Source organism: Symphalangus syndactylus, chromosome 13 (assembly GCF_028878055.3).
Source record: "Symphalangus syndactylus isolate Jambi chromosome 13, NHGRI_mSymSyn1-v2.1_pri, whole genome shotgun sequence".
In the NCBI taxonomy this organism is placed as follows: Eukaryota; Metazoa; Chordata; class Mammalia; order Primates; family Hylobatidae; genus Symphalangus; species Symphalangus syndactylus.
Genome location: NC_072435.2, coordinates 52,395,831 through 52,461,083, shown reverse-complemented (window position 1 = coordinate 52,461,083; position 65,253 = coordinate 52,395,831). Strand labels below are relative to the sequence as shown.

Genomic DNA, 65,253 nt, shown 5'->3' with positions numbered 1-65,253 from the left:
AAATGGGCACCGGCCCTGTCCCCCACCTCTTCTGGATGGAGACTTTTCCTGTAATGGCACAAACAATTGTCAACATGTCCAGGTCAGGCTGGTTGATCTGGATACAATCAGAACTCAAATATTTTCTTATGAGCTCTCAGGAACTCTAAGAAAATCGGGGTCACTGTGGTTTTGTTACTGGAAAGGGGTTTCGATCCAGACCCCAAGAGAGAGTTCTTGGATCTTGCACAAGGAGAAATTGGGGGCAAGTCCACAAAGTAAAGCAAAAGCCAGTTTATTAAGAAACTATAGGAATAAAGCAAGGGCTACTTCTTAGACAGAGCAGGGCGCTCCCAAAGGCAAGAGGAGGAACGCATCCACCTTAGCTGAAATGCTTGTTTATATATACAATAACAAAGCAAAAGCTGTGGGGGATGTGCTCCACTACCAGGGCTGTGTCAGAGGATTGCTAATCTTTGTGTAACTACCATCTTCACAAGAATCTGTATCTTTAAAGCGAAACTTATTCTTAAACTAAGAATGCTTTTGTTCTTAAGATATCAGGACATTAGGACATTTCCTGGGGATGTTAAGTCTTGGATCTGTTTGGTCAACATGAATTCAACTATTCCTTTAACCATAAACCTCATGTAGCTAAGAATGCCTAACCTCCTGGGAACAGGCCAGCAGATCTCAGTTTCCATTTATCCAGCCCCCATTCAAGATGGAATCACTCTGGTTCAAACATCTCTGACAGTTTTAAACCAAAAAATAGGATACCCAATCTCTGGGCTCCTTTGTCTTTAAAAATATATGCAAAAAACACATCAGGAAACTGCAGGCATGGGGTCCCAGGATTGCCACCTTAGACCTGCACAGGCACTAGGGCAGGACAGGGGCCTGTGCCACTGGAGATTAGAAGTGTGAGTTTGACAGGAGGGAGCTCCAGGAGAAAGTCATTTCTTCATCCATCTGCTTGTCCATCCATGATTTAATGCTATTCTTCCAGGCTGTACGCCAGGTATGGTGAGGGTTCAAGGATGTCCAAGGCCAGTGTTCTGGCCTCCTTACCTTCCTTGCTCCCTCCCTTGAAGAAATATTTGAGTGCCTTACCTACCCCCTAGCACTGCACCTAGTGCGAGTATCCAGTGATAAGGTTAAAACAACAAACTTACAACCAGTATGGAGAACAGTTTTCCTCAAAAAACTAAAAATAGAGCTACCATATGATCCACCAATCCCACTGCTGGGCATAGACCCCAAAGGAAGAAAATTAGGCTATTGATGACATCTCTGCACTCCCATGTTTATTGCAGCACTGTTCACAATAGCCAAGATTTGGAAGCAACCCGTCCACCAACAGATGAATGGATAGAAAACATGTGGTCCATGTACACAAGGGAGTACTTACTACTCAGCCATTATAAAGAATGAGATCCTGTCATGTGCAACCACACGGATGGAATTGGAGGTCATTATGTTGAGTGAAATAAGCCAGGCACAGAGAGACAAACTTTGCATGCTTTCACTTATTTGTTGGGACTAAAAATGTAAAACAATTGAATTCACAAAGATAGAGAGCAGAAGGATGGTTACAGGGGCTGGGAAGGGTTGGGGGAGGAGAGAGTGTGCACGGTTAATAGGTATAAAAACATAGGTAGAATGAATAAAATTTAGTATTTGATAGCACAATAGGGTGACTACAGTTAACAATCATTTGTTGTATATTTAAAAATAAGAGTATTTTGCTTATAACACAATGAAAGGTAAATGCTTGAGGTGATGGACACCCCACTTACCCTGATGGGATTAATATACACCGCCTGCCTGTATATATATGTATGTATATTTTTAAACAAACAGCCAAGTTCTTTTTCCCAGGAGGCAGCCCAGCCAGGGTGGAGACCAATAGAAGCACAGTGCACCTAGATCCACACTCTGCTGAGAGCTTCAGTGAAAGAGAACTGAGTGCCTGAGAAAGGCAACTAGGGTTGGGATAATAATCAAATCCAGTCTGAGAAAGGAGAAGGGCACTCCACACAGGTGGGAGAGAGGGAGTGCTCGTATGGAGCCAACCGTCTTACAGTCTTGGAGGAATTAAGGCATCATAGACGTAGGGTCCAGCCACTTCAGTCCTTCCTAGAAATTTAATATATTTAATATGACTATAGCTCAAAAGCCCACCAGGGGGCGATGCAGGACAACTTATTGCTTAGCGCTGCAGGGTTACATCCATGATTTGTGTAATTCACAATGAGTGCCTTAAAACTCTGGGTGGGGTGAAAAACTCCTGAAAACTGGAGGCCCAGGGCAGTCCAATGATAATCCTAAATAATAGCTTGAAAGGGACTGAGCTAGGAGTCCAGAGACAGAGATTCTAGTTCCACTTCAGCTTTTGCATTTATTTTTCCTACGGCATATTTCTTAATCCCCCCTAGACCTGGGTCCTCAGGGGTCAAAGGAGAGGAGTGGGCCGGCACATCCCTGAGCTTTTCCTGGTGCAAGCTCCTGCCCGTGCTGCTGGGAGTGCAGCGGTGTCTGTGGAGCTGTAGAGGGAAGAGGCGCTCCCGCGCTGAGTCTACAGGTGCTGTTTGCTCCAGTGAGTTTGAGAGGTTTTCTAAGGAGAGAGACACATGGCTTTGGAAATTAACACTTAAGTTTTTTATTTTTATTTTTAAATAGAGACTGGGTCTCACCATGTTGCCTAGGTTGGTCTCAAACTCTTGACTTCAAGTGATCCTCCCTCCTTGGCCTATCAAAATGCTAAAATTATAGGCTTGAGCCACCACACCTGAACAGAAATCAACAATTCAACCTGGTTTTAGAAAAGGTCTGAAGCACACATCACTGGCATCCTTTCCTCCGACCCTCTCCGCATTGTGCCAGCCTCACCCTGTCTTCTCCCTCATCCCATATTCCCCACCAGGTGACAGTGGAGCAGGAGGCATGGCTTAGAGGCCCAGAGCCTGGAGTTCAGATCCAAGATTTCCAGAGACTCGGGGAGGGCTTCTAAGTCCCCTGACCAGCAGCAGAAAAAAGGGCCCAGTCTGTGGCCGTGGTTCCTTCCTCAGGCAGGAACATCCGGGTCATGCTCTCCACCCTTCAGAGAGCTGCCAGAAGCCCATCTCAGGTGGGCCTCCTACCCCTAACTGACCGCAGTCCTGCAGCTGCCCGAAAGCTTGAGCCAACATTTGCTGTGTGGAAGAGGAATCCTAATTCAAAAGGAAGTTAATGGAGAGAAGGTCGTTTTCTGTGGAGAGCTCCCCCCTCTCCAAAACATCCCCCTGTAGGTTGGCCACCAGTCACCTCGCCATCTGATGGACAAATGAGTTTTGGAAGACAGGCTGGTTAATCTCATTTACAATATCAAATTAATTCCTGCTGGGGCCATACAGAGCCAGTTTCAGAGGGACATTTTTACAAGTGTCTGCTCCACTTTATGGGGCATGGTTAGCAGACGGCTGCATGGCACAGCCATCTGAGCTCAACAGCTTTCAGCCCAGAGGGTCGTGGAGGGGCCTTGCTTGGCCTTTGGGTGCAGACATTTCTGCTCATCCCCTGAGATCTCACAGATACTGTGCAGGTTAAGGTGGTCAAGGGAATTTGTCAGCCAGGCAAATTGCACAGCAGAGAGAGGCCTGGAGCATGGGCAGTGCCGCGTGTATGCATGCTGAAGAGGCAAAGAAAAGGCTGAAGGAAAAGATCTCAGCCCTTCTCTTTAGGTAGACATTCATCCCATCATTCAGCACTTCGTGGGGGTCTACCATAGACAAAGGACTTTACAGGAACCAGGCATTGGTAAGGCCAGGTCCCTTAACAGGGTCACAAAACCCAACTCTTTCTTTTTCAAGAGGCAAAAACCACAATCACAGTGACATGGGAAAACAACACAAAAACAAAATCCCCTAAAATTTACAAAAAAAAAGGTCTTGGTTAATTCACACAGCTACACACTCACAGGGTCTAACAGGTGGTCACTGAGAGATTCAGGCATTCAGAGCCAGGAGTTGGTTTCCATTGCCTGCTTCTGCTTTACTCAAAGTTGGCTTTGTGCTTGGGCAGGATTTCTCCCATCCCAACCAAAAATGGGCCAGTATTTCAAGCCCGAATCTAGAGACCAACCTGCCTTGGACCCACGCATGTCCCATGCTCACTTGTGAATCAATCACTATGTCCATAAAGTAGAATAAGATTGGTCAGCCCAGACAATATGCTGTAGGATCAATCCCACCACACCACACAGATTAGGATTGGGTGGCACAAAATTTCCCAAAATAAAACCAGGATGCCATGAGCAGGAGAAGGGTGAATGGGTCCCAGGCTAGCCACTAGGATTACTCTACTCATGCAAACAAGGAATGTGGATAGGGAGGAAGCTCCGGGAGAGGGGCTAGTACAAGGAGGGAGTAAGACAAGACAAGAGCTCAGAGACAAATAGACCAAAGGATGCTTGAGTAAAAATCTGAAAGAATACAGGTCCATCATAGACAAAGAGAGCCATCGCAGACAGAGCTGAGGGTGTGCGCAGTGACCTAAACACACACATAAGTGCACACACAAATACACACACATAAGTGCACACACAAATACACACGCATGCACACACACACACACGTAGACACTAACCCATGTGTGCAAATACATGCACACACACACGTACATACACACACACACACGCACCCTTACACACAGACCTGAAGAATGTCAGCCCTATAACTGCAGACTCTTGGTTAGATGTGTTACACATCTTGTTGCAATTTAATCAGTGCAATAATCCTGTGAGAAAGCTAACATTTCGTAAGGTTTGGGGTGAGGCTTTTGAACTTGCTTTTCTTTTCTTTCCTTTTCTTTTTTTTTTTTTTTTTTAAGACAGGGTCTCACTTTGTCACCCAGGCTAGAATGCAGTGGTATGATCTTGGCTCACTGCAACTTCCGCCCCCTGGGCTCAAGTGATTCTCCTGAGGAGTTGGGACTACAGGTGCCTACCACCACACCCGGCTTATTTTTAAATTTTTGTGTAGAGATGGGGATTTTCCATGTTGCCCAGGCTGGTCTCAAACTTCTGGCCTCAAATGGCCCACCTGCCTCGACCTTCCAAAGTGCTGGGATTACAGAAATAAGCCACTGCACCTGGCCATATATTTGCTTTTTTTAATTAATTAATTAATTTATTTATTTATTTTTATTTTATTTTATTTTATTTTATTTTATTTTATTTTATTTTATTTTATTTTTTGAGATGGAGTCTTGCTCTGTCACCCAGGCTGGAGTGCAGTGGTGCAATCTTGGCTCACTGCAAGCTCTGCCTCCCGGGTTCACGCCATTCTCCTGCCTCAGCCTCCTGAGTAGCTGGGACTACATGTGCCCACCACCACGCCTGCTTAATTTTTTTTTTATATTTTTAGTAGAGATGGAGTTTCACCATGTTAGTGAGGATGGTCTTGATCTCCAGATCTCGTGATCTGCCCACCTCGGCTTCCCAAAGTGCTGAGATTACAGGTGTGAGCCACTGCACTCAGCCTATATTTGCATTTTTAACAAGTTCCGTGGTGATGCTGAGCCTGCTGTTTCAAAGCCCACTCTTAGAGACCATTGTCCTACTGTACAGTAAGGCACGCTAGCAGGGAGTCAAGAGGGTGTCCAGTCAGTGAATCTTCAGAACGTTTATATGTAGGGGATTTTATTTGGAGCTTGAAATCAAATGTAAATGAAGTGTCAAATATCGGGGCCCAACTACACTGAGAGAACACAGTGCCCTGTCCTTGATCTCAGGAACAACCCATATATCTGAGAAGACCTAGAAAGCTGGAACATACCTGGGGCTGTGTTCTTAGCTGTTTGATATGGGCATAGGTGGTGCCAATCACTCCATGTGAAATCGTAAGGAAGTTGGCTCTGTACCAGGGATCCCAAATGGTGATTCCTGAGAAGCAACTCAAACCCACCTCCAGCCTGCTGTCTTCCTCCTCTGGAGTGGGACAGGCATGCACCATGGCCAAAGACCCCTGGGTACATCTGCCTTTAGGATAACTCTGTGGAGGCTGCTCAGAACCACTCAATTCCTGTTCTTCCCAAACCCCAGGGAGGCACACGGGGAGAATGGTCCATGCTAATGGCAGCATTTTCTCTTTTCAAGTTTAGTCAATTTATCCTTTTGCACTCACCTCCATTCCTCATCTCTCCTTCCTCCGCTCCAAATCTGGGTCAGCTGGGAGCCACACATCACAAATATGGTCCATCTATACTTCTGCGTGTTCAGGGGAGCAGTCGCCAGCCTCCTGCCACCTAGAAGCAGTAAGACACCCGAGGTTGGGGGAACCTGACATGCTAACGCCTGACTACGGAAAGCAAACGCCATGTCCAGAGGCAGAATTGCTGCTGTATCAGTCCGAATACTGATGCAGGAATCAGAAACCACTCCAGCTATTTCAAGAAAAGGGGGCGAATACTAGAAATGAGACACTTCCAAAATCCCTGGAAGGCCTGCAGGGGCAGGCTCTGTAGGACTGGGACCAAGGACCTCACCGCAGAACTGGTCCATCCAGAAAACTGTATGCTGCTTTTGCTATAATCAGGCAGGAGGTGAATCATCATGTCTTATCCTAAGCACTACCTCCAGGTTCCACCAGCTTGTCAGTGATACGGGGATCAAGCAGCACCTCTGCACCTGCTGCACACACACCAGGGAAATGGCTACCTCCCCTCTTTCATGCAACTTAGCTGCAAGTCAAGTCTCATAGGACAACACCTGGTTGGTGGAACCTCAATCAGATACAGAGCCCTCGCTGGGAGGCGCCTTGGAGTTGGAGCTTTTGCTTCCCGCACCCCTGCAGTAAAGGAACAGCCACTAGAAAAAGACTAGAACAGATGTTGGGTGAACTAATCTACTCTATCCCTCCTGGGGACTGGGGCCTCAGAACGCTTAGTGTCCAAAGTAAATTCACCACAAACTGGTCAAGAACAAAGCAGATTTACTGCTTCATAAAACTAGAAACCCAAACACGTATGTGACTTTCAGGTGTGGTTTGATCCAGGGACTCAGAAAAAAAAGTCACTGGAACTTCATGTCTATCTTTTCACCCGGCTTCCCAGCCTAGGTCTCAGGTTTCAGCTTTTGGATAAAGGATTTAAAAAGGCACCATCCCCCCGTCCCCCCAGCATCCAGTCCACTGGGAAAAAGTCATTGCTCTCAGTGGCACCTGTGCTCATCCTGGGGACATTCTCATGGGACCTGCTTGGGTTACAAGATGTGCCATGAAGTAATCACCATCTCCAGGGGTATCTGAAGGGCTGATTGCTCCAGGCGCCTTGAACCAGAGGGCCCCAGAGCCTACCTGGAGCCTGTGGACTAAGCGTGGGGTTGGTGTTGGTTTTCTGGGGGACCATATGTTTGACCTTGAAGATAGAAAAACACAACACAGTCACCTCTTCTGGGATCTCCTGCCATCCCCTCCATCTCTTCCACCCCCTCCTGCCTTTTATACTATGAGCAACTTGGGCCACTAGACATGGCAAATGCTCCCAACAGACCTGGCTCACCTAGATCTGTGAGTGGCCCTCCTCATTGCCGTTACCGTTTCTTAGAAAACCCTTAGATTCTGGGTGGTTTCTTCCTTCTCCCAGCAGTGGAGACTATTTTAGCACAGCCTCGTTTGCATTTCCAACCTGCCTCCATGTCACTCCCAGCCCTCACTTCTCTCCTCTCTAATGTATTTGTTTGGTTTTGCTTTAATTTTAATTACACCTTCCAGGGCAGCATCCCCAGAAGGTCTCATCAGCTGGTGGATTCAGATCGATAAGGAAGTTAAATGATGACACAGATGACTGACCTCCGTAGAGTTCCAGGAGACATAATCCACTGCCTCAGGGATGAGAACTTGAGCTCTGTTTGCAGCTATTCATTTCTGAAACACATTATAATAGTCAACACTAATTAATTGCCTACTACATACAGGCAAAGTGATAAATGCTTTATATGCTTTGTCCCTCATCCTCCCAACAGCCCTAAAGGATGTATATGTATCACTGTTCTCATTTACAGAGCAAGATTTGGGATTCAGGTGACTGTTACCAAACAAGTGACTGCTGAGGGCTGAAACATGCCAGGCACTTCTAGGTGCTGAGGGTGTGGGCAAAAGAAGGTGAGAGCCAGTTTCTGCCTCCTGGGAAAACAACCTGGAGAGACAGAGTTAGATACTAAAGACAGCGCCAGTGTGAGGCAGTGTATACTGAATCTCTGAATGCAGAATGCTGGCACTTGGGCAGATGAAACTCTGGGAACGCTTCCCAGAGGAAGTATGATTTGAGTTGGGACTCGAAGCCCCTCCTTTGCAAGTAGCACCATCCAGTTTAAACACAGCTGATGAAAAATTCTCATGCTTCGTCTAACATGATGATTGCTTTGGAAGAGAACAAATGTGGACATCAGCCTCTGGCAGAAGCCCATCCTGGGAAGCCCCTCTCTGCAGTCCCATGTGCACATCTGTCCTCTTCTTAACAGACCTTGCACAATTTGTTCCTGCCACAGAGCTCTGGGTCAGCAACTTTTTCCCGTTATATTTAGAAAAAGTAATAAAATGGTTCTCCCCACAGGCTTTGCCAACTGGATGGTGTTATTTCAAATTAAAAAACAAAAGCAAAAACTGGAACAAGGAAGGAGACAAAATTACCCACTTGAGGGAAGGAAGGCACAGAGATCAATCGTGGGGCTCATTCCAGGCTGCTCACAAGCTGCCCCCCAACCCCGACAAGGGTGGATCTTGGACTCCAATCCTGGTAACTCCCTGATGTCACCAAGATGTGAGGGATGCCTGGCTGTGCCCCACAAGTGTAGCACAAGGTCTACAGAATTGCAAACCCCTGCTTTCAAATCCTGATCAGATATTTAGCAATTCTGCATTAACCTCTCTGCCCTCTCACTCATTTGTAAAGTGAGAAAGATAATAATATCCGTCTCATCTCATTAAGATGAAGGGAGATGATACAGTGAGGCCCTTATATGGGACCTTGCACATAGTGGGAGCTTAGTAGATGGCACTGATCCTGATTACTGTGGATCACATTGCTTGTTAATTGATTTTCCTGGGCCCACACTGTTTAATCAAACATGAATCCACTCTCTCTGCCTAAACACAGAGAGAAAAGTGTGCGACGAGAGCAGCACTCAGCATGAAGGGCTCTTTTGTCACAGGCAGCCAGGGGGACTGGATTTCGGGTGCAAGCAGGCTGCTGATCATCTAGGGAGAAACTTCAGCGCCCACCTGCCTGAGGGCCTCTGGAAGCCTCTGTGGGGACAGAAGGCTGATTTCTGTGTAAGGTTTTCCTTTGCCTATGGAGGGGTAAAGAACCCAAAGTTCCCTGGCAATGGGGACAGTCCCCAGAGTGGGTGGCAGAGAGGCACACTCAGGGCACCCTTCCCCATGTGCTCCCAGTGGGAACTTCTAACATGGATGCAAGGGGATTATGGAGCCCAGGACGATGTTGAAGCCTGGCTCTTCTAATTTCTTAAAATCCAAATGTGCACAAGGATAAAAATCTATTTTTTCTAAAACAATCTTTGCAAAAATGATCATCATAATTAATTCCAGATACAATGAATCCAGAAATTTTCCTTAGAGTGTTATTTAATTTTGCAAGACTCATGTGACTTTTAAATATCAGTCTTGGGAAGAAAAAAAATTTATTCTTTGGGCATCCTCTGTCCACACTGATATCTGCAGAGCTACAGGGTTCTGACTGGTCTTCAGCCATTATGTGCACACTCTGAATGCTCACAGTTCCGATCACAAGGCCTCTTCCAGCCACGTCCTTGTCCCTCCGGCCCTAGTCTTGAGTTGGAAGACACTACAATGTCCGCCCACTCGTAAAGTGTGAGGAACTCCTGTGTCTGCCTGGTGCTGGCTATGAGGGGAGACAGCATCTGCACAGACCTGGGCTGTGAGGTGCTGTGGGGTCTGCCCAGTCCTGGAGAATAAGGGAAGGGTATGTCTGCACCGTCTGGGCCATGTGGGACTGTGGCGTCCGCATGGTCCTGGGCCTCATGGGACTGTGGCGTCCGCACCATCCTGGGCTGTGTGGGACCCTGGTGTCCGCACCATCCTGGGCCATGTGGGACTGTGGCGTCTGCACTGTCCTGTGCTGTATGGGACTGTGGCGTCTGCACTGTCCTGTGCTGTATGGGACTGTGGCGTCTGCACTGTCCTGTGCTGTATGGGACTGTGGCGTCTGCACTGTCCTGGGCAATGGAGACTGTGGTGCCTGCCAGTCCTGAGTTGGGAGTGACGATTGACAATTTTGTGTGTGCAGTTCCGGCCAGCCTAAGCTCTGAGGGACTACGTCCATCCCAGTGTTCCAGGCCACTGTTCTAGGTTTTGTGGAGATCCAACACCAGGGATGTAGAAGTAGACCCTGCAGTTTTCATCATGTCCACCTGGAAACTGGCATAGGTCCTCTCCAAATCCAGATCTAGAAACTGGCATAGGTCCTCTCCGAATCCAGATTCTCCTGCCTTTCTGGCATTTCTGTTTCCTTTCCTGGTGGACCAGGTGCTTGTTCTCATCTCAGAGACCTTTCTAATGTCGGCATGTCCTCCTCTCAGCTCTCATCCACCCACCCAGCTCAGCCCACACCTGTGTGCCATGTTGATAATGGTCAGTGCAAAAACGAGTTTCAGTGTGGAGGTTTAAACAGGACCAACACAGAAACAGGGGGGCTTCAGAGGGAATCCACACCAGACCACCCACATGCCCTGAGATTTCTTTAGCGTGCCAACCGCTGGCTCTGAATGACGGTTGCTGCTCCCTGGATTTGTCACCAGAAGTCCCCGTGCAGTTTTAACAACTCCATGAAGGGAAGGTCCAAGCCTCAGGAGTTCCCCCATCTCCCTCCCCACCGCTTGACCCCACTGTCAGCCGTAAGACTCCTGGACTCGAGGGTCATGGTCCTGGCCTTGGGCAGGATAGTGTCCACCCTTCTGTGACCCCTGCAGAATCTGACAGGAAAGTTCAAGAGGGACAGCGAGTCACTGAGGAGGGGCTGCCCAGGGGAAGGACAAGATAGAAAGGGCCATGCAGAAGACCAGGGTAAATCCTAAAAAAAGGGGTAAATCCCAAAAAAGGCTCCTCACCAGGAGGGCCACGTCATGAGGAAGGGCAAAGAGGAGTTGCCCTTCTATAGAAGCTCATTGCCAGGGAGAGGCAATCACAGATGAGGGCACGTTCCCAAGTTCCCTTCACAGAAAAGGGCGGGTCATCGGGGCTCCCCTCACAGAGGAGGGCGGGTCCTCGGGGTTCCCTTCACAGAAAAGGTGGGTCCTCGGGGTTCCCTTAACAGAAAAGGGCAGGTCCTGGGGTTTCCCTCACAGAAGACAGCGGGTCCCTAGGAGCCCCTGACAGAGAAGGGTGGGTAACCAGGGGCTCCCCCTCACAAAAAAGGGCAGGTCCCCAGGGATCCCCTCACAGAGGAGGGAGAATTTCTGGAGTTCCTCACACAAAGGAGGGAGGGTCCCCAGGGTTTCCCTTAGAGAAAAGGGTGGTTCTCCAGGTCTTTCCTCACAAAAGAGAGCTTGTTCCTGGGGTTCCCCTCACAGAGACTGGTGGGTCCCTATGGCTCCCATCACAGAGGAGGGTGGGTTCTCAGGGTTCCACTCACAACGTAGAGCGGGTCCCCAGGGCTTCCCTGACAGAGGCAGGTGGGTCCTCAGGGTTCCTTTAAATGGTGGGTCCCCAGGTCTTTCCTCACAGAAGAGGTCTGGTCTCCAGGGTTCCCCTCACTGAAAATGGCGGATCCTTTCTTCACAGAAGAGGTCGAGTCTTCGGGGTTCCCCTTAGACAAATGCATGGGTCCTCAGGGCTCCCCTGGCAGAGGAGGGCGGGTCCTCAGAGTTTCCCTCACAGATGAGGGCAGGTTTCTGCAGTTCCCCTCACAGAAGGGGGTGGATCCCTAGGGCTTCCCTTACAAAAGAAAGCTGATCTGGGGGCTCCCCTCACAGAGAAGGGCAGGTCCCCAGGGTTCCCCTTACAGTAAAGGGTGTGTCCTTAGGGCTTCCTTCACAGACGAGGTCAGGTCCCTAGGGCTCCCATCACAGAAAAGGTTGGGTCTCTAAGGCTGCCTTCACAGAGAAGGGCAAGTCCCAGTGGTTCCTTTCACAGTAAAGAGCAGGTCCTCAGGTCTTACCTCACAAAAGAGGGCTTGTCCCCACAGTTCCCTGCACTGATAATGGTGAGTTTTCAGGGCTTCCTACATAGAGGAGGTCGTGTCCTTGGGGTCCCCCTCACAGAAAAGGGCAGGTCCCCATACCGCCCCTCACAGAGGAGGGTGTGTTCCCAGGGTTCCAGGGCTCCCCATACAGAAAAGGGTGGGTCCCCTTCTCCTGGCTGGAGACACCCATTCTCCAGCAACAATAATAAAGATTATCTTTGGGTGCTGGAGTCTTCTGGATTCCTGAGACTGGGCCATGTGGAGTGTGTAGCCTGGCGGGAGAGGAACCAAACAAAGACCATGGAAAACCACGAGGCAGGCAGGGAACGCAGTGCATGTGTGTAAGTGTGTGTGAGAGAGTGTGTAAGTGTGTGTGTGTCTGTGTGCTTGTGCATTTCTATGTGTGACTGTGTTGAGTGTGTATGTGTGAGTGTGCATGTGTTTGTGAGTGTGTGTTGAGTGTGTATGTGTGAGACAGTGAATGTGTGAGTGAGCACCTGTGAGTGCATGTGTGTGCGTGTGTGTGTGTGTATGTTTTATATGCACTTGTCAGGAAAGGCTTCGCTGACAAGCTGTTACCGGAGCCAGGACCTGAGATATTAAGGGAGGGAGCATTTCATGAAGAGCGAGGAAGCCTCCAAACAATTGCAGGAAAAAGTCCCTGAGAGTGAGGTGTGGTGGGGACAGGGGAAGTGGTGCTTTAGAAAGGGCAGGTCAAGGCCCCTTACTTAAGTATGCAGATCAGACTTCCCTTCCTCCTGCTGTTTTAATCTAGAATGGTTTCTGGCTTTAAGTAGTTAAATGTCCCTTTAAATTGGTTTATCCTTATATTCAACAGTATTTTGGTGACCAGCATATAGATCTCTAATAGATCTCTATTTTTTGGTTTAAGAAACTAGGGATACAAAAAAAAATTATAAAAAGCTAATATAATAGGCCCCAAATGCCAAAGACCATTTTATTTTTAATTAAAAAAAAAGCATTTCAACTTTTATTTTGGATTAAGTGGTGCAGGGGCAGGTTCGTTACATGGGTATACTACACGATGCTGAGGTTTGCGGCACAAATGATCCCATCACCCACGTAGTCAGCATAGTACCCAATAGATGATTTTTCAGCCCCCTCTTTTCCTGCCCCATCTAGTAGTTCCCAGTGTCTGTTGCTCTCATCTTTATGATCATGTGGGCCCAATGTTTAGCTCCCACTTATAAGTGAAAATATGTGATATTTGGTTTTCTGTTCCTGTGTTAATTCGCTTAGGATAATGGCATCCATCTCCATCCATGTTACAGCAGAGGACATAATCTCATTCTTTTTATGGCCGCATAGTATTTCATGTCATATATGTCCCACACTGTCTTTATCCAGTTTACCATAGATTGATTCCATGTCTTTGTTATTGTGAATAGTGCTTCAGTGAACACATGAATGCACGTGTCTTTTTGATAAAATGCATTATTTCCCTTTGGGTATATACCCAGTGGCGGGATTCCTGGGTCGAATGGTAGTTTTGTCTTTAGTTTCCAAAGACCACTTTGAATCCCATTTGAGTTATTTTATTTTCAGCTTATCTTAAAACCTAAAGGTATTAGTTTGTTCTCCTGTTGCTATTAAGAAATAACTGAGACTGGGTAATTTGTTTTTGAATGGATTCTTACTTTGTTGCTCAGGCTGGAGTGCAGTGGCACAATCTTGGGTCACTGCAACCTCCGCCTCCCAGGATGAAGCGATTCTCCTGCCTCAGCCTCGTGAGTAGCTGGGACTACAGGCATATGCCACCATGCCTGGATAATTTTTGCAATTTTAGTAGAGACAGGGTTTTGCCATGTTGGCCAGGCTGGTCTCAAACTCCTGACCTCAAGTGATAACACCACTGCACTCCAGCCTGAGCAACAGAGCAAGACCTTGCCTCATTAATAATAATGATAATACAAAATATCCATGGAGAAAGACGGCCATCCAGAGAGGGGAACCATAGTCTGCTGCCCAGGACCAGGGCAAAAAGGAAGGGCTCTGATGAACCAGACCAACTGCCTTCAGTCTCTACCCAGGGAGGGTGAGCCATTGATCCAGCCATACAGCTCATTAGAGGCAGAGCTAAAGCGCAAGCAGGACCCCTGGATCCTGAGCTGGTGTTCCCCTTTCTACCACAGGGCCCTGGCAGACAGTTTTTACTCCTGCGATGAAGCTCTGGAGCCAGAGAGAGATGAGGAGTCCCCTGGCTTGTCCTGGGGCAGGAAAGAGAGAGGCAAAATCCTGAGAGCTCTTACCCCAAGGTGGAGTCCTGGACTCACAGTCAAGGTCTGGGCCCCATGCACCACGTGGGTCCTAGTTAAAGGGCGGTTGTAGCAGATGCCACCAGAGTCCTCCCGTCTTCCCACAGGACTCCTCATTCCGGTGCTCTCTGCTCTGACTTCCAACAGCCAGGACCTGCGTTCTTTTGCCTGAAGCCTTTCCTTGGCTGTTAGGACCCTACTAGGTTTGAAGTGATTGAGAATCAGCACTCTTAGGAGCAGTCTAAAAATAACCTACAGGGGCCAGTGGAGAAATACCCCAGCTCGCTGGCCCATCAACAGGGAAAACTCTGTGTGCCCTCCCAGAGTTCCCCATGGGATTCAGCTCCACTCGCCCATGGTGTTGGCTGGCTGCATAGCTGCACCTGATTGGTGGTTTTCCTTTTTCTTCCTAATTTCATCTAAATAAACTACTTGCCCTCAAATCTTCATCTCAAGATCTGCTTCTGGGGAACCTACACTAAGATCCTCTTACGTATAGAAGAGGATGGAGGCTCCTAAACATGTCTCTCTCAGTGTTCTCCAATAATAGCTGTTCCAACCATGAGAAAATCGGAGTTAACAGATGTTTATTGAGCACCTAGTTATCTATCAGTCACTTTATCAAATGCAGAAAGAGCCAGATAGGAAAGCATGACACAAGGTTATTCCTCTCAGGAGACATACTAGCTGAGAGTGTGTGGCTTAAGCACCTCAAAGGTAAAACAACTGCCTAATGAAGAAAATACGGTAAGGGCATTTGTCAAGGAAAAATCAAACTTCTCTTTTCCTCTACTCTCATACTCAACGCAGACCACTTCTGTGGCCAGATGCATGGGCATCCCACACACTAAGCAATTCTCCAGCAGACACCAACTGGGTGTCCTGTATTTTAATTCAATGCTGACTCCTTCTACCTGGAGTTAGAGTCAGATCCCACAGTCTAAGGGCTCAGTCTCACAAGGCTTCCCCCACTTCAGATACCAATTGCAAGTAGTAAGTTGCCATCTATGCATCTGACCCATCAGCTGTAAGTTGGGATTCTCACCACTCCCTTGGGTTTGCTTAATTTGCTAGGACAGCTCACAGAACTCACGGAAGCATGTTTACTGGTTTATTATAAAGGATGTCATCATGGACACAGATGGGCAGCCAGATGAGGAGAGTCACAAGCTTAGGTTTGGGGTGGAGCCTCCATGCCTTCTCTGGGTGTGCCCCACTCTCAGAACCTCCAAGGGTTCAGAAACCCAGAAGTTCATCAAATCTTGTTGCTGAAGAGTTTTTACAGAGCTTAGTCTCCAGCCTGCCCCCTACTCCTTCCCAGAGGTCTTCAAGGGGCTTAGAGTTCAACTCATTTGGCCTCCCTGAGGACCAGTCCCATCCTGAGAAGATCTAGGGGCCCTAGAAGTCCCTTCATTAGCATAAATTCAGGTGTCTTGGAAAAGGGCTGATTATGAAAAAGAAAAGATGCACCTATCACTCAGAAATTTTCAAGGGTCTTAGGAGCTCTAAGACAAGAACTGGAAAAAAATCACAAGTAGATTTCTTATTAATTATACCACAGCATTCACGATGTTAGTATCCACTCACTTATACCACAGCATTCATTACATTAGTGTTCACTCAACACAGCAGTCATTACATTTGTATTCACTCACTTATTAGCTATTAATGTGTAGACTTAACGAGTATTGGACTAGGCCACAGATGCTCAGAAATAAATGACAAGGTGTGGGTCTTGCAGGGGTTCCTGAGGATGTGAGAAGCAGGCGCACAGCCCTGGCATGGGAGTTGGGGGCTTGGGGAAGGCAAGTCCAAGCAGATCCTGCGGGAACCCTGAGGGGCAACATGGATTTCCAGGGACAGGGAGCAGTAAGTTAATGTTTTTCCCTCTGTGATGTTTGTTTGCTTCATGAATTAGGACTAATCTTTATAAAACCTCTGCAAAGGCTTCCATGGTCCTGTGAAAATCACCCACCATGGTTATGAAGCTTCCAGGAAAACTCACATGCACACAAATTCAATTTTAAACTATTAAAATGAGAATTAATGAGATAATATGCATGAAATGCAAAGTGGTCTAGGTTGTATAAATTCAGGGAATAATTATGACTGTCATTCCTAATGCATCCATTCATATGTTCATAATTGCTGAATTCTTCAATGTTCTTCAGAGTTTTAATTTTTTTTTTTTTTTTTTTAACGTTCTGTATGCTCTTCTTCTCGTCCCAGTATGAAACCAGCAGACTCATTTTACAACCTTGTTTTGACAGAGGAGGCCCAAGAGCCTGGTCTCTTTCCCAAGCAGCCATGAAGATTTCAGCTTTGGAAATGTGCCCAAAGCTCATGGCTGGAATGACCTGCACGGAGTCCTAGGAAATGAGCACCCTTGGACCCAACCCGGTCAGAAGGTCATTCCCCACCCGCTGGTCTCCCTGCTGTGCTTTGGAGCCACAGTCACCTCCAGAGTGACTTGGTTGCTGTCACTATTCTGGCCATCGTTTTTTTGTTTGTTTGTTTTTTGTTTTTGTTTTTGTTTGTTTTTGTTTTTTTAAAAGCCCCTGAGGAGGCACAGCTCTCCCCAGAAGGGCTAATTCCTCGTCTCACAGCAAGACAATTTGTATGAATTTTCACTAAATCTCGCCATGGCCTTGACTCCCCACCTGGAAGGACAACTTTATTTGCCAGTTTCCAGGCTCTGGAAGGCTGTGGATGCCACCAGCATCTCTTTTGTTTTTAAACACCATGTAAGGGTGGTGGGGATTTACAGGGACCACGTCGCAAGTACTTGAAACTTGTAAGGGTTCTTTTTATAAATGATTCTTTATCTGGTGACTGTTTGCATTGCAGTTTCTAAATTTGGAGTCCCTTGCATTGTTGCTTACTGCATTTTTAATTGACAGATTTTTGTTGGTCATCTATTGTGCCCTCAGCTCTGGTTAGTCCTGCACAGATGTAGAGAGTAGGTGTTTGCTTTGAGGAGTTTAGACTCTGGCAGGGGAGAGCCTGTGTGATGCACCTGTCTATCTCTCCCTCATAGCAGTGAATCACGTGCTGCCTTGATTTAAGTGCCCGTCTCATCTGTGAGCTGCCCAGGGATGAGGGCCGTACCATTCTGTTTCTGCTCCTAGCCCGCTGCCTGACGCAGAGCTCACACTCCGGAGATATGGGCTAAATGGATAGGGAAAGCTGTCTGTGGTGTTATGTGGGCACTTTCTCCGGGGCACAGCACCACGTACTGGGTGTGCAGTTTTGGGTGGAGTGCAGCCCGGCAGCTGGGAATTGGCAGCACTGATCACAACTATTCCCCCAAGCCCCCCACCTGTATTCCCTGTTGCCTCAACCTGTTAGGTAAGCAGTGGTGCCATGGCTTTTCCCAGAATGCTCTGAGGGAGGAAACACATCCCTGTATAATTCTCTCTCAACACAGCGTTCATTACATTTGTATTCAATGTAATTTATACAACCTAGACCACTTTGCATTTCACGCATATTATCTCATTAATTCTCTCCTTTCGAAATTAGCTGTTTTCAAGGCAGCATTGTGTGTCAACTGCAAGAAATCAGGCAGGAAGACTTATCACTCAGAGCTATTTTTCAGGCTGAAGGACACATCCAAACAGCATCCTCAGAGCTGGCAGCGCACTGTGAAAGGAGCCATGGCTGCCATCAACTCCAGGCACTCACAGTGCCCAATGACGATCTGACCTGGCTCATGATGCAGGAGGCTCAGGGCTTCCCAGGGGGTTGGGAATGCCCTTTGCAGGTTCCCACTGTGCACCATGCACCATGCCAAGTGGCCTTATCTCAAGTATTCCATGTGGTCCTCACAGGCCCAGAGGCAGTCGCTATGTACTGTCAGCCTCATTTGTTTTGCAGATAAGATCCCTAAGGGTGATCCAACTGCAGCTAGCAATCATTAAGTGCTTCCTAGGAACCTAGCAGGGTGCTAAGCCCTCCACCTGCATCATCCATCACTTTCAGGGCCTGCCGAGGTAAGGCAAGAGTGCTGCCCTGGGTGTGAAATGTAAGGAGACCCTCACTCTTAGGCTCCTGCAAGTGCAGGGCTGGCTACTGTCAGTTTTTGTGCCCCAGGCACCTCTCTTGCCTCACCTTAGCATCTCCCCTTCCAGAAAACATCCCTGCAAGGTAGAGATGATTATACTCATTTACTGATGAAGAAATGAGCTTTGGAGAGTGGCTTAGCTTATCCAAGGACACAAAGGTCACAGAACCTGGAGTTAGCCTCGCAGTCCTACGTCCCTAAGCACTGTACAACCCAAGGTCATTCTGCAGGTGCATGATGGAGCTCATGATGGCCTCATGTTGCCTTGCAGAAACAGCACAGATGCCACGTGAATGGGGCACTGCCCTTGCAGTTGTAGAAAGTAGGTGTTTGCTTTGAGGAGTTTAGACTCTGGCAGGGAAGCCTGTGTGATGTACCTGTCTTTCTGGGCCCTGAGAAGACCTGAGTGTCCAAGGCCCCTCTCCACTCATGAGATGCTCTGGCCCAACCTCAGGCAGCTCTGGTTTTTTGGCTGATTTCCTGCCACACGGGTGCCATGCACTCTAGGGAGAGGCTGTCCACACTGAACCTGCAGACAGTGTGGCCCCAAAGAGCAGGCCTCTAGAGCTACACAGCTTCATCAAATTGCAGCATCCCACTGCCTTGCTGAATGGCTGAGGCAAATTCCTTAATCTCTCTGTACTTCAGTTTCCCCATCTAGAAAATGTGTCCTAGGTCACGTGTTATGGAGGTTATGTGTATGACAGCAGTGAATTTCCTCATGCACTCATTTGCTACTATTTAAGTTTGACAACTTCTTGAAAAGGTTTTCCTGTCCCGTGCACTGATGAAACCATTCACCAAGTTCGTGATGTTGCAGTAAAGAAAGCTTAATAGACGTGAGGCCAGCTACATGGAAGAGAGAGTTATCACTTAAATCAGTCTCCCCGAAGGCTTGTGGAGGTTAAAGTTTTTCAAGAATAGTTCAATGCGCAGAGGAGGGAAGGGGAAATGTTGATTGGTTGAAAATGGAAAAACAGTCCCCATGCGCTGAGTTCGCCTCTGGATGGGGCCGCAGAACCAGATGAGTCATGAGTCTGAGGTGTGGGTGGTAGGGTCAGTTGGTTGCTAAAATTGCAAACGTCTAAAAAGGCAGCTCAAAAGAGTTGTACAGTGGATAGGGTCACAGGACTGGGAACCTAACTTTGTGTCCTTGGGTAGGCTAAGCCACTCTCCAAAGCTCATCCTCTCATCAGCAAATGAGCATAATCATCTCTACCTGGCAGGGTTGTTTCCTACAGAAGGGGAGATGCTAAGGTGAGGCAAGAGAAGTGCCCAGGGCACAAAAAAGACAACTTATTGGAAAGGTCCAATAGGAATTCATTTACACCTCCCACCTTTATAGTTCTGCTATTCACTGTACTATGTGATAGACATAGCACGTTGCCGCCAAATACTAGCATTGCTTTTGGAAAATTAAGATGCCTGTCATCTCTTAATGCACTAGAAAGAGGAAATTAGGAACACAAGTCCAAGCCTAAAATTTTAGTACTTCTCCATGAAGACTAGTGCACACATGTGAGAGGGCATCCAGTTTGTCTAGATAGTGATGCAGAGCGTTGGATCACTCATAATTGGCTATATTCTCCAGAAAGTCTAGTGAAAATGTTATGCCATAAGTAACAGCAGAGTAACATGAAAACAGAGTTATTAAAAAGTGCCAGGCACTCTTGGTGCCTCCTCCGAGAGTTGTCAGGGTTATTTAGGTTGCTATATGTGGAAATGCTTCCAAGAACACCTGACACTTTCTTACTACTCTGTTTGTTATTCTTATTGTTTGGCGAATAGACATATTCAACACACACAGTGTTAAGAATGTGAACTAATTATCAATATTTACGAATCCAAGGGATTTATGTAATCACATGGATTTCCAGCTTCTATGAGAAGTCAGAAGTGTTGCCAGTGCTGGGTTGACATGTCCGAGTTGTCAGCAAGCTCCCTCCTGCTGCCAGGGTCTTCCTCCCAGATGCTGAGGTCCTGCTCGTCCATGCCACTCACCTGGCCCCGCACAGCATGTGAGTGTGCACCTCCTGATTTAGTGTTTGCTGTGCACCTGGCATAGGAGCCAGCAAGATGCAGTCACTACTTCTCAGTTGAAGCAACAGAAAAAAAAAATTCAGGCTAGGATATGAGTCTGGAGAGTGTGACTTGGAGTGAGAGCCTTGTGGGGAGACTATACACCCTGGGCTGAGACTGGATGGACGCCCTTTGTCTAGCGTGTCTTCTGAATGTGGAAATCATAGGTCTCCGCTGAAAGCTTTAGTCAAGGGAATGTTGCCAGCTTGAAGGGGTGGCCCACGCTCTGATGTGTCCTCACCTGTTAACTTACAGCACTTGAAACTATCCAGGTACTTGGCAACACCTTTCTGGTCATCTCTCAAGGACAGATCACGCAAAGGACACAAAAAAGATGTCCAGCCTGGTCATTTGGCACAGGCAAGCTAAACTCCTCCCCAGGGATGCAAGTTCCTGCCAGACTGACCCCTGCCCACCCTCCTGACCTTATTTTCTGCCTACTTTCACCCTGCCCCCAGGCCTCAGCCATACTGTTCCTCCCCCATTCCAGGAAGTTTCAATTGTTTTTCCCTCTCCCTGGCTCACTCTCCCCTGCACCCCCTTCTCATGGCTGCCTCATTCTCAGCTAAAATGTCCCCTCCTTGAACTGTTCCTGAACCCCAGTTCCTGTAACTACCTCTGCAAAGAATATGACAATCAGAGAAACTTAGTATGGCTGATTCCATCTTGCTTCTCATCTGCAGCCTGTCCTCGCTCATTCCTGGGCATAGGCCAGGCTAACTATAGAAGGAATTTAGTTGATAGTTTAAAGCAAGGATGACAATAACCTTTCTTAAAATGGAGCCACCTTTAAAACAAATGAAAGCCCACAAGATTAGGATTATGAGGGACAGAATTCTGCTAAGATGTAGGCATAGACAAACAATAACCAGCCATTGTTTCCGAGGTCACATCTGTGACCTACCCAATTGCTCCCGTAGATAACCTCACTATTGCAGGACCCAAGTTGGGCCTTTTGAGATGCGTTTTCATACTTTTGCAGTTTTGGCAACCAATTGACTCCACCTAGACCCTCGACTCATGACTCAACTGGTCCTGTGGCCCCACCCAGAGGTGAGCTCAGTGCATGAGGACTGTTTTTCAAACTCCTATGATTTCATTCCCAACCAACCAACATCCCCCTTCCCTCCCCTGCTCATTGAACTATTCTTGAGAAACTCTCACCTCCACAAGCCTTCAGGGAGACTGACTTAAGTGATAACTCCCTCTTCCATGTGGCTGGCTGTGGGCGGCAAGCCACCCAGGCGCCGAGGCAAGAGACCGAGGACACGAGCTGTTCCAGTATAATAAAATATAAAACAAGAATAGTCATACCAGATATAGATCTTAGATATGATTATATATGAATATCATTAATCATTAGTTGGTAGTAATTACTCTTTATCCCAATATTATAATAATCCCTGCTCTATAATCATAACCTAGGAAAAACCAGACCATACAGAGATAGGAGCTGAGGGAACATAGTGAGGTGTGACCAGAAGACAGGAGTGTGAGCCTTCTGTTATGCCCAGACAGGGCCACCAGAGGGCTCCTTGGTCTAGTGGTGATGCCAGCATCTGGGAAGATGCCCATTGCCAGGCAGACCGTGGTCTAGCAGTAGCAAAAGGTGTCAAGGAACAACACCTACTACTTAGCAGACTGGGAAAGGGAGTCACCTTTTCCCTGGGGGAGTTTAGAGAAGACTCTGCTCCTCCACCTCTTGTGTAGGGCCTGACACCAGTCAGGCTTTCCTGCAGTTATCCGGAGGCCTAACCATCTCCCTGTGATGCTGTGCTTCAGTGGTCACGCTCTTAGTCCACCTTCATGTTCCATCCTGTACACCTGGCTCTGCTTTCTAGATAGCAGTAGTAAATTAGTGAAAGTACTAAAAGTCTCTGATATGTAGAAATAATGGCAGGAGCTGTCTTTCTCTTTGTCTTCTCTCTCTCTCTCTGCCTCGGCTGCCAGGCAGGGAAGGGCCCCCTGTCCAGTGGACACATGACCCACGTGACCTTACCTATCATTGGAGAAGACTCACATTCTTTACCCTGCCTGTTATTTATTTACAATAAATAACAGCGAAGCCAGACATTCGAGGCCACTACCGGTCTCCGCGCATTGGTGGTAGTGGTCCCCCGGGCCCAGCTGCCTTTTCTTTTATCTCTTTGTCTTGTGTCTTTATTTCTACACTCTCTTGCCACCGCACACCGGGAGAGACCCACCGACCCTGTGGGGCTGGTCCCTACAGCTGGCCTCACATCTATTAAGCTTTCTTTACTGCAACACCACGGTCTCGGTGAATGGTTTCATGGGTGTAGTGGGCAGGAAGAACTTGTCAAGCAATTAAATTCCTCATAGCCACTTCCTATCACATCACTATTTCATTTCTGTTGTGGCTCTTATCACCCACAGGAATTATTTCATTTATTGACTTTCTACCCTCAGTAGGTTTCCCCAGGCAGGAACCTCAGTGCCTTGTTCACCTCCGATAACCCTATGCTTGGAAGGTGTGTGGACATACAGCTGACAGAGTAGTGTGTCTGGATGAATGGTCTGCATGTTTGTGCTTGGTAACTGTCTGTTAAATGAACGCATGAATTGAGAAGAGTTTTATTTTAGGAGACAAACATGTACACAGCCAGTAGTGTAAGGACAGGGTACCTCAAGAAAAATGCAATCAAGGTGGGAGGGCGCATGGCAGAAGAGTCATTCATTCTATCCAGAAGATCAGGGACTTCCTGGAGGAGACAGCATGAATCATCCATCTGAATCAAAAGAGATCAGCAGAAAGAAGGCAGCAAAACAAGCCTCCCTGAATGGATGTCTCTCAGGCAGCCATAAGTATGCTCACAGATGACTATCAAAGATCTCTTGAAAGAAGTCTTTCCAAATTCCATGTGTCTGAAGAGTGTGTTGCTTCTGTCTCATGGAAATGAAGCAAGGTAGAAATTAAGATAGTAAGCAACTTTGCACGTTTCTCTGCCATTTTGAAGCACATTCAATACAATTTTATGCCATTGCTCTGCCCAGTTGATTTATGTTTCACTATAGGAAGCTCTATATTCTATTTTCTATGCAGGTGAGTCCTTTCTGTTTGATTAATGGTTGACTCCATGTGGCATTTTTGTGGCCAGTCCTGGAAATCCAGGCAAGCAGTTCTTGCATAGGAATACAGATTCTCCCTGACAGCACCGTTTCTATCAGAGAGTCGGATGTTATCTCAATGCCATTCCATCCCTCTTGATTCCTTTGTTGGGAGCTTTAAAGCCTGCTACAATGAGAGAACAGTGTTCAGCATTCAGCACACACATGCACATCTACACACTCACACACACAAACATGTCAATTAATGAAGAAGTCTTGGTGTAAAATGTCTCTGCTTTTCCTGCTGTGGTTGGATAAAGGTTTCTCCTGGCCTGTGACCTGATCTGTCTTCCCAGTTCTTTTTCCCTGTCTTAGGCACACTTTTCCACATTTATTGAGTCAAGGATCTGCATGCAGGGAATTTACTAAGAAAATATGCTCTTGGCCGGGCACGGTGGCTCACGCTTGTAATCCCAGCACTTTGGGAGGCTGAGGCGGGTGGATCACGAGGTCAGGAGATCGAGACCACGGTGAAACCCCGTCTCTACTAAAAATACAAAAAAATTAGCCGGGCGTGGTGGGGGGCGCCTGTCGTCCCAGCTACTCGGAGAGGCTGAGGCAGGAGAATGGCGTGAACCCGGGAGGCGGAGCTTGCAGTGAGCTGAGATCACGCCACTGCACTCCAGCCTGGGCGACAGAGCGAGACTGTGTCTCAAAAAAAAAAAAAAAAAAAAGAAAATATGCTCTGGGGGACCCCACAGGAAGTTGGGGAGTGGACTCAAAGAGGAGGAGCCCAGCAAAGATGGTCCTTCAGAAGTCACAGCTGCAGCCTGATGCTGAGGAGGATTCTGGGATATAAATTATACCTGGGAATTCGTGGATGTGGCACAAACACACTTCCAGCCTCTGCTCTTGAAGGTAAAGTAGCCCTAACCTGAAGGCAGCATTTGGGCTGTTGGAAGATAAAGCAAACGGAAGCTGAGGGGAGGGATCCCAAGAGATGGAGCAAAGCACCAACACTGGCCCTTAGAGCTCATTCCCCTTCCTTTCTTTCCTCCCTTCTTCCGTCTCTCCCTCTTTCCCTCCCTTCCTCTTTCCTTTCAATTTCTAGGGGCAGGGAGGTTAATGCCAACAATCATAGCTAGTGTATTGCTTTTTATTTTTTTCAAAAAGCAAAAGCATAAGGTGATCAGTTTACTGATGAAGAATCTGAGGCTCAGGAAAGCAAAATACCATAGTTAACCAAGGCCACAAGGCCAGTCGGTGGCAACACAGGAACTAACTTGCAGCTTGCAGCTCAGTGTCCCAGGCAGTCTTTGAACTGCACTGAGCAAAGTGGTTCCAGCACTTCACAGGTTGCCTGAGAGGAAGCCGCTTCATCCGCTCAGGCATACGTGACATTTATGTGCACAATATGCACATTGCAGCGGACACCCACTTATGACATTCTTAATGATGTCACACACCTGCATGCAGCCCCTGAGACATTTCTCGCCCTGGCCCAAGCAGTAGATCCTGTGATCTGACAGCTTCACTTTAATACATCTAATAAAATTAAATGGCGTCATATAAAATTAAAGCCATAATTAAAAATTAATTAGCATGTACTATCTGGCAGCCTCAGTATCTACTGTAGTATCTTAAACACTACTCATATAGCTTTATTGATTGGAAAAAAAAGACAAAGTGCAAAATAAAACTAGCAAGCTAGCTGTCCACGGATGAAAGCAGCAGGACTGTCAAACTGCAAATGCTACAACAAAGTGTCAGATCTGATGCTTTGGAAGCGTGTTTTGGCAAGGAAAAGTCAGGGCAGAAGATATTGACCTCGACAATAAACATGCCTCTGAGAGCCCTTCATAGAAGAACAAATGTTTGCTTTAGACATGGAATGTTGGTGGGGTGTTAGCCCCCTTGGGGAGGTTTCAAGTTCATAAAAAGTCCAATCGTGAATATGAACAAAAAACCTAAATGTTTTCCTTTTCAACGGAATGGGAGGAAGTCAACAGTCAGAACTCACCTGGTCATCTCTCTCGATATGGTTTGCTAATAGGGAATTGCAGACAGGCAGCACATTTTTGTTTCAGACAAAGGAACAAGGACATCACCTCCTATGTTTCCAGAGTACTCTTCATTTCTTTTCTACATTTGTAAACTTCCTGTAAGGTTGGTTTTCAATGTTTTGATTATTTGTTCTGCATTAATAAATAAGTACGGTTGTTTTCCTGTTTGTCATCATCAGTTCTTCTAAGGCAGAAATATAAGGAAGCATTATGTGTCTTCCCCCACTGCCCAAATAATTCTTAAATTTGGTTTATGCAAGTGAGGTGCTAGAGAATTTTAGAAGATGCTAGACTTTAAATTTTCCTAGGGAAGCTGAGTGTGGACCAGATGAGGAAACTATTGAACAGAGATGCAGAAACAAAGCTAGACCTCAATTAATCAAGTCAGTGTTGTTGCGATCCACCATTGGTAACTACCACTTGCTGACTGCCATCTTTGCCAGCCATGGTGTTAAGTACTGTATGTAAATAGCTTGGTAAGATTGGCACTGATATTATCTTTATAAGGTGGACGGCGGCACCCAGGCTCAAAGCACATGTTACTTTCTTAATGATCACATGGTTAGAAAAGATCAGTGCAAGGATGCAAATCTGGGTGACCTAACTTTGCCTCTGGAATGCTGCCCTCAACTTCTCCTTCAATTCAGGGCTGTGAAAAACTAATATATCAGGAGCTCTGATATATTGTGCAAGTGGCACAGCATCATCTCATCTCCTTCACGGACTCTGATCCTCCTGCTTCCCTCTTATGAGGGCCATTGTGATTATGTCTTCCACACTTAAGTAATTTGGAGAAGCTTTTCCATCTCAAGATCCTTAACTTAAATCAGCAAAGTTTTCATTGCCCAGGTAAGGTAACATAATCACAGGTTCTGGGGATCAGAGGACGTGGACATCTCTGCAGGGCCATCATTTAGCCTAGTAGGTCCTTATGGAGGTTGACTATTGTTTTAGTCCATTTTGCCTTGATATAGCAGAATACCACAGAGTGGGTAATTTATTTTTTTAAGACATTTTTTTGGCTCATGGTTCTAGAGTCTGGAAAGTCCAAGAACATGGCATCAGCACCTGGTTAGGGCCTTTGTGCTGCATCATAACTTGAAGGAAAGCAGAAAGGCAAGCAAGGGTAGGAGTGAGAGAGGGAAGAGAGCTGAGCTTTCTTCTTTTACCAGGAGCCCATCCTCCTAATAACTAACCCACTCCCAAGGTAACAGCATTCATCAATTCTGGAGGGCTCTGCTCTCATGACCTAATCACCTCCTAAAGAACTCACCCTTAATACTTTCACAATGACAATTAGATTTCAGCATAAATTTTGGGGGAGACATTCAAACCATAAAAGCTCTTATGCTTATCACCACTATCTGCTCTCCTCCTTCTCCCCCTCACTTTTCTTAGCAGTAGGTCTTCATTAACTAAGAGTGCCCATTTGACAAGTGCTCTGGTTAATCAAAGCTTTTTACACCTATGATCAGCATTCCATCAACTAGGAAGATATGGCCTTGTTCACAAATTGCTTTAGACACTAGATTGTAAGAAGAGTCAAACACAGTAGAGGACGTTCAAGATGCTGAGTCACAAAGCCTGGGTTCAAATTCTGACATTCCCCCTTATCAGCTCATTATCCTCAGGCAATTTCCTTCACCTCTCCAAGCCCCAGTTTTCTTCTTGTAAACCAGAAGTAACCAGAGGCCCTGCCTCAAAGAGCTCAGGGAAGATTAAGGAAAATGAGAGCTCCTGGTAGCTCTTGGCATCCAATACAGACTAAGAGTATCTTGTTTTCCCTCTCAAGGGCTTGGTGTGGGGCTGGCCTAGAGCCGGTGTGCAGCAATCCCTTGGCAAGTCTCTGATGCATTGCAAATTGCGATCATATCTCTCTTAGCAAGTCCCCAACCATCCTTGGGAATTCTGAAGATCATGATTTTTTTTTTTTTTTTTGACAGATTGTTTCTCTGTCACCCAGGCTAGAGTACAGTGGTGTGATCCTGGCTCACTGAAGCTTCAAACTCCTTGGTTCAGGTAATCCTCTCACTTCAGCCTCCCAAGTAGCTGGGACTACAGGTGCATACCACTATGACTAATTATTTTTATTTTTTGTATAGATAGGGTCTCACTGTGTTGTTGAGGCTGGTCTCAAACTCCTGACCTCAAGCAATCTTCCTGCCTTATTTCCCCAAAGTGCTGGAATTACTGCACCAGGCCTGAAGGTCATGAATTTCAAGTTCTACATGGCACCAAGTTTCTGATCTTTCTTTAACTTTTTCTGAATTTCAAGGCTTATTGGTGAAGGCATCCCGTGATGGCAATAAATGTTCATGGTTCTGGAAAAACAAAGAAGCCTGAGAATTATGATGTAATCCAGCCAAGATGAGTCTTTAAATACAGCAGCTAAGTTAAGAATCCACTAAAAATTCAGTCCTTAAGGTAAACACAGACACCATGAACTAGATCAAAGTGGAATTATGATCTCATTTAGTGCAATAATGATGGTGAATTGACTAAGAAAAAATCAAAGTTGGACACAAACTCATGAAACAAGATGTTGAACTAGTAGCTACACACATAGAGTTCTAAGGCCTGCTGTCTCCTAAGATTACCTAGAAAAGTGCCCTTTGAAGCTGTGGCATCTTAGAAATAGAGTCTTGAGCCTCTCAAATCCATGCCACCATGTGCCATTTCCCCATCGCCCCACAATACAATACACACACATTTTCTATCTTAAAATTTTTAGGTGAAATTCATCAGAAACTGCCACTATCTGTTTCATTAGGGTGAGCAGAGTGCTTTATGGTCCTAAGGCAGTTGCCCTGCTTTCAAAGCTACCAATAAGTTAAATGTACAAAAATGCAAATGTTCCAGGAAGTCATAGTCTACTTCCCTGGAAGTCACTGCATGATCAGTTAAAAACAAAAATTATTCAAATAAAGATAAGATGCAGAAGCTTGGGAGATGCATTTGGCCATAAGTACAGGCCATATGCTAACACAAGCTTTGCTGGTCTTTGAGAAACAAAGAGGCTGCTATTAGCAACATTTTTCTCCAGGTGACCATAAAAGATGGGGGTGGAAGAGATGCTTGATCTTCTGCCATTACGTTCAATTCCTTGACGTTCAGAGTTGAATTGCGGGCCTCTGTGTCAAGCAAGTCTATGGACTAGAAGTTTTAGAGACAGTCCCAGGGACAGAGGTGATTCATGCAGCAAAGTGCCTTTCCAGGTCATGACATCTCATACAAACCCTACCATTCAACTTAGAGGCCCAAGTTTGGTTTCAGAATCAGCTCATTTTCAGGGAAGAGGCTTTTTTTTTTTTTATTTTTTTTATTTTTTTATGGAGTCTTGCTCTGTCGCCCAGGCTGGAGTGCAGTGGCGCTATCTCGGCTCACTCCAAGCTCCGCCTCCTGGGTTCCTGCCATTTTCCTATTTCAGCCTCCCGAGTAGCTGGGACTACAGGTGCCCGCCACCATGCCTGGCTAATTTTTTTGTATTTTTAGTAGAGATGGGGTTTCACCGCATTAGCCAGGATGGTCTCGGTATCCTGACCTCGTGATCCACCTGCCTCGGCCTCCCAAAGTGCTGGGATTACAGGTGTGAGCCACTGCGCCCGGCCGGAAGAGGCTTTTTAACCATTATCCCACTGGGCCTTGGCTGGCTTTGAGACCAGGTGGGTGAAATGTTGAGATCCGTAGTGGATATCAATGATTCTTTTTTTTTTTTTTTTGAGACAGAGTCTTGTTCTGCCACCCAGGCTGAAGTGCAGTGGCATGATCTTGGCTCACTGTAACCTCCACCTCCTGGGTTCAAGTGATTCTCACACCTCCACCTCCTGAGTAGGTGGGACCATGGGTATATGCCACCTGGCTAATTTTTGTATTTTTAGTAGAGATGGGGTTTCAGCATGTTGGCTAGGCTGGTCTCAAACTCCTGGGCTTAAGTGATCCACCCACCTCCCAAAGTGTCAGTATTACAGGCATGAGCCACCTCACCTAGCCTGATGACTCTTTTTGTCTTTCACGTTCCTTCCTTCTGGAAGTTGTTCTTTTCCAGCATGAGGACATACTCAATCCAAAGGCCCCCACTTCCTAGCCATAGTTGTGAAAACATCAGCCAATGAGAATGCCCCAGTTCTCTGGAGACTGGTTTTTCTGGGCAAAGGGAGGAGAAAAGAGGGGTATGACCCGAATAAGACCAATGGGGTTCTGTAGAAGAAGTTGCCTTGGGTGTTAGAAGAGATAGCATCGTTCTCTCCTTCAGATACTCTGCACTAATGGGATGAATTATGCCTGGAGCTTCCTAGAGTCAATTTTGGGTCAGAGAGAACTTGCCAGGGAATGACACAATAATAATGATAATAAAAAGAGCTAAGAAATAGAAGGAGATTTATTTCATTTGAGGTCCTGGATTCAGACACACCTGAAGCCCTTAAATTTTTAGTTACATAAACCAAATATTCCTCTGCAAATATTCCTTTGCTTAATCTAAGTGGTTCAGTTGCAAATGATAAAACACAAACTCAGAGTCCAGATAGGTACAATTCCTCCAAGCCAGAGTTCAAGCTCCATCTCTCTTGGAAAGACTTCCCTGGCTACTTCAGCCTCAGGGCTCCTTAGCTCTATTGAACTTAGACTGCATGTTACCATCGAGAAATGGAAGGCACCCCAGATGGTTTAATGAAGAGACTACAATATAGGGACAGCATATAGAGTTATAGGTAGGGATAATTAAAAAGAGATGCTTGGATATCCAAATACTAGCAACAAGGTCTCCATCCCCTAGGAATAAAGATAGGAGGGGAAGAATGGCATTACTGGGGCCTAATGAGAGCTAGAACCATCAGGCTCCATCTAGGATCCGTGGTCATGGAAGGATTAACCACTGCCAGAAACATGGTTATAAAGCAGGACTGGAGTAGGGAAAAGACATGCCTTAACTTCTTTCTCTTTCTGCCCTTGCATCTCCTGACAATGCACCTCATTGTTAAAATCAAACAGAAAAGCAGAGGGAAGAAATCCCAGGTGCTGTGGTCTGCAGTGATGTACCTCTGAGCCCAGGACAGGTGAGAGAGGGTAAGGACTGAATTCAGTGCTGGGGGTGACAGATGACAGCCCACAGTGTGCTGAGGTCTCACCCCCCTTTTGATAGCTGACTGTGTATGGCTCTTCCTGGGGGTAATTAATTCATGTACCTTGAGGCCTTACAAAGCTGGTGATTTTGTTCCAAAGATTGAATCCATGGTGGGAAGAACAGGCATCCCCCTAAGGGAAGTTTGCAGGGCACCTGGTGTCTCTGTTTTCCTGTCTGGTATGTGGGAAGAGTGGAGCAAAACCACTGCTGACATTTCTAGCAAATGTCTGACATTTTGAACACTTTTAAGTGAATCTGTGTAAACCAACAGTGTTGTCAGAAAGCAGAAAAGACTCCTCAGGCAGCAACATTGAATCCTTTACTCATGGTCTGGAATGTAATTTCTGCAAACAATTGAGGCAGCAAGGGTAAGAAGGAGAATGAGCCAGTGAGGCTGGAGAGACAGAGCATCTGCTAGTTCCTGAAGTGGTGTAAAAAACTGGCCTCGTTTCAGTGTGATTTCCAGGTAAATTTACGCACTTCATCTTGTGGTTGGTGCCTTCCAATTCCATAATATTGCTGTTTTACAGGCGGTGGCTCTCTCTTCCATCTTCTCCTGGCAGCCCATGCATGTCATTTCTCTTTCCCAGCTATTTTCTCCCCTCCTCTTGGCCACAAAATAACTTCCCAGCCTGTCATTTCTGAGCAAGCCCCACCTTTGGATCTCCCTTTGGGCAAAGCCATTCTGCACAGCCTGGGCTGCAGAGGAAAGGAAGGACAGGCGAGGAACAGTGGTCCTCAGCCTGATTTTGTGGCTGGTCTGCAGCCCCTCATGCAACATTCATAGAAAGTGACAAGGAGAAATTAGCCCCACTGATTTCGTTTTCATAACATCTGAGAAACAATCCTTACCAAAGATGCCTTTCAAACATCTCTCTGGCTGAAAATATAGGGTTGTCTCAGAGAAAACATGTTTCTGAATACACATCCAGAGCAATTTGTAAGAAAAGCAGAATCAGAATCAATATTTCCACAGTTTATGCCATTCCCTGCCTTCGTGAAGATATGCAACTTAATTTGCAGGCATTTTTCCTTACCAGGGAAATTGCCTGTGATGCTGACTGGATCAGAACCACTCATTTCAGACTCATTATACATTACACAATATCCCAAATGTCAACTCCCACCCACTACATCAGCATAGCAGCAGCGCTTTCAATAATAAATTACATCCATTTACTTCAATACAGTGGAAAGAGAATTTGAAGCATTAAGAACTCTTTTGCACCTGAAGGTAATTACAAGTGACTATACTGAGCCAGGACTGTGGCTATCTTCACTCAGCTAGGCCAAGAATGTTAAAGGGATTTTGGGGAAAAAAAGATGAGGTTCTTGCTAGAGCTTAAAAAATTACAAATATATGAATACACACACACAGCAGGCTCCAGATGTTTTCATAGTGTGGAAATTAGTTGCATTGCTTTTATATTAGGACAATTATAAGTGTTTAGCAAAGGGTGCCTGAAGTCAAATAAAAGAGAGGAAAAAAATGACTTTGTAATTGAAAGTCATCAAGCAGTGAGAGAAAGTACAGGTCTATTATTTATATGAAGAGACTTTTTGATTCAATTAACTTAATTAGAAAAATATACAATGAAAAATCTGACAATGAAATAATATACAATAATACAATGAAAAAATATACAATGAAAAAGCTGCAATAGTCTTGGAAAAGCTTCCATGTTCTCCAAAATGCGATGGAGGGGGAGGGGAGATGCACCATCACACAAGTCTAGAACATAATGGGTAAATGTTCGACTGAGTCTAAACCAGGGCTGCAGGGTCAGAAACAGACAGCACAGCTGGGCAGGGCTGTAGATTTCTCCTCCAAAGCTATCCATAAAGAAAATGAATGGGTTATTGAGACTAGCTGCTAGGTGTCCTGGCCTTGAAGAGGAAATGAGAAGTCAGAGGAAAAAAGCACTTCACAGGCTGCTCATAAAGACTCTTGGGAGAGAACTATGTTATTTACTTACTTGCTGTATCAGTCAGGGCATATTGGGTTCTGCTGGAGTAACAAATATCCCTGAATGTTAGTGGCTTATTATAAAAGAAGACTATTTCTTGCTAATGCTCTGTGTCTAAGCAGAAGCTTTCAGGGAACTGTATTCCTGTGGCCACTCAGGGATTTGGGCAGCCCAGGCACCACTTCCACCCATCTCTCCATGATTGGCACAGTCAGGGAAGACCACATGGGCAATTAGGACCTGGGTGTGGAAATAACAAACTTCACTTCCACTCGCATTTCACTGGCCAAAGCATGTCACATGACGCAACACACTTCAAAGAGGGATGAGGAAGTACTGTCCTCCCGTGGGCTCTGAAGGAGGGAGGAGTGGAATCATCACCATCAGCCTCATGAATGCCATCTCACTCAATAGAATTTCAGCCAAGCAGACACCAAGAACATTCTCTCCCCCGCAGCCCGGTACCAAGAGCCCAGTAGGAAAAACAGCAACAACAGCAATAGCAGAATTTTTCTCTTATTCTCTAATTGAAAATACCTTATTCTCTAACTGGTTAAAATCAAGCAAGACCTTAAAAACTGATAAAACAGGCCAGGTGCAGTGGCTCACGCCTGTAATACCAGTACTTTGGGAGGCCAAGGCTGGCAAATGAGTTGAGGTCAGGTGTTCGAGACCAACCTGGCCAACACGGTGAAACCCCGTCTCTACTAAAAATATAAAAGTTAGCTGGGCATGGTGGTGGGTGCCTGTAATCCCAGCTACTCGGGAGACTGAGGCAGGAGAAATGCTTGAACCCGGGAGGCGGAGGTTGCAGTGAGCAGAGATGGCGCCATTGCACTTCCAGCCTGGGCAACAAGAGCAAAACTCTGTCTCAAAAAATAAAAATAAATAAATCATAAAGCAAGAGTTTCTTGCAGCTCTATAGAGGATGTTATTCAGCAATACAGTGATTTGCTAGAAGGAAGCATCACACAACAGTACAAGAGTGACTCACAGGAGAGAGAGAAGGAGAGAGAGAGCGAGAGCATCCAGGCCATGAGGCTCCCTCAGTAGGGCTCCAGCAAAGCCTGGAAGAAGAGGGCGGGAGGCTAAGGCACTCACGGTGTCTTACTCAACACGGCGGCACTGTTGGGCAAGCAATGCTACTACCATTTACCACAAGGAAAGGAGTTTCTGAGAGATCAAATGACTGTCCCAGATCAGGCAGCTCGTACATGCAGGTCTGGCAGGAAATTAAATATGGCGATGTGGGAGGCAGAGGAAGGAGCAAAAATGAGACTGCAGACTTGAGCCACAGAGAAACCAGGAAAACATATAAAGCAGTTACAGTGGTGTAAAATGTAGAAGCTTCAGTCTGCTTAGTATAGGGGCAAAATTGACCTCTGTGTCCCAAAAGGCAGGCTCTGACAGTGTCTGAGGGTCTGTGCATCAGGCATGAGACAGCAAAAACAAAAATTCAAAACTATCTCCAAAATATGCCCGAGTGTATTTCCTTACTGTGCAAGAAAGAATGCAAACTATAAAATATGAAACACTTTCCTTCCAAAATGATTAATGTATTTTGAAGAATTTTGATTTTAAAGGAAACAAATTCTCACTGACCAGTAAAACACGACTATCCAGAAGGACTCATTCCTGAAGGCTTCTGATTCTGGAACCTATGCCTGAGACCTCCTCAGAGCTGCTGAAAAAGCCTGAGAGCTGGGACTGGCACCACAGAAGTTCCTGACCTCCATCCACTGCCCTGTCGAGACTGGATGCATTAGTGGACTGTATTTTCACTGGTTTCTCCTGCTGTTTAGTCCTGCTGTGAATCTGGAACAGAGAGGGCAGCTCAGTAGGAAGGGTTCCAGCTCCCATCCCACCGCAGAGATACAAATAAAGTCTCATCCAAATACACACACACAGAAACATACACACACCCATACATGCACATACACACACACTCATAAACACATAATACATATATACACACCCATACACCCAACACACACAAATACACGCACACATATATATACACACACACACCCCCATACACATACACACATACACACACACCCACAAGCACATTTATAGACAAATATGTACACCCATGCACACACCCATACACCCATATACACACATAAATACAACACACTCACATGTACACACATACACACACCCACTCAAACATAAACACATACTTACACAAATATACACACCCACACATCTATCAACACATACATACATATACACACCCATACACCTGTACACACTCATACACACCACACACATCACACATATACACACATCCATAAACACACATACACACATACACACCCATACACACATACACACAACACACAATACACACAAATACGCACACATACACCCATTCAGATAGATACACATACACACCACACATACACACACATACCAATACACACATGCACACCAACACATACCCACACACACCCACACACCCATACATGCACACACAACACAGAGACACACACATACATGCACAAAACATATACACACACATGCACACACATACACACATACAACAGAGACTCCAGAATTATCAGCCTTACATTGTCACCATTAGAGGCTCCTTCCTTGGAATCTCTTAAAAGACCAACCTAAAATTGGGGAATAAAAACGTGCATTATCTTCTTGGATCTCACTTTATGATCTTAAGTGTGTTCCCTTGAATCTGAATCTTGGCTCCTCATCCTTAAAATTAGAGCAATGAACAAAAAACATATATTTTAAAGGGTGTTCTGTGGAGCCCTGGTCCCAGCAACTGTTAGGAGTTCTAAGGCCTTGCAGCCAAATAAGACTGGGAAGGCCTGGGTGTCTTACTGGAATTTCTCAGGACATTTAATGTGCTGCTCTATGAACAAATCCTTCAGAAGCACCGTGTTATCCACCCGTCCTTAACTACTCTGACCGTGGAATGCCCCTAGTGCGTAAGGTGCCTTGGGAAACAGGCTTCCAAACCATTCAGCCCCGCCCTCAGAAGGTCCTCTGCAGCCATAACACTCATCACCCAAGGACGTAGCTGCTGTCATCATCCCCCTCAGAGGCTCAGAATTTTAGCTTCAGCCTCACTAACAGCAGAAGGGAACGTCTGGGGACAGGACTGTTCTAGGTGAAGGAGGGGTTGGGGACGTGCAGATGGTAGCAGGAGGTTTTGTGGAGGAGAGGCCAAAGAGTTCACCAGGGCCAAACTTGACAGCCTTGCTCACAGGAGTCTACAGATGCTGCTAACTCAGCCTCAAATCTCAGACAGACGATCTCATCCCCACTGTGAACAAGACATGTGTGCTCCTCCAGACAAGCATGGCTCTGGGGCTGGCGTCTGATTCCCATAGTTCCTGGACTTAATCTTGGGTAAGTCCTCATTACCTAGAAATTTCACTTTCCACTTCCTGGTTGAAATTCAAGAGCAATGAAATTTTAATGCTTGGCCCTTTGTATTAGAGGTTGAAGAGGGCAAGGGGGTGGGCAATCTGTGGAGATATGCTAGACTAGCTACATTATTTGCAGGGTCCCTTATACAAAAAGCAGGAAAAAACATACAAAATATCACTGATGAAACATTGTATACTATGTGTATTTTGTCACAGTATAAAAGCAGAAAAAGTGTAAAGGCACCAAAATATAAAGATTTATCCTTTAAAAAAAGTTATTTGTAATACATTAAGGTAATCATGATATTCAACAATATAAATTTAAAATTAAGAAAATATTTTGTGTCATAATTTATACAATACAACAAATAACAATTTATCAGTATAATACCTTAATTGATGATAAATGAATTTTGCAAATTCATTTATCAGGTCATCAGAAATTTTACTTTTAGCAACTTAATTTCCAATTGACATATTTGAAAGCAATGTCAGTCACTTGGCAAATGTAAGATCACACATAATTTTTGATAATTTTAATTTTAGAAAATTAAAAATTTTTTAAATTTTTTTGGTAATTTAGTTCTTATTTGGAGTCGTTAAAAATTGTGACAGTATTGGGATACATTTCTGAAAAGTTTTTAGTAAAACTAAAGATGATAATTTTTGTGGAACGAATTTTCTAAGAGGTTTTATGTCTTCATATCAATCGGTTTTGCATAATTCTGAATTTAATTTTAAAGGCGAGTTCATACAATGTCATTTTAATGTGTCCTTTGAAATTCCCTGAAATTGGTGAAGATCGTACAAAAAAAGAAAGGACTTCCTGCTTTGTACATGATTTTAAATGTCTGTTTATGTATTCTATCGCCATATGTTTACATTGATAAATTACAAAAGATAATTTTAGAATTAGATCCCTTGTTAGGAGATACTTTATATGAAACATCATATGCAAATAGTGTTCTTTTATGTTGACTATGTTGTTCTTTAGTTTCTAATCCTGTGGTTATCTTCTTTGTGTTCTCAGTTTCTAATCCTGTGGTTATCTTCTTTGCAATGTTGCAGCAGTTTTTAGAAGTTTAAAAGCTTTAATATTTGAAATCTCTGATACGCTTTATAGCAATGTACATGCATATGCTCTTATTCTGTAATAATTTACCGACAAAATTTACCACCTGACTGCTCGAAGTTCATTCAGGCTTAGGAGATGTTTTTCCAACAGCTTGAGAAATTCTTTCTTGGGAGGACTTCCCATGCCCCAGGGACTTTACACGCCTCATTTCTCTTAATTCTCACAAGCAGCCAAAGAGATGGGTGATACCACACTCATTCTGTAAATGAGCAAACAGGGTGGCAGAGGGTTCAGATTTGCATTCAGGTCTGTCCAGCAGCAGAGCTGGAGGCATTGCCACTTCAGCCCCATGAGCTCCATGAGCTCCTGTAGAGCCAGAGGCCTGGATCAGAGGCCTCTCACTCACAGTCCACCCTCACTTGAGCCCTGGTTCATCAGTGTTTATATGGAATTTGAATGGACTGAGTTCCCAAAGCCTGAAACACAGTAAGAGCAGTGAATCAGATGTGTGAGGTATGTGTGTGGGGGGGACAAAGACGCTCTAGGAGGCTTTCATAGGTGATAGTGGAAGACGAGGCAAAAAATAATCATTTCCCCCGATCAGACGCAATGATGCCTCTCTGCAGCAGGCTGGCATTGAATGACTCTGCACAACGCAGCAGGCTCTGGTCCTATACTTTCATTATTATTCCTATCTTAAGTCCCTGTTAGAGCACAGCAAATGCTCCACCAATAAATGGCAGACACTTGTGTGAGAAGAAGCCCTTGAATGTATTTGGGGCAAATACAGAGGGTGAAAATTATGGAACAATTCCAAGGTTCAAGGTAAAAGAACAGGCTTCAGAAGGAATTTTGCAGATGAAGTCAGAGTGTAAGTAAGTTGAGGAACCTTATGGTGGGATTCTCTCAGGTTCCCATGGGATCCCAGCAATTCTCAAGCATCCAGTACAAAGTCTGAGAACTATGGATCCAACGGACAGTGTGCTGGCCTCTTTCTTTTTTTTTTTTTTTTTTTTGAGACGGAGTTTCACTCTGTCACCCAGGCTGGAGTGTAGTGGTGCAATCTCAGCTCACTGCAACCTCTGCCTCTTGGGTTCAAGCGATTCTCCTGCCTCAGCCTCCTGAGTAGCTGGGATTACAGGTGCGTGCCACCATGCCTGGCTAATTTTTGTATTTTTTAGGAGAGATGGGGTTTCATCATGTTGGCCAGGCTGGTCTCGAACTCCTGACCTCAGGTGATCTGCCTGCCTCAGCCTCCCGGACTGCTGGGATTACAGGTGTGAACCACCGAGCGCCCCCCCACCCCACCTCTTTCTTAGAAGAAAAATTGTCAGTTGATGACTTTGAGCAAAATTCTTCACTCATATATAGTATGTAGGAGCTTAGGATTTCTCACAGTGAGCTTGACATTTAGAAGTCCCTACTGCTTGTCTATCTTGAAGACTATCATTATCTTCTCAATCTGTTTCCTATTATGAAATGCAGTTCAATTTGGACCATGAGGAAGACTGAGAAGGAACATTATTCTTTTTAATAGCTGCATAATATTTCACTTCAGGATGTAATCAAAATCTATTTAATCAATTCTGTTTTGGTGGCATTTAGAAAGTTTTCCTGAATTTTTGGCTCTTAAAAACAATACTGGCTGGCACGGTGGCTCACGCCTATAATCTGAGTGCTTTTGGGAGGCCAAGGTGGGTGGATCACAAGGTCAAGAGCTCGAGACTAGCCTGGCCAACATGATGGTGAAACCCTGTCTCTACTAAAAATACAAAAGTTGGCCAGGCGCAGTGGCTCACACCTGTAATCCCAACACTTTGGGAGGCTGAGGCGGGAGGATCACGAGGTCAGGAGATCGAGACCATCCTGACCAACATGGTGAAACCCCATCTCTACTAAAAATACAAAAATTAGCTGGGTGAGGTGGCGCGCACCGGTAGTCCCAGGTACTAGGGAGGCTGAGGCAGAAGAACGGCTTAAACTCTGGAAGCAGAGGTTGCAGTGACCCGAGATCACGCCACTGCACTCCAGCCTGGTGACAAAGTGAGACTCTGTCTCAAAAAAAAAAAAAAATTAGACAGGCGTGGTGGCAGGTGTCTGTAATTCCAGCTACTCAGCAGGCTGAGGCAGGAGAATTGCTTGAACCCGGGAGGCGGAGGTTGCAGTGAGCCAAGAACGCACTACTGCACTCCAGCCTGGATGACAGAGCAAGACTCCATCTCAAAAAAAAAAAAAAAAAACCTAAAGCAATACCGCCATTGACATCCTTGTAAATCTCACTGCACACTTTCAGAGGCCATCTGCCCATAGGAATTATTCTAATTTAACCCTCACAAGAACCCCATGTGTTAGGTGTTATTATCGTTTTGGCTGATGTGGAAACTAAAGTTCATGAAGACCTTTTTTATGGCTAAGGTTCCATAGCCGGTAAGTGATGGGACACTGATTCTGTGACTTACTCACTGCTCTGTGCAGGGAAACTGTGAAAACAGAAGTGTCATAGGCATGCAACCTCACTGACAGACAATGAAACTCACTGTGGTGAGGGGTGCGGGGGAGGCCTCAGGAAGGCCAGGGAAGGCTTTTTGAAGAAGGGGGTCGAGGCTTGGCTTTGAGGTCAGGCTTCAAAAGGTATTAAGGAAAACACCCTCTTCCGCAGTGTGAAAGGCCTGGAGGGAAGGAAGAATGAGGAGCTGTGGAGTAGGGGAGGCAGCAGCATCAAAACTGCCTATCTGAGCATGCGGTCCCTGTGGCTTGGAGACCCTGCCCCCTCTGGACAGAGGGAGAGGTTGTGGTCAGAAGCCTTGAATGCCAGGAGGGCTCTTCCTTCCTCAGTCCACCTTCTCCCCCCCCCCAAAACACAGTGTTCTGGTGACTGTCTTGGAAAGATCCTCACTCTTCAGCTTTGCACAGAGTCACAGATGGTTGCTGATGACCTGGGAGCTGTGGACACCCTGAGCATGGTGCCCTCCATGACTGAAGCTGCTCCTGTGAGGGCTTAGGAGACAAACAGGTGAGGAGAAAGCAGCTCAGGGACTCTGGGCCCCTGGTCTAATGCTTCTTTATCTTGTTGAATGTAAGAGAAAAGCTGAAGACTCAGGAAAATTGGCAGTCAATTGTCATTTTACTGCAAGAGCAGCCATGTGGGGAGCGGAATTTCAGTTGTGTTAGAGATGAGAGAGTTGAAGAATGCCTGACATGGGCCCGGGAGGCACACGTCACAAAAACAAAGAAGTCCTGGTGGCTGATTACTCTTTCTTTAAATTCGTAGGGCTTTTTATTTTAAAAAATGAATTTTATGTGAATTGAAAATAAAGCCCGCTTTTCTTACAGTAAAATGCCAATATTTAAAGGTAGAAAGATCATAGATTGAAATGTAATAAGCTTTTGTCTCATCACCAGAAGCTTAAGGAGGCCCAAAGAACAGCATAAAGTGTGGAATACTTCTGCAGAAAAAAAGAGAGGATGCCTGTGCCCTGCGATGGCCTCTAGGATTTGTTGAGTCAGTCACCCAATACGTATTCAGTGAGTGTCCATCATGTGCCTGGATTGGGACGTGCAGGGCATGGCTGTGAAGAGACGCACCTGTGCCTTCTTCCTCACCCTCGTGAAGCTCACGGCCTGCACAGGGGCAGGGGTGCAAGAGGGAGGCCAGTGGGACCGAGGGAGTCAAGTGGACTCGAGAGCAAATGAAGGGAAGAAAGTCCTTCCTCCAGGAGTAACCCCTGAGCCAGAGTGACTGTGAGATCTTTGGGAGACTTCCATGTGCCAAGTGCTTTAATATGTGAGATAATTTATAGCAACAAGAGATCAGTATTCATATCTACAGCTTATGAACTGAAAAAAAAATTACTCAGAGAGAGGAAGAAATTTTCCCAAGTCACATGGCCAGTAAATCACAGAACCAGGGTTCTTTGCCACTCGTACATTTCCCATCCTGTTCCTTGGCTTCTCCGGCATGCTGGTCCCCATTTAGATTAAACATCCCCAAACTAAGGCTCTACCTTGGAGAAAGCTGGGGATATATTATCCCTCTGCTGCCCAAATCTGGGAACTGGGAGGCAGGAGCCTTTTGCATTTTGGAAATCCAGCTGTTTTCTTTTTGCACCTAGAAGCTGGGGGACAGAGGGAATTGCTTATTTTCTGTAAAAACCTGACAAGTTGTTACATCTTTGGGAGGCATTCACACTCCTCCGTTTCTCCTCATCCTCCCCACATGTCCCAAACCTGTTTCAATTCCTTCCTCACTTGGTGCTTAAATGCTTGAGCCTGATGAGAGGAGGAGCCTGACTCTGGGAAGTGCAGTGGAACTCAGCTGGAAATTACTGGAAGGCTGCACATATCTAAGAGCACTTCAATTTTTCAAATTGGACTTCAAATGTAGAAGATAGCAGGACCCTTCAACAAGTGAATCCCTCTGTAAACTTAAGTCATGCCCTCCACTGGGAGCCCAGCATCCCATTGCTTCCAAGTTGAGGTGCTTATGAAAGTAGCTGTGTATCAGTGGGGGCTAAGCATCAGGTACCCATGGACACAAAGATGGGAGCCACGGACACCGGGGACCACTAGAGAAAGAAAGGGTGAGGACAAGGGATGAAAAAACCACCTGTTAGATACCATGCTCACTACCTGGGTCAAAGGATCATTTGTGTCCCAAACCCCAGCATCACACATATAGCCATGTAACAAACCTGCACATGCACCCCATGAAGATAAAATGAGAGTCAAAATTATGTTTTTCAAAAGCAGCTAGAATGGCTATGACAACCAACACAGAATGAGGGGTGTCTGGAGCACAGAGGCCACCGCAGTTTCCTGAGAGCCCAGAGCTGCAGTGGAGGCTCTCATTCAATCATTCACTCATTCAACAGAAATAAACTGAGTGCTTGCTGCACACAACAAGCCCAGGGCAAGCATGGGGGCGTGTGACAGTGGCCTGCCCGCCTCCCGGAGTGCACACAAAGGGCAAGTCTCTTTCCTCAGTGTAGCTACTTTGATAGTCTGAAACAACAAGCACCAGAATAATTGGGGGGTGAAAGGGCTTCCTGCCAGTCTCACTCAGTCCGTTTGTGTCTCTCCTAGGAGCCCTTGCCTTGCTGGGTCAGTGCTCAGACTCCAGCAGGGGGCACCTGTTCGGAGAGTGCTCCGGGGCAGCATGGAGGGACAGACGGGATGTGGGAGGAGGGGAGTGAGCTTCCAAGGAATGAGGGGGCTGAAGGGAGAGCAGGAGGACATTTGAGTGGGCAGAAGCCTTGATTCTGAATCTCCAAGAGGCTCCACAGTGTCATCGGGATCTGCTGATCTTCAATAAGAAACCAGCTCTCCGTGAGAACTGACTGGAGGGATTTCAGGGTCATACACCAGATTCCCAGCACAGCTCTTACATCTGTGCATGGATGGCTGTAATGACCCACACATGATAAGAATCATACATGGAACTTTTGTTACTCATCCATATCTGAGAGCTGGAGACTCAATGCAATTTAACAAACCCTATCTCCCCTTCTTCTCAGGGTTCATTGCCAGCATCACTGGGCAGAGATTTATCAGGATTGCAATGTAAATTTAGGGTCAAGCTTTCTCTTCAGACATCTATTTCCAAGGTACGGTTAATTCTACTTCATGTCTTGCTTTCTGGATGATATGCAAATGTGTTGACTGATCTCATCTCTTTGTTGTGATATTCAAACATACTTGGGGAAATTAAAACAGTAATGCCATTCATTAATGACCACTTAATAATTTATAATCAAGGTGCAGCCTGCCGTGTAAATCAGCAAAGTCAGGTTTGTTTGAAGTGTAAAAAGGAAATAATCTATGAGTTTATTTGCTAATTGTACTTGTAATTGACCCTAGAAGACCTTGCTGAATTCAACCCAGGAGATATATTATTTTCTCACTCATTTGATTAGTTTCAGCACGCTAATGAGGCCCAGACACCCACTTTAAGATAGTTGTTTGGCTTACTTGCATTTGGTCCATGTAAATTATCTCTCCACATCAGTGATCTTTTACTGATTACCCAAGGTTGTGCATGAGTCATGATCTATCAATGGCTGGTCTTTCTGCTTCGCTCAACTAGACAGAAGCCCAGTGAAGGAAGAGACTATTTCTATAGTGTTCATAGTTTCATTCAATGACAAGCACAGCTGTTTAAGAAATATCTGTAGAATGAATGCCATCAATCCCAGGGACATTGGTTGTTCCAGCAGCAGTCCCTATGTGACATGGCAGGCTCTGTTTTATAATTATGCAAAAAAACACCAGTGAGCAGTGGGAAAAGGCAGGGTGCCTTCTTGTGCTCTGAGCTCACACCAGCAGCCCCTAAAACACACAGTCATATATATGCATGTGTGCACATCCACACGCGCACACATGTACACGGCCTGCCCCTCCTTGAACAACCAAGGGTTTCACTAAGAACAAAAGAGACATGTTCTTGTGGCCAGATTTATATTCCCCTTTTGTCAAACTCATTGTTCAAATCTCTTTTATTAAACTCAAATGTGTGATCTGTAAATGCCATGATGTGGCAGTTTCATAAAGAATTTTATTAACAATTATTCTGACGTAACAGGGATTTTAGAGCCAGGAAGCACATACTTCACCCTCATAGGCTCTGTCTTGCCATAAATTCTGTGATGCTGGCTGAGAACTTACTCTCTCTGAACTTAATTTTTTTAATCTGTCAAACAGATCCAATAGCAAACAAAGATCATATTGTTGGTAAAATTACTTAACACAAGGTAGAATAATGAAGTATTATTTTTATCTATTAAACTAGCAGGCTTTTTTAAAAGATAGAACCGGCCAGGCATGGTGGCTCATGCCTGTAATCCCAGCACTTTGGGAGGCCAAGGCGGGTGGATCACGAGGTCAGGAGCTCGAGACCAGCCTGATCAACACTGTGAAACCCCGTATCTACTAAAAATACAAAAATAAGCCAGGCGTGGTGGTGCACACCTGTAATCCCACCTACTCAGGAGGCTGAGGCAGGAGAATTGCTTGAATCCGGAGGTGGAGGATTCAGTGAGCCGAACAGAGAGAGTAGGAAGAGCACAGTTGGACACCTATCATTACCTCAACTTTGTATATATGTGTGCGTATGCCTACCAGGATCAGAAAACGTCTAAAAGGATATAGAGCAATATTTTAACAGTGACTATTTGGGGAGAGGTAAAATCATACATTTTTAAGATTTTCTTCCATGGGTTTTTCCATATTTGTGAACATTCCTATCTCTTTTGAAACCAGAAACATTTATTTTAAACTTACTTTATAGATGTGAAGGTACTGAACCATTGTGACATATTCTTGTCTTGTTCCTTCTGGTGACTTCTTCCACCTCTGAGGACTGGGGGCTTTGCTTTTCTTCCTCTCAGGGTCCACTGACCTAGAACTGAGCTGCCTGAAGCATGCCATCCAGAGGCCTTAAGTTCGAGGCCCGAGCAACCAGCCTGCCTTGTGACAGCGAAGGCAGGCAACATATTGATCTCCGTGGTTGCTCCCTGTGCATTTAAATAATAGATCATGGACTGGGGCTGTGGAGAGAGGAAAATCCTGGCCGCCACTCTATCATTTCCCCAGCTATGGATTTTGTCATTACTGTATTTGCCTTGTGTTACAGTGGGCGAAGATTGTATTTGTGATTGATGGCAGCAGATGGGCAATTTATTCTGCTGTTTACTTTTTATGGTGGTGGATGTGGGAGTAAATGCAGCCAGAACACTTGGCTAAGCATTTGCTAATATCCTCTATTGACTGAGACACACAGGGAGTTTATCTGAGGTCCATGGACACAGCCTTGACACGGAAAAGGGGCCCAGGATGCTCAAGAACTGTGCACTCAGGGACTGAGGAAAGGGGTGCCAGGTACTTGACACCAGTTAACCTGTGTAAGCACCATGATCAGCCAAGAAGCAGATGCGATTATCTTCACTGTATAGGTAAGAGGGGCGGGGAGATGGTCTCCAGGCTCACTCAGCTGGTGGGTATTACAGCTAGATTTTGAGGGCAGGTCTCGTGATGCTAAAACCTATTCTTAGTGTCTGGGTTCTGGATTTTTTAGAATTAGATTTTAAAGCAAGGACTGATTAAGGAAATTCTGAAATATGTCTGTGCATGCACACACACATACACACACCACCAAGGGTGGAGAAGCAGCAGGACAGAAAACAGAAAGAAAGAAGCCAAGCAAGAGTGTGATTTCAGAAGAAGCCCCAGACATAGGCAGACCCCACAGAGAGCACTGGAGCATGAGTCGACCTCAGAGTCTGTCCTGAGCCTAGCGGGGAGCTGTACTGTGCAGCCTCACACCAGCCAGTCACTGGCTGTAAGCCATCCTGCATTTCCCATGGGCAGGACCACTTTAGCACCTTAGGGCCGACCCTCAAAGAAGGGCCAGCAAAGAACAGGGTTGTGGGGCTGGCATGCAGAGCTAGTGACAGGGATCTAAGGGGATTTTGGCAGGACAGGGTCCCAGGGCAGGAGTCTGGAGGTTTGAGCTAGCCTTCAACTGAAAAGGACCTCCCAGTCAGTTTCCTCAAGCCAGTATCTGGCAAGGGAACAGTGGGAAAAGTTTGGGAAGGAGAAAAGGAGCTCTGCTGGTCTGCGCCTCACCTGTCAGAGACATGCCCTGAACACCCCCAGCATTCTGCTGTGGCCCACCATGAATCTCACCACCCCCCCTGTTTTTTATTTTTTTATTTTTTATTTTTTTTAGAAAAACACCCTTAAGCATGTTGTTTTTATTAATTCCAAGGACTCTTAGCACCAAAGCTCTGATATTGGTCATAACTACCAAGACTTGCTTTAATTTGACTGGGATGATCTCTGTTTCCTCTAGGGCAAAAAGAAAGTTAATTTTTTAAAAATAAATGTTCGATTTTATAATAATTTTAGATTACAGTAGAAGCATTGCAAAGATGGTACAGAGAGTCCCCATCTACCCCTCAGCAGCTTTCCGTAATGTTGACATCTTAAATTCCCAGGGCACATCTGCCAAAACTGAGAAATTAACATTAGCCCGTCACTCTCCACTAAACTACAGACTTTATTTAGATCTCACCAGTTTTTCCGCCAATGTCTTGTTTCCATTCCAGGATTCTATCAAGGATCGATGCTGCCGTCAGTGACTTTGCTCCCCTGATTCCTTCCACCCTGAAAATGCTTTTCCTCCATTTCTACACATTGTAACTCTCAATGAAGGGTGAGTTCTGAAACCAGTCCACACGCTCGTTTATTTGTTCCTTCAGACATTTATTCAGCATCACTTATTTGGAGACTCCTCAGTGCCAGGAATTAACCCAGTTCTGAGACTACGCTGATGAGCAGGAACATTACATGTGTATTCTTGGGGTGCTCCCAAAGAGTGGGGGAGTTAGACACTCATTAAATGAATACACGCATAGGTGTGACACCACAGGCTGACACGAGTGCTGGAGAGAAAGACAAAAACACCATGAATACATTTCTCCATGGCTGGGCAGGCCCAGACAAGGAAGACTCCAGGGTGTCTGCCTATGCAGCAGGTGGCTGGTAACCTTCTAAGACAGAGAACAGGGGAGAAGCACTGGGTTTATAGGAGCAGGCTCATGAGTTTGGTGTGAGATACCCAAGCCAAGACCTCAGGCAGGCAGGTGGAAAGATCTGTCAGGATCTCAGGATAGCGGCCTTCTCTGATTGTCCCAGCTGGATACAGTTTTTTTCTCTTTTCACTTTGACTCCCATGACATTCCATCTATTTTATAACACTTACCTTAATCAATAAGAAAAGCAGTTTACCTTGTTCTAGAGCCATTTTTCTTCCTAACTTATCTTCTGTCATGTCATAGGCTCTAAGCTTCATAGAAGCATTCTTTATCTGTCTTTCGCACTCCACCTGTCTCAGTATTCTATACCCAGTGGGGGCTTAATAAGTGTTTATCACACTGAATTGGAAGGCAGGCCAGTTGATAACATCACAGATATCTGACTATATCTGTGGAATGGGCTTGATTTTCTAAAGAGAAAGTCAGACTGATGCTTCTCAAACCACCCTTCCCAGGTACTTCTGTTGGACGTCACAGGGCAGGCTCTGGGGACTGCAGGCAGCCTCCCCCATGAAAGGGGGTGTCAGTGGCAGGAGGTTGTCCCACAAAAGGGAGAGTTTCATGGCCACTTACATTTATGAAGCTCTGAGTTAAACTTATTTTATTTACTGTAAGAATTTCAAAGAGGAAAAAGACTATGAAATATTTTCAAATGTATTAAAAACTCACCCTTCCAGTGCCCTCCCCGCTGACTTGTAGAGTATCTAATAGAACTAGTGCACTTGAGAATGGTTCTGAAATGCTACAAATGCCACCTGGTTTCCTCAAAGCTCATTCATAGTGGCCAAAATTCCTGCATAATGAAGTGAGACATCATATACACAGAATAGGTATTTCTGTGGCTCCCCGAAATGACCAGGGACAACATTATGCCACAACATTTTCTTCACTGGGATCGTCACCTGCAGCCCCCAGAGCCTGTCCTGTCCTTGCCCTTACGTAGGTGCCCCGAGTGGCAGCACACATGCTTGCGGCTCCTGCATCCTGCACAGCACAGGCAATGGGCTGGGTTGGCAGCTATCGTCCCACAGAGCCAGCCCCGTCCCTGACGTCACGGAGCTCTGGGTCTCCTGTGCTAGCCAACACTAAGCAGCCCAAGGTAGGACATAGGCAGCACAAGATGGGTACAGGGGCTCAGGGAAGGAGCCAAGACTGAAGCTAAGAGAAGGCGAGAGTGATGGAAGCTTTGGCTCTTCTGCAGCTCCATTTAAGCAGCTGCTCAGGGCCTGGGGATCGGACCCACAGCATGAGGGCAGGTCCAGAAGCAGAGCTGGAAAAAGTGCAGCCCTAGGTTGCCCATCATCCCAATGTTCAGCAACATACGGGCAAGACATGGAGGGACCCCCTGCTCCTTGTCAAGGAGGAGTGACATTCCCAGAAAGCCTTCCCCCTATGCGGGATGTGGTCAGTGGCATCCTCTTCGTCAGTGACACAGGGGAGGGGATGGAGGGGAGGGAGGTTCCCAACTGCAGCTACTGCCTTTCACTCTGCAGCATCGAACAGCCCCTGGATCTGGCAGAGCCCCCTGACAGCGATAACTGAAGCCGACCCTGAGAATGACCCTATGGTCTAAGAAGAATGTGTGTTCCGAGCCCCGAGCTAAGGAATCTGAGCTCCACTCAGATAACCACTCCTGGCCAGGCGCAGTGGCTCACGCCTGTAATCCCAGCACTTTGGGAGGCTGAGGTGGGCGGATTACTTGAGGTCAGGAGTTCAAGACCAGCCAGGCCAACATGGCAAAACCCCGCCTCTACTAAAAATACAAAAATTAGCCAGTCATGGTGCTGCGTGTCTATCTCAGCTACTAGGGAGGCTGAGGCAGGAGAACTGCTTGAACCCAGGAGACAGAGGTTGCAGTGAGCAGAGATCGCACCACTGCAGCACTCTACCGAGGTGACAGAGTAAGACTCTGTCTCAAAAAAAAAAAAAAGAAAAAAAAGAAAAGAAATCCACTCCTTATCCCTGAAGGACATCTGAACCCCTGGCCCATCCCTTGGAACCCAGTCTGTACAGGGAGTCAAGGCCCTTTGTTTTGAGTTAAGTGGAGGGTGCTACGTGAAATGCTATATGAATGGCATGCTTTTTACCAACTGTAGTGGTTCTCCTGTCCAGCCTGCTGCTACTGTACCACCCTCAATGCAAGTTCCCTCAATAAACTCTGTGTCTTGATTGCTGTCTTAGGTCTCTTCTTCAGCCCCTCAGACACAGTGCCATCCCTACTGGAGCCCATGGGGTACAGCGTAACACCTGGGCACTGAGCAAGGACCCCTCCTACCCGCACACGGTCGAGTGCTCACATAGAACCCCTGAGGGGCATATCAGGGCTCTCGAACAGAAAACTAATGTGCATGCAACGTATGTTTTTTGGCTGAAAGAACAGAAATCCATTTTCTATTTTCTCACTGTTCTGGAGGCTTGTGGCCTGAGGGCCAGGGTGCCCATGGGTGCATGGCTGGGTGCTGGCGAGGCCCTCACCCTTGCTCAAATTCTCCCAGAGTGTCTGAAAGAGAATTTGGGGAGGAAGAAGGTTGTGCTGGATCCCTAACATCTATATCCTGAGAGTGAAAACACATCCCTGCTGAGCTGGGTTTACAGCTTTTAGGTGAAAATGTTAGGAAATTCATTCTGGTTTTGAGCTTTTTCTAAGAAATCGAACCAAAATACTACTGGTCACCTCACTCTACAGGACCATAGGGAAACCAAATGGTACAGTTTAGAAGGTAGAAAATGGGTGAGCTCAGTCATCTGTGTCTGCCTGGAGACAGCCTAAGAGATGTCTTCACTCTCTGATGCCTTTCATCATAATGGTTCCTATGGACTAAACTGTGTTCCCCCAAATTCATCTGTGGAAGTCCTTATCCACAATGTGATGGCATTTACAGATGGGGCCTTTGGGAGGTGATTAGGTTTAGACAAAGGTTCTTTTAGGCACAGAAAGATGGCCTAGAGGCAGGTTGACATTAGAGCTTCTTGTTGTCATGCAAATGTGGGATCAGTCCTCCCGTCCCCTTCCAGACTCTCCTAGTTGTGCTTTGGATCCCAGGTGGCTCCGCCCAGGACACACAGACCCGGAGAGAGTCCACCTGCTCTGACAGATAGGCCACACCAGAGAGGAGATTTGACCTTAACACCAACTGGAGTTGGAGTTGGAAATGCCTTCTGTGGTTGACGTGGAGATGGCTGCCCAGGGGCCCTTCAAGGGGGGACTTACCCAGCTACTGGAGTGTGGTTAGCAGACAGCCTCTGGCTTCTGGGCCTGTCTGGTGCACACTTTCTAAATATCACCTTCCAGGGACTTAGCAGGGCCTGGTTAGAAAGGCCTGGCCTCTTTAGTCTGAGGCTGGACTTAGGACTCCAGGCCCTCCACCTGCTGCTCCCCCCTGGCCAGGACTCCCTGGGCTCAGCTCCCCTTGACTATTCGGTCACTTCCTCTACCCAATCCTGCTTTCTCCCAGTCCTGTTAGCTGTTGATCTCCGTACAATTTGTGCCCCTCACTCCTCTATCTCAGCACCTGCTTCTGGAGAGCCCAACAGGAGACACTTCCCAAAAACAAAGCTCTGAAGAGGTCTGAGGTGGCTTCGGTGACAGGACTAGAAAAGAGATAAGAAAGACAGAGGAGCTTGGTGAGCCCCTCCTGTGGAAGAGCTGAATTTAGGGTACTGTTGTTTCCCCAAGACAGTGCCCCACCCTGTTGATCAAGTCTAGCCCTGTTGACTGGTCCACTCGAAGTTAACAACTCAGTGTCTTCAAGGGGCAAACAGGTAGAATAAGTATGTGTAGAGTGCAAGGTGAAAGACATTAGGGACTGGTGGGGTCTGTGGCAAATTGGACATTTTATGCCCTGCCCAAACACATTGAAAGAGATAGAAATAGAGATAAAGATAGAAAAATACACACACACACACTGTTATTTCTATTTTGGCAAAAAAAAAAAAAAAAAAAAAAAAAAGATCTATGTCCAAATTCCCTCTGAGCTGCTGGTTTGTGGCCCTGGACTAAAGGAAGTGTCTTTAGCTTTTTGCCTCAGTTTCCGGGTCTGTTAATAAGACCCACTTCGTATGTTTGTTTTGACAGCTGAAAAAGTTAATCCCTTTAAAGAATTTAGTATAGTTCCTAGCACAAAGAAGCATTCAGTCACTCCAGTGACTGCTCTAATCATTACCTTGATTTTCTATAAAACAAATAAAGAATCCTACCAGTCTCACCACTGCCATCGCAGAACAAAGCCAGTGCTATTGGCCAGGCTCGGCTGCCAGGACCTGGCTTTGAGAGTCAAGCACCACACTGGAAAATATGTATCCATAGGCATCCTGAACCAACTGATATTTCAAACTCCCTTCTTTCCCACCCCACGAAAGCCTCACTTATATTTTAGTTTAATTGTGGGAACTGATTATTGCAGAGTAAATACTCTAGGATGGAAGCCCTGTTAAAACATTGCCCTAATGAGCAGGCATGCAGCCCTTTTCCGGATAATTTATATCTTAGGAAGTATTTTCAAAGTAATATCTCCAGCTCTAAATCTTGTATGGTCAGTCTTGAGCAGTATTTTGGGGTCCAGGTCTCCACAGATGCCAACAGGGCACATTAGAGTATGGGAAGCAATTTTCCAAGAGTAATGAGTTCTGCTGTGGCTGCCGGATGACCCGACTGGGCAGCAGCACTCTGCTGGGTGGCAGGGAAGGCCAAGAGCTGGCAGGATGACTGCTGCCTCTGCAAAGCAATTGCACAGTGAGTTGAGGGACTAAATACACGAAAGCCATTGCCATCGCCATGCTGAAGTGGTAAACGACAGTCAAAAGTAGACATTTTAGCATTTCTATACCTTTTCCATTAGAATTTTTTGGCAATTAAAAATTTTAAAGCTTATGGATTCTAGTCTATAATAATAGAAATAATTTCAGACAATAAGATGTCTGTCTTGTTTCTAACGCTGGCTGCACTATTTTGAGTTACTTAGCCAGGACTGGAGGGCTGGACCTCAGCTTGCCTCCTCCGTGTCTGGTGCTCCTTTCACCCCGGCACTGCTCTTTCCTTCAACCTCACCCTCCTCCCTGAGAGTGCAGTCTGTGTGTCTCTTGCAACCACACAACAAGCAAAGGAAAGCAGGACAAATGCCTGGGAACTACTTATTGTGGGTGAGGCTGCTTTGCTTTGAGATGATGCTCCTATCAGGGGATGTGTGGACAAGTCTCAGCCTAGGAGCTTGCCCATGGTCTTCATGTTCTGTGAGACCTCAGATCCCCACTGGTATGAGGAGAGATTCTCTTAGCATTCTAGATGGTCCCGTCCTCAGGGTCACCAGGCAGGCTCCCAGAGAAAAGGCGTTGCCCTGCCCATCCTGAACCGAAACCATCTCTCCCCAAATCCAAACATGTAAAACATCACTCACATTTTCTTGGATAATTTCTGGGACATGGATCATGTCCTTTCTTCTCTCTGCATAGCTATTCATCTGCCTTCACTACTTGAACTTCAGCTAAACTATATATACCAGCTTTAAAAGTTTGAACCTTATTGCACATAAACATTTTTAGAATCCAAACTTGTGTCTGTTCTGCAGACTGCCTGATCCTTTGTGAGACAATGAGGGTGACATGGAGGATGAGGCCCCCACTCTAAAAGCAGCCCCTCAGCCCCACCCTAGGTATCTCATCCAAGACTTCCAGTGGCACCGGCCTTACTGACCTTTTGTGAGTGGAGAGAAAGCCATGTGCAGAGAGTAGGGGAGGTCCCAAGCCTTCTGTAATTATCCTCCACTTCCCTCTCCCTTTTCTCCTCTTACCCTCCTCTCAGCAGTCACTCTGCAGGTCTCCGGGTTCTGCTTCCTTCAGTTCACTCTGTAAAGTATGGAGCATCTAACCTGCACCCCACCATGGCCTGGGTGCCGTGGGCTCAGGCCACGAGGAATGAGCGCAACTTCCTGTCCTCCACCTGATCCCAGGCTGACCAGGGCTAATGAGCTTGGCAGCAGTGACTCCATGCTGGTCGGTGCTAGTGCTTTGTCCTAGATGTGACCAGTGCTACAGGGACACACAGAAGAGGGGACAGGAGGGACTGGGGTGGTGTTAAGAGAAGATGACAGAGGAGGGCATTCCAGAGAGAGGCGCCAGTGTGAGCAAAGGCACAGAGACAGAAACCCCTGGCCCAGTGTGGGCTAAGGATGCTCAGTGGAGACAAAGTTAGAAAGGTGGTGGAGGAGACTGCTGTGAATCAAATGTCAGAAGACTGTGTGGTCAGCAGAATTCTCAGGTGGCCACCAAGATCCCCTTCTCATGTACACACCTTCTCCATGTTATTCAGTCAAACAAGAATCTATGTGCTGGTGTCACAGATTTTACAGGTGTAATTAAGTTCCCAAAACTCAGTTGATCTTAAGATACAAGAATTACCCTCGGTGGACCTGTTCTAACCAGGCAAGACTTTAAAACAAAAAACAAAAAAAAAACCAGGATTCTCCCTGGAGATGGAGATGTAAAGCTTGGGTGGAATTTGATGTGAGGGAGATTGTTTGTTCCTGGATTGGAAGATGAAGGGGAGAAGGTAGGAAAGAATAGAGATGGCCTCTAGGAGCAGAGAGTGCCCCTGGCTGACAGCTCATGAGAAAATGGGGGTCCCAGTCATAATCACCAGGAACTGAATTTGGCCAACAACCTGAAAGAGTTTGGAAGTGAATTCCTTCCCAGAGTCTCCAGAAAGGAGCACCCAGCTGGCACCTTGATTTTTGCCTTGTGAGACCCCCAAGCAGAGGACGCAACCATGCGGTGCCTAAACTCTTACCCTACGATAAGAGTAAGCCAGTAAATGGGTCTTGCTCCAAGTCTCTAAATTTGTGGTAACTTGTTTTGCAGCAATAGAAAGCTAACAAAAATATACGCCCAGACAGAAAGTCTACCCCGAAGAGGATCCTACAGCTGAGCTAAGAAAGACAAGTAGGAATAAATGTAGGGGAAGGCGGGCTGGGGTAGAGAGACAGTGCCAAGGGAAGGGGCTGCACGCATAGAGCCCTGATGATGCCCACACGCATGGCCTGTTTGAGAAGCTGAGCAGTGTGAGCAGTGTGCCTGGGCTTCAAAGAGCAAGGGAGAGGCTGTCGCCAGGTGAGGTCAGAGGAGTGCGGTCAGGCCATGCAAGGTCTGGTAGGGCCACATTAAGTGGAAAAACAGGATCCCTTTTCATGTTTAAATATCCCTGAGACAGAAGTGCCATGGTTATCATGGGGGTGGGTAGATGTAACAGACATGTAGAATGTAAAATACCCGGGGATTGGTGGTGGATTAAGGAAGGGAACAGGGTGAGAAAATAGTAGAGCTTTCCAGATAAGTTATACAGATGGATGATGATGTCACACACCTGGAGCGAGGGTCAGATATGGGGGTAGTTCACACCCAGGACACGGTGGTGAGCAGGGCCTTCAGGAGATCTAAGCAGAGATGCTAAGTGAGGAAAGAGGATTGCTCAGGCATGACCGGAGTTCAAGGGTGAGTCTGTGCTAGAGCCCTGAATTCACAGATTTCAGTGCTGGACAGTAATGGATTATTTGGGAGACTGTGGATTTGCCCAAGGTGAGAGGTGAAGGCAGGACATAGAGGGGGAAGGCAGGGGACCAAACTATGTAGCAGGGATTCTGGGGTTGGCCCGAGCATTTGCGTTTCTGACAAGCTCCCGGGTGACCCTGCTGCTGCTGATCTGAGATCACGCTTTGACAGTCACCTCCTTATGCTAGTGGCTCATGGTCATGTATGGAGAGGGAACCAGTAAAAAACAAACAAACAAACAAAAAACAGACAGTGGCCAGAGAGCAGTAGACAAATTAAGGGCATGTGGCAGAGATTTGTGCACTTGCCTTTGAGTCTCTGCTTTGGGTAAACAATCTGATCTCCTCTAAGCTTCTCTCCAAGTTCCTTGCTTTTTAGTCCATTATTCAGTTTGCTCCCTGTCTATTCTCATCCCGGTCAGTTATGGAAGTTAAAGCTGGGCCCACTGCTTGTGCCTCTATTGGAGATGGGCTGTCTGGAGCCAAATCCTGGGTCCTGATCTTGCATTTCCACCTTGCTTGAGTGATATATAGCTGGATGCTGGGACACAGGGACTGAGAGGACAGTAAGAAAATATCCCTGGCCCCAAGGACCTCTTGGCTAATTAAGGAGATGTAAGAAAAAAATAACTACCCTTTAAACAAAATAAAATTTTGTTATAGGCATAAGAGAGGTAAACTCATCTCAAACATATTCGGACACTCACTAGGGCATAAATTCAAAATCGTACTTGTCCTCAGTGAGCTCACATTCATTCCAGTGAGAAAGACAATCATACAAGTGACAATGTTGACAACTGTCTTGATCATATCACACTTCAGTGTGTGGAAGGAATGAAGGAAAGTGTGGGAGAAGGGCCAGTATCTCCATGTGGAAATTAAGGGGTGGAGAAGGGCTGAACGGGGGTGATATCTGAAGAAGGGTTTGTTTTTATGTTGAGAACTCTGAAAATATGAAAGCAAAAAACTAAAACAATAAGTGCCCCTGTTTTCACTATCCCAAATGATCAGTTTTTTGTTGTTGCTGTTGTTTTTGAGATGGAGTCTCACTCTGTTGCCCAGGCTGGAGTGCAGTAGCGTGATCTTGGCTCACTGCAACCTCCACCTCCCAAGTTAAGTGATTCTTCTGCCTCAGCATCCTGAGTAGCTGGGACTACAGGCACGTGCCATCACACCCGGCTAATTTTTATATTTTTAGTAGAGATGGGGTTTCACTATATTGGCCAGGCTGGTCTCGAACTCCTGACCTCGTGATCTGCCCACCTCGGCCTCCCAAAGTGTTGGGATTACAGATGTGAGCCACCGTGCCTGGCTCCAAATGATCAGTTTTTAATAGGTTGTCATATTTACATCCAGTCTTTTTAAAATAAATAGATTAAAAATAAAGCTAAAGCCTTTGGCAACAAGCCTAAATTTTTTGCTTTCTTCTCTTCAGAGAAAATAATTGCCATGTATTTAATGTGTATCTTTCAGTCTATTTGTAAATTTTTGTATTATATGTATGTTTTTATTTACAAGTGCTGATTTGTGTGTGCTTTCACATGTGCAGAAGCTGTGTGCGTGCTGTTATTATCACTGTGAAATTTGCTTTTCACTCAAAATTATATTTCTCATATTTCTTCAAATATTCAAATATACATGTGTGTATATATATTTATGTATATATGTGTGTGTGTGTATATATATATATATATATAAAGGTTAAATATATTTATATAAAGATAAGTTTCCTTAAACAGCTATAGAATAAATATTTATGGTCTCTGTCTCGACTTTTCAACTCTGCAAGGGTAGTGCAAAAGCAGCTGCAGATAATATATCAATGAAAGTCACGCTGTGTTTCAATAAAACTTTCTTTTTTAAGAGACAGAACATTCTGTCACCAAGGCTGGAGTGAAATCGTGCGATCATAGCTCACTGCAGCCTCGAACTTCTGAGCTCAAGTGACCCTCTTGCCTCTGCCTCCTGAGTAGCTGGGACTACAGGTGCACACCAACATGCCCAGCTAATTCTTTTCTTTCTTTCTTTTTTTTTTGTAGAAATGGAGCTTGTTCTTTTGCCCAGGCCGGTCTCAAACTCCTGGGCTCAAATGATCCTCCTGCCTTGGCCTCCCAAAAAGCTGGGATTACAGGGGTGAGGCACTGCGCCTGGCTTCAGTAGAATTTTATTTACAAAAACAACAACAAGCAGTTAGCCTACATTTGACCAGGGAGGCTGCAGTTTGGAGATCCCTATGCTACAGATGGCCAGTTAGGAGTAGGTTGTGGAGGAAGAATGGAAGTGAGTTTTGAAGGCCAAGAAGGAGTTCACCAAGCCAACAAGACTCTGTGTGAGTGAACGTGTGTGTGTGTGTGTGTGTGTGTGTGTGTGTGTGTGTGTGTGTGTGTGTTGGAGAGTGAGAGGCATTTCCTGCACAGGGGCCTCATATGCCAAGAGGATAGATGGGAGTGGTATGTCCTGGGCTGCACTGGACACCACATGCTCAGGAGAGAGCAGTGGAAGCGCAGGTGTCAACCATGAGGCTAGAGAGTGGGGCTCTGGCCATATCTGGGCTGGGGAACTTAGACTGTATTCCTCAGGTGAAGGTGTTTTAAGCTGGGGAGGGACAAGGTCAGATATGTGTTTTAGACAGATTGGAAGAGTACAGAGTGACAGCAGAATGGAAAATACATTGGAAAGGAGAAAGACCGGAGGCATGGAAGCCAATTTTAAGGCTGTTGCGATGGTCCGGGAGAGAAATTACAAGCATCTGAAGTAGGGCAGTGGCGGTAGGAAGGGAGAGAGGAATGGATTTGAGAAATCTTTAGAGGCTAAATCAGTGAGATCTGGATGGCTGATGATTAGTTAAGAGGGACGAGGAGAGACCAGGCAAAGGCAGTTTTCTGTTTTCACTTTCCCCTTAGAATCCTGTGAAGATGTTGCCACTCCCAACCAATAAAGGGAATACAGAAGAAATTATAAATTATGGAGGAGACAATAATTAATATGAAATGCTGGGAAAACACCAGTGAAGGAGTGAAGTGAAAATTACATAGAGGAAATGGCGGTTGAGCTAGGAGGAAAAATGGGAAGAGACGTTCTATGAAAGGAATCTCCTGGTGAAAGCATTCGGGGTGGAAACACAGGGCGTCCCTGGGGCCTACAGGCTGCTTGGGTGTGTGTAATGTGCACAGGGAGATATGGGGGTGGGGAGAAGATTAGAAAGAAGGACTGGAGCCAGGGAGGGAAGGGCCTTCAGGGTCTCCCCGGGGTGTTGAGCTCATTCCTTAGGAACAAAAGGGAGCTCTCAGGATGTGCAATTTGCATTTGAACATGCTTGATGCTTCGGAAGGAATTGCTCTTCAGAATGGAGTGACAGTAGAAGTGGGAAGGGGCCCAAGCGACCTGTGTTTGGGAAAGATCACTATCGCAGCAGTCAGACTGAGCAGGGGAAGAATGAAAACAATGAAACACAGTAGGAGAAAGGGAAAGAGAGACGGAAGGTAAGAAAGAGAAGGAAGGAGGCACATCTGTGGAGAAAAGGCCTGGGTAAGAAACGCTCCTCTCAGGGTCTGGCAGCTGATCACACACCTAGGAGGGAGACCAGCTCTGATTTTCTGCTCCTGAAAGCTGATGACTAATGGGAAAGACGCACTCTGCCTTCAGGCACTGGGAGCTCACGAGTTGATGAAAGTGTGAGCCCCGCCGTTTCTCCCTCTGAACCTACCTGTCCTCCTCTCTCAGATCTCAAGGAACCCCTCCCACCGAATATGGAATCTCTGCGAATCTTCCCTGCATCATGAGCATAACTGCTCCAAGTCTGCATCCAAATGTCTTCCTCTTGCTAGATGTGTCCTCCCCCTGCAGCTGTATGTGACACACCCAGAGGGGATTCCTCAACATCACCCAGAGGTCGAAGCCTCTGTCAGGAACCATTCTGTGTTACCTTTCATTCCCACCCCCATGCCCCCTCTCCACTCTTCTCCCTGCCCCTGCTCCAGGAGGAAGGATGTTGTGTCTATGACATTGACAAACCCCTGTTTTCCAACATCTAGTTGGGTTCAACCAACAAAGAACTATGGCAGAAAATTTGCAGGAACCAGAAGAGTGAGGCTCCCTTCCTGGGGAGTCTCCCTGGACTGGCTCTGCTCTTTGAGAAAAATGTTTGTGAGTTTAATGTGAAACCTTGAATGGTTTTAGAAAGATAAGTGTGCTAGTCGAAGGCTGGTCAGGAAAAGGATGGTCAACTCTAATTAGAATAAGAAGGGGACAATTCAATAAACAGACTATTATAGTGAAAGCGAACTAAATATGGCCTGAGAAGGACTCTCTACTTCCATATTTGAGTCCTTGTGGACCAACCGCAACCTAACTTAGTAGGGAGACGAGATTGAAAACCTAATTTAGGAGTATGTACTGTAACAATAACTGAGTCTCAGCCAATCCCAGCAGCCATACTTCAACCACTCATACACTGCTGAGTGTTCAAACTGTGTTCAAATAAAGCAAACACCTATAACCAATCCAAATGTCTCTGTACCTCACTTCTGTTTTCTCTACATCACTTTCCTTTGCTGCCCATTAATCTTCCACCACGTGGTTGCTCTGGAGTGTCAGAGCCTACTCTGGTTCAGGAGGCTGCCTGATTCATGAGTTGTTCATTGCTCAATTACACTCTTTTAAATTTAATTTAGCTGAAGTTTTTCTTTTATCACTTATTAACAAGGAGTGTTCAGCAAGCCCATAAGTAGGGCAGTAACATGGTTCTAGTGACCGTATCAGGCCCAAAGGGATTTGGGGAGAAAGTTATTTCTAGCATCAGAAGGACAGCATCATGGAGAGCAGGCCTATTTAAGAGGAGCTTTGACCTTTTTTGGAGGGAAACAACCAGGCTGAGATGGCCTCACAGAAAAGCAGTGGCAAAATAAATACTGAATTCATCCTCCTTTCTCATTCTGGTCTCCTTGCATCTCTCAAACCCCCAGTTAGTTAAATCCAATCCACAGCCTAAGGACAAGGGCGACCTCTGATGTGCCTCAACATACTCCAGCAACAGAGAGAAATATAGAGGTGAGCGTGGGGGTAGGAGGCTGATTGGAAGGTGTCTGGCTTGGGGGTGCTGGGGTGCACTTTGGGGAAGCACATCATGACAGGGCTGAGTGTATGATAAATCAGAGCCCATGTGATGTTGTGACAGGTGACGAGTAAAGAGGCTGCTGGAATCATCCATTTAGAGGACCTGAACTAAAGCATGAGCACCAGGTGGAGAAGTGGTCAAGAGCTGGGTGTATTTCAGAGAGGAGTGACAGCCTGACAACCAAGGGGATGTAAGGAACATTTCACAACTTGGATCAACCCCAGAACACCCTTGCTGAGCTATAGAGCCACAGAGCTCTCGGCCACTCCAGGGACTCCAGTGCAGCATTTAGCAGTGCCAAGCAAGGCATACCTTTGGGAAACAAGCACAATTCCTGCCTCCAGAAATGTCTTCCTAATCCTGTTGGTAAATCTCATACACTGTAATTTATTAAGATCTTGTTTTAATTTCATAATATGATTTTACAGAACATTTACCAGATAAATATACCAGAACCCAGACACAAGCTGCTGTGCCAGTTATAGATGTGTCATTAATTTGGCTGACTAATGGCTCTGAGGAGGCAGCCCAGAGCCAAGTAAAGAGAGTCTGGATTCCTGAGACCTCTATTCCAAGATGCTTGAATAAAAGAAGTGGTTCCACTCAACTGGGTTCAACTCAGCCCAGTGGGAAAACATTCTGGGGCCATGAGGATGGAAAGAACAGCATTACTCCTCCTTCACAGGTAGGTGCTGATCGCAATGGCTCTCACAGCTGCAAAGCACACACACAGGTTCAGTTGGGCTAGAAGATGGAACATTCTGAAATTTTTAGGGGATAGAGATGGGTTCCAGAGAAGGCTGTCCTGAGAAACTCGGTTAAAGTTGTAGGTCATTGATTCTGCATCAAGGAAGATAGAATCTGTTTACCAGTCCGTCAAGGCTTCAATGTACTCAATTTTCAACTTCTCCTACTGCTTTTTTCACCTTGGTCATAGGATTATAACCAAGAAGAAAGAACAGGGACCAGAAAATTCTAGCCCCCAATAGGCAGACCTAGACTACATGAAGGAGGGATGACAAGGTGCTCTGCAATACAGGACAGGCAGTGGCTGGGCTCAGCCTGGGGAGCAAAGGAAGCTGGAAGGAGTCAGTGATGCCTGGGTGGGGCTTGGAAGGCCTCATGGTGCGTCAAGCACAGTACATGGCTAGTTTCTTTGAATGAACATTTTTATGACTTTCAGTCGCAAGGGCATGGAAGATGAAAACATTAAGTCCCACTGTCACCTCAGTCATTGTGATGAGAATGTGTTAGATATCAAGGGAACCTGGCTGGCCAGATAGTGAACTGGTGAAGCCCAAACTCATTTCCAGGAGGGAAAGCTAGCTGCAGGAACCCAGGAATGGAGATGTATTTCTGCCCTACTGAGTCTTGAGTCTCCATCCTCACCCAGAGGGGAGCTTTCCCTGGGGCTGCAGGGGCTTAATGACCAGGAGACTTCACCACCCCCCCCCACAAGGGGGCCACAGTTCAGGAAGAGAATCTGGTGGCAGCTCCAGGTGTATATGTACTGTTGAAACTGGATGAAACTATTGTATCAGTTTCAGGGAGTCCCACCCAGTGCTTCACCGACCATCACTTTCCAGCTGGCCCAGCCTCAGCCTCCCTGTGAGGACTGTCACTGACGCAAGGTGTCAGCATCACACTCAAAGGAGGGGAGTCACTGGAACAGGTTGTTGGTTTTAAAACCTGTTCCCCAGAAAGACAAATACTGCATGATCTCATTTATATGTGAAATCTAAAGAAGTCCAACTCATAGGAACAGAGTAGAAAATAGGTTGACAGGGACTGGGGGTGGTGAGGGAAATTGGGGGATTTTGGTGGAAGGGTGCATACTTTCAGCTATGAGATGAATATGTTCTGGAGGTCTGATGTATAGCTAACTTGGTGTCTATAATGTATAATAGTGTATTGCATCCTGGAAATTTGCTAAGAGAGTAGATCTTGTGTTCTCACCGCACACACACATACACACACACACACACACACGGTAACTATGTGGTGATGGTTATGTTAATTAGCTTGATGGCAGTAATCATTTCACAGTATATACATATATCAAAACATCCCTCTGTACGCATTAAATACATATATATATTTATGAATTATGCCTCAGTGAAGCTTGAAAAAATTAAAATGAGTAAAATGTGTGCCTGCTGCATCACTCACAAAATCCACCATCTGAAGTCAAACTCTGATATGAAGGGCTTCATTCAGCATGCCCTCACCTGCACTGGCAAATACTGCCAGTATGGAGGGCAGAGAGCCTTGAGATACCCAGAGGGGAGCCACCATTACCCACACCCTCCATGCCTGAGTTCACAGTCAGGACTGCCAGCACAGAGGGCAGAGAGCCTGGAGAGACCCAAAGGGGAACCACCATCACCCACACCCTCCATGGCCGAGTTCACAGGACTGCCAGCACAGAGGGAAGAGAGCCTTAAGATACGTGGAGGAGTGTCACCATTACCTGTGCCCTCCATGCCCGAGTTCACAGTCAGCACTGCCAGCACAGAGGGCAGAGGGCCTGGAGATATCTGGAGGGGAGCCACCATTACCCACGCCCTCCATACCCAAGTTCTTAGTCAGGGTGGTGCAGTGCATGGGAAAGGACAACTGGTTAGGAGTCAGGACACCTTGCTCCAGCCCAGGTCTGCCACTCAGTTGCCAGTGTCTTCCACTCTCTATCAATGCACACAACCTAGAGAGTTAGTTTCTCCCTCTTCTCGACTCACTAAGCCTTTCACTTCTTGATATAAAGGTCATCTCATTATTTTAATTTAATAGTGAAAAACTAAAAACTCCATTGAGTGCCTGCCATGTTTCAGCACTGGACCATATGGTGGGAATACTTCAACAAATATAATAGGTGTAGCCTTTATTCTCATAGTGTTTGCAATCATTCCATTCTCCTCCTAAGCAAGGTTTTCTTGTTTTGGTGTGGATTGTTCCTCTCTTTTTGCACAGTGGCTAGCAGGAAGCTCTCAATCTAACAAGTGTCAAGCAACCAGATTAGGCTATGCAGTGGTCAAGAATCTGAAGAGAGAACAAGTGACATCAGGAAGTAGGAGATCCCCTGTTTCTTAAGAGAAGAATGCTCAAGTAGCTCTGAGCTTACATTTCTTTGTTCTCCATCAGGATCCTGCTATGAGAATTGCAATAAATATCTCTGAAATGCATTATATACAGCACGTTTGTTCTCTGTAATTGAAGGCTCTCATTTTTGCATGCCTAAATCAGCAGTGGCACTGACAATATTTAAATGTGGCATGGAATACTGGGTCAGAAGACCATAGTAAGATATTGTTTCCCCATGCAGCTTAACATTCCAAGACGGACAGTGCTGGCTAAGGGATGGGAGACGTGGACTCATCTGGCTCTCATCTCCACACTACTGAGATCTAGACACCGGGTTCCAGTTTCTTTTGAGGCTCCATAAAAAGAGGAATGCTTTGTGTAGTATGTCCCCTGTTTGCAGGGTCAGACCAGCTAGTTGGTACAGATTGGGTCACAATGACAGTAATAGCATGGACTTCCTAGCTCATGTAGCCACATGCTCACATGGCCCAGCTCCTTGAAAATTTCCCCTCATAGTCCTTGAAGTTTTGACAGGTTGTCTCTTTTGAATACATCAACATTCTCTTGCCTGCTTCTTCCTTCTCTCACTAAGGGTTACTGCAGTTTCAGTAGGCACTGTGGTCTCCTTCCCAGCTGCATCACTAGGAGGCTGGGTCCCTGATGCAGCCCAGTCTTGGGGGTGGTGTGTGAACAAATGGATGGATTCGTCTTCTTTGTGGTCCTCTCTAGCCCCATCTTAATCCTGCTTGCGTGCCTGTATCTCACATGACCCTCATGGCATTGAACTCTGTTTACTTGTGTCTCTTGTCCTCTCGCTAGAATCCAAAGAATTTCCCAGGAGTTGGACTTCATTCTGTGTTCAGAATTATTTCTCACTTGCATTAGCAAACCTTTTGCAGCTGAGTCAAACTAGTTATTTCTGATGCTTTCATTTAGGATCTCTTCCTTCCCAGAAAACTCTTTTCTATTTTTATTTTTTGAAAACACCCAGGCTGGAGTACAGTGGCACAATCATAGCTTAATACAGCCTTGAGCTCCCTGGCTCAGGTGATTCTCTCACATTAGCCTCCCAAGCAGCTGGGACTTGAGGCGCAAGCCACCACTTGTAGGTAGTTTTATTTTTAGTAGAGACAAGACCTTGCTATGTTGCCCAGGCTGGTCTGGAACACCTGGCCTCAAGCCATTCTTCCGTCTCAGCCTCTCAAAGTACTGGGATTACAGGCATGAGCCACCACACCCAGCCCCAGAAAGCTCTCAAATATTCATATTGAATTTCATATGAGTTAGCATATATTTTAGCGTGTTTACGCTCAGAGATGGCTGAGTCCTGGAGACAGACATAGAGGAGGGTGAGCTTAAGAACTTTACTAAAGCACTTACATTTCACTTCCACACACATAGTGACAATACTGTGCTACACATTTTCTCCAATTTTGCAGAAACTTTTTCTCTTCCGCAGATCCCAACTGGAATTTTTCTGAGTATATGTTGAGTCTTACAAAGAGAGTATTTTAAAAGTATGCTCATTATTGTATTTTTTTCTAAGTGAATGGGAGCCTCTCCAGGGCGCCATGTTCTAAGTTTGCTAGGGGCATAGAATGAAATGTCGCCATGCTCTCCAGAGTTGTGTAGAATGGCATCCTTGTCCCTTTTAGAGAGGCACCAAAATGCTTAAGTTTCCAAATTTCTCCGTCTCCTCTCTTGAAATCTGGCCTATCTATATACAGTTCAGACTGTCTCCCCATCAGAATAGCACTGTAAGAATTTTTAAGGACAGAAATATGTGCTTCTTTGGTTTGAAAACCCCTATTCATGCTGAGTACTAGCAGCTTTGTCCTCAGTAAGGTGTGTTTGAGCTATGCTCATAAAAGACGTGAGTTATAAGCATAATTCAATTACAGCAAAGAGACTGCAAAAAGGGGAATAGAAATAATAGAGAAAAAGCCAGATAAGCCAAGCCCACTAATTCGGGGCAGCCTGACTGTCCCATCCATCTGTGAAACACTTGATGGCCCATTTGTCTGGGAGGGTGTGTTGATTAAGAATTTCCCCAGATGGTAGCATGGAGGATGCTATATTAAAGCTCTCTCCTTATATCTCCAGAAGATGTGACAGGAGGAGAAAATTAGTGCTGAATTCATGAAGGAATCCTGTCCCATAAGGCACAGCTTTTTATCTGAATCCATCTTGGGGGAATATCAGTTAAATGAAAAGTAGATTTAGGAATACATATCCACTGAATGAAATTATAATATGAGCAGAGAGGCTGACTTAAAAGAAAATCCCTGGGACTTGGTTCTCATCTTAGAGATTGGGGCATGGATTTTCCATGTGTCAGAAATAGATCTTCCCCGCAATCAGATTTAAAGATGAAATAATTGCAATATTCTTACATATGATGAAAGGGTATGAGTGTATGAGTACTGCTATGGTTTGAGTGCCTTCTCCAAAACTCATGTTGGAATTCAGTTGTCTTTGTGACGCTATTAAGAGGTGGGACTAAATGGGGCCTTTGGGCAGCAATTAGGATAACATAAGGTCATTAGGCTGAGACCCCATGATGAGACTGGTGGCTTTATAAAAAGAGGAATAAAGTCATGAGCAGACGCACCCATGCCTGCCTGCCATGTGAATACCTTATGCTATAG

At 45.9% G+C, this 65,253-nt stretch overlaps 3 long non-coding RNA genes across 10 annotated transcripts; 2 read left to right on the top strand and 1 right to left on the bottom strand.

Moving 5' to 3' along the window:
• Positions 1-1,682: 1,682 nt before the first annotated feature.
• LOC129460523 (uncharacterized) lies at positions 1,683-11,817 on the bottom strand. Its single transcript, XR_008650246.2, has 4 exons — positions 11,629-11,817; positions 7,809-7,883; positions 6,144-6,264; positions 1,683-2,596 (listed from the first exon to the last, which is right to left on the bottom strand). It is a non-coding gene; the product is annotated as an uncharacterized lncRNA (long non-coding RNA).
• Positions 11,818-24,449: 12,632 nt separating this feature from the next.
• LOC134732144 (uncharacterized) lies at positions 24,450-28,029 on the top strand. Its single transcript, XR_010115027.1, has 3 exons — positions 24,450-24,579; positions 27,668-27,743; positions 27,827-28,029. It is a non-coding gene; the product is annotated as an uncharacterized lncRNA (long non-coding RNA).
• Positions 28,030-35,812: 7,783 nt separating this feature from the next.
• LOC134732180 (uncharacterized) lies at positions 35,813-49,042 on the top strand. Of its 8 annotated transcripts, none has more exons than XR_010115062.1 (7): positions 35,882-36,188; positions 40,187-40,296; positions 40,686-40,808; positions 42,797-42,886; positions 44,666-45,229; positions 46,385-46,491; positions 48,367-49,042. It is a non-coding gene; the product is annotated as an uncharacterized lncRNA (long non-coding RNA). The 8 variants fall into 8 exon arrangements; XR_010115058.1 differs by having other exon boundaries at positions 39,943-40,296; XR_010115064.1 differs by lacking the exon at positions 40,686-40,808 and having other exon boundaries at positions 35,827-36,188; positions 40,148-40,296.
• The last annotated feature ends 16,211 nt before the right edge of the window (positions 49,043-65,253 follow it).